Source organism: Pituophis catenifer, unplaced genomic scaffold (assembly GCF_029215685.1).
Source record: "Pituophis catenifer annectens isolate HBS135680 unplaced genomic scaffold, rPitCat1.0.hap2 SCAF_4, whole genome shotgun sequence".
NCBI classification, from domain to species: Eukaryota; Metazoa; Chordata; class Lepidosauria; order Squamata; family Colubridae; genus Pituophis; species Pituophis catenifer.
This window is the reverse complement of record NW_027256884.1, coordinates 35987034-36059122: the sequence shown is the minus strand read 5'-3', so window position 1 is coordinate 36059122 and position 72089 is coordinate 35987034. Positions and strand designations below refer to the sequence as shown.

Sequence of the window (72089 nt, the reverse complement as noted above, 5' to 3'; positions counted from 1 at the left end):
AACAAATAAATGAGTTTTATTAGAAAACTTTTCTTCGCATTTCTTTTTCAGAATATTGCAAACAAGGAGGAGCCTCGATCCATCTCCTCTAATTAAACCAGGGTGATTTGTCCCAGAGCCAAACATGGGATTAATAAATGCCCTGACATGATGTTCTTAAATGGATGTTCTGTTTATTGGCAAGTACGTAAACAGAATTTTGTTTCTTGTTCATCTACTGAAGCTGAATATGCTTGTGTTTCAGATGCATGTAATTCTCTAACTTGGTTTGATGCTTTAGTCACAGATATCTGGACACACCCGATCCGACCGATCACCGTGATGGAAGACAAAGAATCGGTGGTTTATATTTCTGAATCACATTTCACAGGTTCTAGGTCCAGACACATTGACATCCGTTATCAAAACATAAAACATTTAGTGAAAAAAGGTTTTGTCAAAATGCAATATGTATCTACACATGATCAGATTGCTGATATGCTCAACAAACCACTTCCAGCAGCTCAACACGAGTATCTGCGTAAGAAGATGTGCCTTATTTGATGATGTACTGATATTTGCTCAACTGGCAAAGAAGGGGAATGTCACTGCGTTTTTTTATTTTCCAGCTGAGCTCATCATTTCTGGACTATCTGACTTTCCGTACCTTGCCAAGAATTGTTATCAAAAGTTACTACGCATGTCTGCATTCCTTCACACACTCTATCCTTTGTTCTCTTGCCAGAAGTGCCGGTTGCTGGAAAGCAGCTAGCCCGAATTACTTTCAAAATGTAGCAGTTATCTTTCTTAGTGAGGTGTTTTATTTTCTTTATAACAAATAAATGAGTTTTATTAGAGAACTTTTCTTCGCGTTTCTTTTCAGAATATTGCAACAAGGAATAAGCCTCGATCCATCCTCTAACCAGGGTGATTTGTCCCAGAGCCAAACATGGGATTAATCAATGCCCTGACATTCTCTGGGCCACTTAAATTGGTTGTTGTTGAAGGTGCACTGCCTAACCTCCTGGGACTGGATTGGTTTGCAGCATTGGGGTTAGAGATTAATGGGATTCATAAAATCCAGGGAGAAACCATTGGAGAGTTGAGTAAAAACGAAGTAAATTTTTGCTTCTTAATTGCCACATATTTTAGCTGGGGAAGTTGGGAGGGGGTTGTTGTTGGAGCGATAGTGAAGGAGAGCCCCTCATGAGGTACCCGTATACTATGTATCTTAAAGGTTTTGCTTTTATATCATTTATACTGTACTTATACATGATTGCCCTTTCCCTTACATTTGTACCCTTATAAGGGAACTTGATATTTGTAACATTCTGTTGTAACCACTATGACTACAAGATGTTCCAAGGTAATGTTGTGTAAGCCCTGGAGGACTTATTAAGGATATGTAATACTTCTGCTTTCACTTCTGTATTTGTACTTCTTCTGATTTCACTTCTGTATTTGTACTTTTCCAACTTATCCATCTATATGTATGCCTAAACAATATCCTAAGAGGAACTGAAAGTATGCTATGATCATGAACATATAAAAGCTGCCTTAGAGCATTGCTCGGGGCTCAGTATCTGTCAGGTTACTGCACTGGGCCTATTGCTAGCAATATTCAATAAAACCTGTTTTCTCTGGATCTCTGTGGTCTTGTCTCCTGATTAATTTGGGATTAGTAGATCCCGCTTCATTTCTGGCGAGCCAGCCAGGAGGCAACGGAATTTTAGATTCCTCTGGATCGTCACCACGCTGTGGAGGACTCGGAAGATTGGGAAAGTCCCAGGCGCCATCGGACCTTTTAGTCCGAGGGACTTCCCCGTGAGGCCGCCCCTTCGTGGCATCGGTTGACGTTTCCAAGAACCGCTTGAAAAGAGACCATGAGACCAGGTTTACTTCAATCCAGCTGGAGGGAGAAGCAAAGGACGCCGGCAGGCAAGTACCTAAACCCCTGGGATAGGGACCAGCCAGTTCATCCAGACAACAGAGGGTTGCTGGACAGGTGAGAGTCACCCAGGGGAATAACCACTAGAGGAGTGGGGGGGAAGTGCCTGATCACCCTTTCCCTGAAGGTACAAGGGGTCAGGGGGACCCCAGGGGTCAGGGGGACCCCTGGGGCGGAATCGGGGCCGGGGGTCAGGGGGACTCCTGGGTCCTAATCAGTGTGCCATATGTAAGCGATTTGGCCACTGGAGGGGAGAATGCCCTGAAAAGGAACTTGAACGTGCCAAGGAAGGGAATCGGGGAGGTTATGCCCGAGGCGGCCGCGATGGACGAGGCAGACCCTTTCGAGGGAGGGGACGAGGGGCGTCCAACACCCCCCTCATTGGTCTGGCCGAAGTCGAAGAATGGGAGTGAAACGGACCGGGTTCGGCCCGCCTCCCTGAACCTATGGTCAGTCTCACAATTGGAGGCAAGCCTATTTCCTTCCTTGTGGACACGGGGGCTACCCGATCCGTCATAACCAAACCCTTGGCCCAGCCCTCCTCGCACACCATCACGGTCCAGGGGGCTACGGGCCTGCCAATCAAACGCCCATTCCTCAATCCCCTTATTTGTCACACGGGGGGCAAAACTATAACTCATCAATTTGTTTATATGCCTGAGTGCCCTCTTCCCCTTATGGGACGAGACTTGCTGAGTAAATTAAGGGCTCAGATTTCTTTTGAGCAGGACGGTTCCACTTCTTTGACATATGGCAAGGTCTCTGTGGAGGTCCCCCAGGAGGAAGAATGGCGCTTAATGGCTTTACAGGAAATCGTAGCAAATTCCGGATGGGAGGATTTTAATGTCCCTTCCCTGTGGGCTGAGGACAACCCCCCTGGATTTGCTAGCCATCAGACGCCCATTATTGTTGAGGAGCTCCCTTCCAAATCTCCTGTTCGCCTTCGTCAACGGGCCTACCCTAGACACATTATGCAGGCTATACAGGAAGTCATTAATCTCTATCTTGCACATGACATTCTGGTCCCGACTGAATCGGCCTGGAACACCCCGATTTTGCCTATTCCGAAAGGGGATGGCCGATTTCGCCCAGTCCAAAATTTAAAGCCAGTGAATGCCGCCACGGTGACCATTCATCCTTTGGTCCCGAATCCGTACGTGATTCTGGGATTAATTCCCCAGACCGCGTCATGGTTTTCGGTCATTGACCTTAAGGATGCATTCTTTACCATCCCTGTCCATAAAAAGAGTCAGCATCTCTTTGCTTTTGAGTGGGAGAATCCGGCTACTGGTCGTAAACAGCAGTATACTTGGACCAGGTTGCCTCAAGGTTTTAAGAACTCCCCCACTTTGTTTGGAAATGCCCTCGCAGCTGACTTGGAAGCCCTACGCCTCCCCAAGCCTGAGGTCTTATTGCAGTATGTTGATGACCTGCTGGTCACTGGCCAAACGAAGGACATATGCTGGCAGAACACTTATGATCTCTTGCACCTTCTACAGCAGCTGGGCTATAAGGCTTCACGGAAAAAGGCACAACTGGTTTTGCAAAAAGTCAGATACTTAGGCTATGATATTGAGCCCGGTAAACGCACCTTGGGTCATGAAAGAAAGGAAGCTATTTGCCGCCTCCCCACCCCTCGGACCAAAAGGGATCTCCGGGGGTTTCTGGGGGCTGCTGGGTTTTGCCGCATTTGGATTCCTAACTTTAGCCTCATTGCAAAACCCCTATATGAGGCAACCAGAGGTAGTGACCGGGAGCCACTTCTCTGGCAAAAGGAGGAACAGAAAAGTTTCTCAACTTTAAAAAATGCTCTAATGCAAGCCCCTAGTTTGGGTTTGCCTGATTTGGACAAACCTTTTCAGTTATTTGTAGATACTAAACAAAATGTTGCTGTTGAGGTTCTAACCCAAATGTTGGGTACTTGGCATCGCCCTGTAGCCTATCTTTCCAAGCAGCTTGATCCTGTGGCGAGGGGCTGGCCTGCCTGTCTCAAGGCTCTTGCCGGCACGGCTCTTCTTACTCAGGAGTCTTCCAAGCTCACCTTTGGACAGGAGCTTGAAATACAAACCCCTCACGCTTTGAAGGCTGTCTTGGAAACAAAAGGCCATTTGTGGCTGACGAATCCCCGAATGCTTAAATACCAAGGTCTTATAACCCACAACCCCATGATTGTTTTAAAGCAATCTACTTCTTTGAATCCTGCAACTCTCCTTCCTGAACCTGATCTTGACACTGCTCATGATTGCATTCAGACGATTGGAGAGACATATGCTAGCCGTCCGGATATGTCAGATGTCCCACTTCCGCGTCCTGATTACACATTGTACACTGACGGCACTAGTTTCCTCTTGGACGGGGTTCGCAAAGCTGGATATGCTGTTGTTACACAAACAGATGTCTGGGAAGCCGAGCCCCTCCCTCCTGGTACTAGTGCACAGTTGGCAGAACTCCATGCTTTAACCAGAGCCCTTGAGCTTTCTAGAAATCTGAATGTTAACATTTATACAGACTCAAAATATGCTTTTCTAACTGTTCAAGTCCACGGGGCATTGTACAAAGAGAGGGGACTTATTACTGCGGGGGGTAAGGACATCAAGTATGGTCCACAGATCCTCCGCCTACTGGACAGTGTGTGAGCCCCTCGTAAGGTGGCTGTCATGCACTGTAGGGGACATCAGAAATCACCTTCTGACACACAATTAGGGAACCATAAGGCTGATCAGGAGGCGCGCCAGGCGGCTTTCAAGCCTTTCAAGCTCCAAGCCCACTGTCTCACCTTATGGAACCCCCCGGACTCTATGCAGCCCCATTATAGTACTTCCGAACTTGCCCAAGCTCGTGAGCTCGATGCTTCCTTACAGGGGGGTTGGTGGATCTTGCCCGATTCTCGTGTCTTCCTCCCGGGCCACCTGGCCTGGGATGTGGTTAATCAGGTCCACGCGCAGTTGCACCTGGGCAAGACTGCTTTGGCACACGCCTTGCTGCGAGAACTTTATATCAACAAAGTCCATAGCATTGCTGCCAACGTCTGCTCCAGGTGCCATATTTGTGCAGCTAATAACCCTCGATCTGGACCCCAGCCCCCGCAAGGACATCAGCCCAGAGGTGATTTCCCTTTTGACTCACTTATGATTGATTTCACCGATTTGCCTCGCTCTGGTTCATACACTGCCCTGCTTGTCATTATCTGTACCTATTCGGGTTGGCCTGAATGTATTCCCACTCGCACCAAGCGGGCCTCTGAGGTCACGAAGGCCCTTCTACAGCTTATCATTCCACGTTACGGCCTGCCTTCTAGGATCTCTTCAGATAATGGCCCAGAGTTTATTCATAAAGCTACTCAAAAGATTTCCGTGTTGTTGGGTATCAAGTGGCGCCTTCATTGTGCTTTCCATGCCAGTAGTGGTTCCTTTGTGGAACGGGTTAATAGATCAATTAAGGACAAACTTGCGAAAATTTGTCAGGAAACGCACCTCAAGTGGCCAGATGCCTTGCCAATGGCTCTGCTCGCTGTGCGCTGCACTCCTCGCAAAGATTTGCTTGTTTCCCCCTTTGAATTGCTTTTTGGGAGGGTTCCCAACCTGGTTCGTCCCTCTCTGTCTTCCAAGGCCCAACTGGGCGACACTATTAAGCTCCAACAGCTTCAATCACTTAATCGAATGGTTCATAAGTTACAGGATTATGTTTTGTCCTCCCGCCCACACCTGTTTGTCACCCCCACGCATAATATTTCCCCTGGTCAGGAAGTGTGGGTTAAGGAGTGGAAACGGGAACCTCTTTGTCCTAAGTGGAGGGGCCCTTTTTCTGTGATTATGACTTCTCCGCTTGCTATTAAAGTTGCTGAAATTAAGCCTTGGATCCATTGGTCACGAGTGAAGGTTGCCGCTTCGTCCGCTTGGCGGGTGGACTCCCATCCGGAGCAACCTTTGCGTCTCACCCTTCGACGACAGCGCGCGGTGCCGGAGGCTGCCCCTTCTGGTGACACTCCGGAAGCTGTCCCTCTACGAACGGGTGCTGAAGAAGGATCCCCTGCAGGTATTACTCCGGAAGCTAATACCCATCGCACGGGCAACGCTCCTCGCTTCACCCTGCGCTCAGGGAAACAGGTTCCTTCGTGTTCCCTTTGAAGGCCTAATATTTGTTCTATAATTGTGGATGTAACCTGTGTTGGGTGACATGGATTCTGCTCAGCGCATCCGTGAGACGGCTTGTGTCCGCCGAGGCCTTTTGCCTTCCATTTGGGTTGTTATTGTTCTTCTATTATTTAGTATTATTATTAACTCTCTTTACCTTTATCGCGTTCTGCTAGGAACAGGGGGGAAGAGGAGCTTGGATTTGGAGGGTCCCCTTCGCATTCCCACGGATGATGACATTTGGACATGGTTGGGAGGTAACATGACCCCTACAGTGGTACCGGTTCCGTTCTATGACCCTGTGGGGTACGAACCAGAGTTCAGCCCTAGTCAGGAACCTCATTTCTTGGCTACCGTTGAAACACTTCCCATGTGTACTGATTGTTACTTGTCCCTGTCGATAGGCCGACGCTTTGCCTTCACACTTCTTGGAGCTCCTAATTGTTCCTCTGGGTATCTTTCCCCATGTACATATAGGGATTATGTATTCTTGCGCTGTAATGATGACCCCTTACAAAAATGCCATCTCATACGCCCCTTCGGCTCTGACAACCATGGTCCCTCGCGCAGGCACAGGACCGCACGCGAGGCGCAAACTGACCCACCGCTCGGGCAAGGCCCTTGTAATTGTCCGAACGAAAGGAAGAGGTATGGGAAACCTGCCTCATGCACCCAATTTGATTTAACCACCTGTATGGATCAGCAAGCATTGTATCATCGGTGCAATGGGACACAAGGGATATACTGCTATTTTCAGGAACAGGATCTGACCGAGTGCGCCCCTTGTGTACGTAATTCCAATTTCCTTTACACCCCCGTGCTCACTTCTATGTGCAAAGAAGGACGGACATGTAATCGACAAAATGTCCAGTATACCATTTGTGCTCTTAACGGGATACCATACTGCTATCGTACAGGTCCCTACCCAACACGTCAGACCAGACAATTCAATAGGGCACCAATTCCACCCTCGTGTACTGAATGCATAGTTACTACCCGATCGGATCAACTCATTACTAAAACATTAATTTACCATACTGCTAAGCCGGATGATTGTCTGACCGATTTGCCGACCTGCACTCTGAACAATACAGTCTATAAGCGATGCAGGGATAAGAAGGCGGTACTTCACTGTTATAACCCCTCACAGATTACCAAATGGACTGAACATGGGGTCTCCCTTTATCACATGGGTGGTTCCGGCCTGGAATTGATTACTTCAAATTCCACCCCTAATAGACAACAATCCTTGACCCTTTCCTTTGATGCTTGTAACCTTATCAATAGAGGAGGCTATTATCAGACCCGATGCGGGGGGTTACACTGGGAAAGAGAGTATATGTTCAACAATAAGTACATGTGCCTCAAGACCCGGTCTAAACCTGACTGTCACATTGCTGATACCTATAATTGGTGTCCCTATAAGAGTTGTATCACCAACACGGGTAGAAACCAGTTAATCTCCCTCCAAAATGGAGTGGCTGCTAGTGATTGTCCTTTGGGTAAATGTAACCCCGTTGTTCTTACTTTCCATAATGCTCTTTGGTCTCAGAATAGAGACGGAGCCTTTGCTGATTATGGATTTCAAATTGATGGAAGAGGAAGGGATCCAGGAGCTAAAATCAGGCTTATATTTACCAAACGGGCACGATCCCGGGGAGATGTCAAACACCTCTTCTGGTCCTTCTATGAAGAAATGGCTAAGCTTAACATTCCTGACTTCCCTTCCCAGGTACATAATACCTTTGTCCGATTAGCAGAGGACATTGCTCTCACCCTCAATGTTTCTAATTGTTTTGTGTGTGGAGGCACCAACATGGGTGACAAATGGCCCTGGGAAGCCCAGGAACTTAATTATTCCACTGTCCTGGAGATGGAAACCCGAAATAACCTTACTGCCACCCCAGGTAAGGATGGCACCTGGGCTCTGACTTCTAATCTGGTGGGGTCTGTTTGCTACACTAGGAATCGTTCCAATGGTTGCTTTTATGTCGGTTCTATTCGCTGCCGCTCTGCCTGGAATAATCGAACCTGGTGGTCTGGTACTAACAGGACCTACACCACCGACGATTCAGCTTTGGAAAGGGTTCGGCTTCTGCGAAGATATATCCTTGACCCTATGAATCAAACTCTCCCTTGGTTGGCTCCAGACGGTATGTATTGGCTGTGCGGTGCTTTTGCCTATGCTGAGCTCCCCGTTGGCTGGTGTGGCTCCTGTGTCCTAGGTATCATTCGGCCTGGCTTCTTCTTGTTACCTCTGAGACATAGGCAGATTTTGGGTGTGCCAGTCTATGATGAACTTGGGAATCTCATCAGGGCACGCCGCCACGTGGATACTTCCGCTATTGAGAAGGTTAGGGTAGGTGGCTCCCACACTTTTCAGCAAGAGGAATGGCCTGCCGAGAGGATAGTTCAGTATTATGGGCCTGCCACTTGGGCTGAGGATGGCATGTGGGGCTACCGCACCCCGATTTATCTCCTCAATCGCCTTATCCGCTTACAGGCGGTGGTCGAGATCATCACCAATGAAACGGTTAAGGGCCTTACTAAGCTGGCTAAGGAAAGTGTCAAATCACGTACCTATATCATGCAGAATCGGTTGGCCCTGGACTACTTGCTAGCCAAAGAAGGCGGTGTGTGTGGTAAGTTCAATCTTACTAATTGCTGCATTGAGATTGATGATAGTGGCCATGTTATTAAAGAGATCACCGATAAAATGGTCAAAATTGCTCATGTCCCCGTTCAAACCTGGCGAGGTCTTAACCTCGCTGAGGCTTTCTCAGGATGGTTTCCTAAATTGCCTGGTTTACAGGCTATTGTCGCTCTCATTGGTCTTATTGCAGCTGGATGTGTTATCCTGCCTTGTGTTCTCCCTATCTTTATTCGCACCATCACCAGCACGTTGTCCTTATTGGTTGAGAAGAAAGCCACGGCCCAAGCCATGGCCTGGTGGGAATACCAGAAACTCATGGATATCGAGGAAGGTAACAGTGTTGGTGAAACTTTGCAATAATTACATCACTTGGCAAAGTCTCAACAGGGGGGAATGAAGGAGAGCCCCTCATGAGGTACCCGTATACTATGTATCTTAAAGGTTTTGCTTTTATATCATTTATACTGTACTTATACATGATTGCCCTTTCCCTTACATTTGTACCCTTATAAGGGAACTTGATATTTGTAACATTCTGTTGTAACCACTATGACTACAAGATGTTCCAAGGTAATGTTGTGTAAGCCCTGGAGGACTTATTAAGGATATGTAATACTTCTGCTTTCACTTCTGTATTTGTACTTCTTCTGATTTCACTTCTGTATTTGTACTTTTCCAACTTATCCATCTATATGTATGCCTAAACAATATCCTAAGAGGAACTGAAAGTATGCTATGATCATGAACATATAAAAGCTGCCTTAGAGCATTGCTCGGGGCTCAGTATCTGTCAGGTTACTGCACTGGGCCTATTGCTAGCAATATTCAATAAAACCTGTTTTCTCTGGATCTCTGTGGTCTTGTCTCCTGATTAATTTGGGATTAGTAGATCCCGCTTCAATAGAAAGTTAGTCATAACAACATTATGTATTCAAGGACTTTTGCCTGTGTCTGATGGAGACTGCCAGAAGATTGTTTCCAGTTGAGTGTGAAGAGTTGATTGGGCAATGTGATGAACTTGTGGGTGTGGGGCAGGGCTGTGAACTGTAAGCTAGGTGGAGAAAACCTGGAAGCTTTCAGATTCGGGTTTTCCCAGATTTGCCAACATGATATCTCTAATAAATTGGAATGTCTCCTCAAGAAATTTCAAGCACCTGGGATGATCTCTTCACAGCCACACCAGAAGCAGTTAGATGATTAGCTTCCTTGGATATTGAATTGTAACATCTATCCCAGTGCAATTCTCTGATACTTTATTTAAACTAAATTTCTATATGAATGGCCTGTTAATAATATAGCCAGGTATCATGGTCCTTGGCACATGTAGTTTCCAGGGATCGGATCATAGCCAGGTCTTTAAAACTTTATGCATTGCTAATAGGGCTGGGATCATTCAAATTTTGAAAGGGATGATGTTCCACAGAGCAGAGGTTGCTACAGGAAAAAAACTCATTTTTTTTTAATTTAATTTATATGCCGCCCTTCTCCGGAGACTCAGGGCGGCTTACAATGCGCTAAGCAATAGCCTTCGTCCTTTTGTATATTTATACAAAGTCATCTTATTGCCCCCACAACTGGGTCCTCAATTTACCTACCTTAGAAAGGATGGAAGGCTGAGTCAACCTTGAGCCTGGCGAGATTCGAACCTGCAGTAATTGCAGGCAGCTGGTCTTAATAACAGGGTGCTCTAGACCACTGTACTACCAAGGCTCTTTTTCTAGTCTCCATCAGATGACTGTTCTGACCCAGCTCCCAAACATGATAACCCTTTGTAATTAAATAAATGTTCCCTTTATTAGGAGCGCCAGAAGCCCTGGCAAAAAGTCTCTCTCTCACACACACAGCAGGCTAACAAGTCTGATCCAGCAGAGAGATGAATAGTTGTCTGCCACACCTATTCATCTCTGTTCCCTGCCTTTTATCCCCAGAGCTAGGGTGGGGCTTCGCTAGTAGCAGTGGCTCCTCTGTCCCAAGGATCAGCCCATAGACTGATTCCACTTCTCTGCCTTCTGTGCATCCGCACATCAGGCACTGGATCCAGCTGTTCCTTGTCTTCCTCATCAGCCACCTCCAGACCTGGGGGCTGTTGACTCTCCATCTGAGGGCTGATGGATGGCCCAGGCTCTGCCTCTGTCTCTATATCTGGCAGCTCCATTCCCTCTTCCCCCTTGGAGCTCTCAGATTGCCTTGATGCTGGTCCTGACTCCCACACTGCCTCCTCATTTGATTCGGCTGCTGGAGGAGCCAGCGGCTGACAGATCAGAACACTGACATTTTTTGGCTGATGGGATCTGCAGCATATCCATCCTTTTTGATCTAGGATGGATAGAAACTCTTGGAAAAATGTGATTGTTCAGGTACCCTGGTCCCAAATCATGTAGGGCTTTATAGCTAATTATCCACAGCTTGAATTACACATGGAACATATTTTTCGTTTTTAACAACACATTTCAATGGCTTTCATATGCACAATTAAAGGAAAGATTTGGGATATATAAAGGACATTTGGAATTGAGCAGCAAAAGACAGAATTGGATGCTGAATTATGCACAAATGATGAACATGTAATTGTCAAAATATATAGACCAGTGGTGAAATCCAATTTTTTTTACTACCGATTCTGTGGGCGTGGCTTGGTGGGCATGGCAGGGGAAGGATACTGCAAAATCTCCATTCCCACCCCACTCTGGGGCCAGCCAGAGGTGGTATTTGCCAGTTCTCCAAACTACTCACCCCACCCCACTCCAGGAGAAGGATACTGCAAAATCTCCATTCACACCCCTCTCCAGGGGAAGGATACTGCAAAATTCCCATTCCCTCCCCACTCCTGGGGGAAGGATATTGCAAAATCTCCATTCCCACCCCACTCTGGAGCCAGCCAGAGGTGGTATTTGCCAGTTCTCCAAACTACTCACCCCAACCCTCTCCAGGGGAAGGATACTGCAAAATCCCCATTCCCCCCCCCCACTCCTGGGGGAAGGATACTGCAAAATCTCCATTCCCACCCCACTCTGGGGCCAGCCAGAGGTGGTATTTGCCAGTTCTCCAAACTACTCACCCCACCCCACTCCAGGAGAAGGATACTGCAAAATCTCCATTCACACCCCTCTCCAGGGGAAGGATATTGCAAAATCTCCATTCCCACCCCACTCTGGAGCCAGCCAGAGGTGGTATTTGCTGGTTTTCCGAACTGCTCAAAATTTCCACTACTGGTTCTCCAGAACCTGTTAGAACCTGCTGGATTTCACCCCTGATATAGATTCCTTGGACAGCAAAGGTGACTAACAAGCAAGTACAAGAACATAGACATGCCACTGGAAGACAAAATTTAAAAATTGCAGGTCACTTATTTGGCCAAGTCAGATGGGGGAATTCACTGAAGAAAGCATTATGCTTGCAAGAGTTAGTGGTAAAAGGAAACCAGGCCACCTAAGAACATTGTGGCTGGAAACCATTAAAGCTGATATCAGTCAGAACATAGCACAACTCAAAGAAGTAGGGCAAGATTGGAAGATGTAAAGAATTGCCGTAGAATTGTCAAAAGTCAGACATGAGTGACATCATCATCATCATCATCATCATAGACTTTTACTCAAATTTAAAATGAAGGATTAACAAGTGAAAAAGCATATGATAAAATGGGCTAAAATATTGGACATTATATATTGTTGAAACAGTGGAAAAACACATGGTGGAAAGGACTGAAATAAACATTATAACTTAAAAAAGAATCTACAAAACAATGCACCACTGATATAAGACTCCAGAAAAATTATTCAGAATTATAAGGATATCTCAAATTTATGTTGGAAATTTGGGGAACACAAAGGGTCATTTTAATATGTTTGGTGGATTTGTAAAAAAAAGATATTACCTCATATCATGTGGTGCTACAACCCTGCCTGCCACATATTTGGGGGGCTAGCTGCAGAAGGAAAGCTAATGTTTAGAAAGTGGATCTCTAAAAATATGTCTCATCTCAAATCTCCTGCCAGACTGAAAAACAAAGTGAGAGCCAGGACACAAATGATTAAACAGAGCAACCATCTAACCCAAAGATCTTGCAGTTGTTTGCTGTGCTTCTCTTAAAATTGAAAATAAGTATTCAAAGTTGCTTGAATGAAATTCAACCACCAGTTAGCAAATGGAAAGAAGTCTCAAGACATATATGGAATATTAGATATAAAATCATGTTCCAGCAAGATTTTGTTGCAACATCAAGGTAAAAAATATGTTGGGTGGGGGAAAATATATTAACTAATTATTTAGTAAATTGAGTAAGTGATTTCCCAGAGATTAATATTAGTCTTCAGGACATGACAACTCTGTATTGAATATGTTCTGTAATTATCTGGATAATAAAAAGCCAAGAGACATTATTAAATATTATTCAGGAAGTACATCTAAAGCAATATATAATAAGATTTTGGCTGCTGTAATTGGACCCATTCTAATTTCTGATTGATACAAGACCAGCATGTTTGAGCAAGGAAAGTTACCTACTGATGTCCACAGAAGCAGGTCTGCTCAGAAGGCACGCCAAATAATCTTGCAGTAATTTAATAGCTGACACTTTCTTTACAACATAAGCTTTGGTGACCAACCATTAAGAAGCTGCTAAGTGGAGAATCTGATGTGATTTCAAAGTTAAGTATCAATATTTGCAAGGTTTATACACTTCAGCTTGTCATTTACAAATGAATGCTAGTATGAAAACAAACTCAATGTTCTTGCCTTTTCTCAGACCAAGAGAACATTTTTTCAGCCAGTTCAGAGGCAACCTTAATGGTAGAAGGAAAAATGGTGGAAAGCAATATTAAAGAGACAATGAGGTCACACTTAGAAGGTTTTGAAAAGTATCTCAGGAAAGGTTCATGAATAAAAGTAGGTGTCAAGACAGGTGCTCTTTTGGCCATTTGTTCAATAAGAGGAATGGAGCAAATGAACAATATATGTACTTATGTGAGCTCTGGTTGGCATACCTTAAGAAAGATATGACAGTTATAAAAGGTATAAGATAAGTATCTTCACACTCATTATGAATGATAGTACTGGACTACAGGACAAGTGAATTTCTGGCATTGATAAAAAGTTGAAGTAGATTCCAACTCTACCATATTATGAATTATCTTGAAAACACTTCTACAATTGCATTCCAGCTGTTTCTACCTTTTTTTATATGTTTTCATTTTTCTTCCAACACTTTATATACTGTTACCCTGTAGAATCATTCCAATCTTTTTACATGTCCAAAAGTAATGAAACATACAAACCTCATATCCTCAAAAGAAGAATCTGTAGTGACTATATTTATTCATTCACTCCATCCATCCATCCTTCCCCCTTTCATACATACATACATGCATACATAGAAATCCATCACATTTAACTTGTCATTTTGATTCTTAGGCTTAAAAAAAGCAAAATAGAAGAAAATAGAAGAAAAAGTGGACAACTGAATATACAAATCTTACTAAGATTTTCGTGCAGCAAAATACTATTTTATCAGTTAATCTCACACACACGACACATATTTTGAGTACTGAATGATTTACAAAAAAACATGAGAGAGCAGACAAAATGCCGTCTCTCAAAAGGGAGCAGCAGCAGCTGGGGAATGGCATAAGAGTGAAAAAGAAATAGCATTTTCTTCAGAGACTTATGGGACATGAGCCAAGGTTAAAACAGACCAGTCCAAATACAACTTCTAATGAAACACACTGTGAGAGGGGAAAAGGAAACTAAACATAAATCAATAAAGGAGGAAATGCAAGGGAGATCTTAGACCTAGATGGAAGACAACAAGGAAGCCCAAAAGCTAATTAGTAAAAAAAGAAAACTAGTCAATATATAACAAACTAATATTGTGCCATAGTTGCTTTTGTAGTGAAAACAAATTTTCCCCCAAGGGAAAATGATATTTGTATTGAGAGAACCACCCATGATGACATCCGCAATCAACTGCATGGGCAGATGAGTTAAAGAACACATGGGGACATTCCTGCAGATATATAATCCTTCTCAGACTTCTCTTCCTCTGCCTGAAACTGAGATTTATCCTGAGCATCTCATGAAACTGTCACTTGAAAGACTGACTTGGAATCTCCTCTGCTCAGCCGTTGTGTGGGTAAGATTTCAGCCACTAAACTCAGCACTTTCTGTCTGTGAACCATGGACCATATTATCTGGAAGAAGCTACTAATCTCAGACATTCTGTCCAGACTTTCTTGGCTTTTTCTTTGTACAGAATTACACCTGCTTTGCTGAAGACTTTAGAAAAATGTATAGGATCTATAACTTTAAATGTAGACTAATAAACAGGGAAAAAGGAGGGTGGAAAAAGCAGACGGCAAATAATGCAATAATTTATTCCATATAGCTAGAAATGTCATTTATGAAAGGGAGAACAAATTATTCTTTTGGAATAGTCTGGAAGACATGATGCTTAAAAAGAGGTTTTTTGTATGTGATTATTTTAAAGTTTCCATTCACTGTATATTTTGGCCAAGATTCTTTATGACTGGTCAGATGAGAAATGTTTGCAGCTGCTAAGGAAAGTGTAGCTGGCCTGCAAACCTGGTAGGTATTCTTGAAAGACAGATAGTTAAACCTGCAAGGGATCTGGCAAAGTTCATACTTGGCTCAAGTTTGGAATTTCTGAAATCTAGTGTAATTTCAAATTCACCATCCAGATTTTTTTGAGCCTTGAACTGGCACATTTACAGTATAGGTAATCCTTGGCTTATGATCACAATTGAGCTCATAATTCCTGTTGCTAAGTGAAACATTTGTTAAGTGACTTTTGCCCCATTATACACTTAACAACTATGGCATACAAGTTCAGTAAGCCTAAGAAAGCCTGTAGTTCCGTTTTGTTTTTTGGTGTGGGTGCCTCCTTAATTGCCCTCAGCTTCCCAGGCGTGGGTCTTATTCCGAATTCATCAATTAAATACCCCAGGAATTCTACTCACTTTTCTGCCAGGTTGCATTTATTCTTTTTTACTTTAAGACCCACTTCTCTGAATCTAGATAGCACTTCTCTGAGGCGTTGCTTCAGCTGGTCTAAATTCTTTGTTGAGATGAGCACGTCATCGAAATATGGGACAACTCCCTCAATTCCTTGTAGTAATTGTTCCATCAGGCTTTGGAACAATCCTGGGGCTACACTGACTCCAAATTGTAACCGCTTGCACTTGAACGCACCCCTGTGTGTTACGATTGTTTGGGCTTCGGCTGTGGCATTGTCCACAGGGAGTTGCTGATATGCCTGTGCTAGGTCTAGTTTAGCGAATATCTTCCCTCGGCCCAACGAATGGAGCAGATGTTGCACTACTGGTACCGGGTAAGCGCTCTGCTGCAGGGCCTTATTCATGGTACTTTTGTAGTCAACACAGATGCGTACCGACCCATCTGGTTTAACTGGGGTGACAATGGGTGTTTCCCATTTCGCATGGTCTATAGGCTCTAATACACCTTGAGCAACTAGCTTGTCTATTTGCTCATCTATTTTGGGCCTTAGAGCAAAAGGGACCCTCTTGGGCTTAATCCGGACAGGGGCAATTTGGGGGTCTAGGTTAAAGGATATTGGGGACCCCATGTACTTGCCTAATTCGCCGTTGAATACTTCCGTGAACTCCGCCATCAGTTATTCTTCCCAGCTGCAGTTATTTATGTGGTCGATGCCTGTGACTGCCAGTTCTAGCAGTTCGAACCACTCCAGGCCCAATAGGCTAGGTCTGTCCCTGTCCACGATGGTTAGGTTTAACTTTGCCTTGAAGGTTTTGTAGGCTACGTTGAATCTTCCTGTGCCAACTACTGGAATTTGGTTCCCTTGGTAATCTACGAGAGTCAGCCTTTGCTGCTTGAGTGCGCTGGGTTTGATGCCTGGAACCAGCTGTTATTATTATTATTATTATTATTTATTGAATTTGTATACCACCCTACTCCCGAAGGACTCATTGTTCATCGTATTGTTCTCCAGGAGATCATGGATAGGCAGGACCCCGAGTCGACCTCCATTTTGCAGGGTCTCCCCTCGATAAATACGGTCGCCGCCATTTTTTATTTTTATTTTTTTAATGTTTGATTTATATGCCGCCCTTCTCTGGAGACTCAGGGTGGCTTACAATGCGTTAAGCAATAGCCTTCATACTTTTTTTTATATTTATACAAAGTCAGCTTATTGCCCCCACAAACTGGGTCCTCAATTTACCTACCTTAGAAAGGATGGAAGGCTGAGTCAACCTTGAGCCTGGTGAAATTCGAACTTACAGTAATTGTAGACAGCTGGTGTTAATCACAATGCTATCAGTCTGCTGAGCCACCAGGCCCGTCGCATGACCCACTATTAATGTTTGGTGGGTCTCGCCTCATTCTGATCCGGAGTCCTCACTTCTGCGGCTTCTTCCAAATGGTTGCTTTTTTCCGTTTGGTTTGAATGACCGGTTGGGTGGCGGTGAGTTTGGTGGGTGGTTTGGGTGGCTTCTTTGGGCTGCTGGTTGAGATGCTCTGCAGGATCTCGCTATATGCCCTTTTCGGTCGCACCGTTGGCATATGGCATCCCGGAATTTGCACTTTGCCCTGGGATGATTCCCCTCGCAGCCTGCGCACCGGAATTCCATCTTTCCTTTCCCTCACGGCTTACCTCTCCAGTCCGTCTGTAGGTGGTGGACCTCATCCTCCTCTTCTTCCTCTGATTTTGTTTCCACGTCCTTGTAATGGACCCCAGATTCCTCTTCCCCTTGCGGTCCTTTATTAACTTTTTTCATGGCGGCTGCAGATTTCTGGGATGCCTCTGATGCTGTGGCTTCATCCAGGGCCTCTTTGAAAGTTATCTGAGGCTTGGCTAGTAGTCTACTCTGCAATGTAAGATCATTTAGTCCCAACACTAGCTGGTCTCTCATAGCCTCTTCTAAGTTTAGGAAATTGCAGGTTGCTGCTATTTCCCTCAAGGTAGCAATGAATGCACTGATCGATTCACCTTCTCTCTGGTCTCTCCGGTAAAATTTGTGTCTTCTTACCAGGGATGAAGCTTGTGGAGCATAGTGGGCCTTGAGGATGTTCTGCAGGATGTCCAGGTCATTGTTCTCAATTCAGTGGGAGCCACAAGCACTTTTGAATACCGCGACTCCACAGTGTGTGAGAAAGATCGCCCTCTTACTCTGTTCCGACAGACTTAGGAGGTCATTTCCCTCCATGTACATATGGAACCTCTCCATGTAAGATTCCCAGTCTTCTCCAGCCTGGTTGAATGGTGTGGGTGGGCTGATTGAAGGCATGTTGGTAGCTGATGATCTGACCGATTCTCGCAGCTGGTGATCGGGACTGATGATTGCTGTGGAGGCTTGGTGCTTCGTTCTCTGTCCTAGGATCCCACCTTCATCACCAGTGTTAAGTCATGGGCATAAGAAAGGACAGGACACGTAGTAACTCCAACATTTTTATTAGCTCCGTAAATCACAATGGCAATCCTAGCCGTGGCAGCTCCTTTTATAGCTAGGAGCTGTCCGTGGCTTCAGCCACTGACGGTCCTATGAATTTCCCGCTCATGTCCCTGATTGGTCCGTTCAAATCTGCCATTCAATACTCAACACCAACCATGGACTATTATATGTAAGAAGCTACTAATCTAAGACTTTCTATCCAAATTTACTTGGGTTTTCCTTTCTACAGGATTACATCAGCTTTGCCTAGGTCTTTAGAGAAATGTACATGATTTAGAACTTTAAAATTGGATCCTTTAAGAGTCAGGAAAAAAGGAGAGTGAAAAAAATCAGATGGCAAATAAGACTGTTCTCTTTACTTAGGTTAATGATTTCTACATTTCCCCTTCCTGATTAGTGTAGCTAAACTAATATTTAGTCTGAAAAATAAATCTGTGTTTTAAATAGCAGCAAATATTTATACATTTTAATCAGTGGTAGGATTCAAAAATTAAAACTACCAGTTCTGTGGGGGTGGCTGGGTAGTCGTGGCCAAGTCAACGTCACTTCTTTGCCCTAATGACCTACAAAAAGATATACCTAAAGGTAATTTATTATTTCGTGCATTTAATACTTAAATAAGAATAAAAGAAGTACACAAAACAGGTACACAAATACTTACATAAGAATAATAAAAGTGTTATTTGTCTTTAAGGTATTTCCAAATTGATGTTTCATTGGGGTTGTGGTAAATCAGTCCAGGTGTGCATGTTGCATATAGGCCAAGCTCTTAAGCCATTAAAGCCACACCTGGTGGAAATGTATACACTATCACATTTTGGGCTGTTTTCAGCCAATTTCATGTCATTTTTGGGGGGAGGGGGTTTGCCCCAAAAATAGGCCAATAAACGGCCAAAAATAGGCCAAAAAGCAGCTGAAAAATGAGCCAAAACCCACCATTTTTGGCCAATTTTTCAGCCAGTTTGAGGGCTGTTTTTCGGCTATTTTCATGCTGTTTTTGGGGTGGTTTTTCACCCAACAGCTGTTTTTCTACTAATTTTTCAGCTGTTTTTCAACAATTTTCATGCCATTTGGGAAGGGGGTTTGCTCGAAAAATAGGCCCAAAAACAGCCAAAAAATAAACCAAAAAGCAGCTGAAAAATGAGCCAAAAAATGGCTACTTTTTTACTCATTTTCCAGCTGTTTTTTGGGTTGTTTTTCAGTCATTTTCATGCTGTTTTTCAGGAGATTTTTCACCCCAAAAACAGGCCAAAAACTGACTGAAAAATAGGCCAAAACAGCTGAAAAATGAGCCAAAAAACAGTTGTTTTGGGCAGATTTGTTGGCTGTTTTGGGGGCTGTTTTTCAGCCATTTGCATGTCATTTCAGGGGGGAGGGGTTGCCCGAAAAATAGGCGAAAAACCAGGCAAAAAATAAGCCAAAAAATGCCCAAAAAATAGTCCAAAAACAGCTGGAAAATGAGCCAAAAAAACCCTGCCATTTTTGGCCAATTTGTTGGCTGTTTTGGGGGCTGTTTTTCAGCCATTTTCATGCCATTTTTGGGTGGTTTTTTTGCCCGAAAAATAGGCCAAAAAATAAACCAAAACAGCCATTTTGGACCCATTTTTTCACCATTTTTGGGGCTGTTTTTCTCAACCTCCTCTCTATCTTTCTATTTCCTCTAGCTATTAATATTTTCCAATTCTCTGAAATTCACTGTCCCATATTATTCTCAAAAAACCCATTTTCTTTTACAATCTATTTTCACAGTTTTCACAGCTGACATATTCATCAAGTTGAAGGAAATGAATAAATTACTTTTATAAAAGTGTTTAATGTATTAAAAAGCTATGATGTTCTTACTGTTGGAAACTGACCACAAATTGTAATAGAACAGAACAGAACAGAACAGAACAGAACAGAATAGAATAGAATAGAATAGAATAGAATAGAATAGAATAGAATAGAATAGAATAGAATAGAATAGAATTATTTATTGGCCAAGTGTGATTGGACACACAAGGAATTTGTCTTGGTGCATATGTTCTCAGTGTACATAAAAGAAAAGATACGTTCACCAAGAATCATAAGGTACAACACCTAATGATAGTCATAGGCAGGGGTGAAATGCTCCCGGTTCGGACCCCCCCTCCATGTCCAGCTGAGCCACACAATCATCAGAGGCTTCTTTTTTTACTTTTAAAAGCATTTTTTCTACAACCTCTTCCGATGAAAAAATCCTTTTAAAAGTTAAAAAAAAAGCCTCTGATGATCATGCGGCTCAGCTGGGATCGTCAGAGGCTTTTCAAAGCATTTTTTTCTGCAACCTCTTGGCCGAAGAGGTGGTAAAAAAATTGCTTTGAAAAGTCTCTGATGATCCCAACTGAGTTGTCTGATCGGCAGAGAGGTATTTTTTAAAAAGCCTCTCTGACGATCCCAGCTGAGTTGGCCCCACCAAGCCACGCCCAAAGAACCGGTAGTAACAAATTTTACATTTCACCCCTGGTCACAGGGTACAAATAAGCAATCAGGAAACAATATCAATATAAATCATAAGGATACAAGCAACAAAATTACAGTCATACAGTCATAAGTGGAAGGAGATAAGTGGTGGGAACGATGAGAAGATTAATAGTAATGCAGATTTAATAAATAGTTTGATAGTGTTGAGGGAATTATTCATTTAGCAGAGTGATGGCATTCGGGAAAAAACTCTTCTTGGGTCTAGTTGTTCTGCTGTACAGTGCTCTATAGCGTCATTTTGAGGGTAGGAATTGAAACAGTTTTTGTCCAGGATGTGAGGGGATCTGTAAATATTTTCACAGCCCTCTTTTTGACTCATGCAGTAGTCAATGGAAGGCAAATTGGTAGCAATTTTTTTCTGCAGTTCTAATTATCTTCTGAAGTCTGTGTCTGTCTTGTTGGGTTGCAGAGCCAACTTTATAGAGGTGCAGATGATAGACTCAATAATCCTCTGTAGAACTGGATCAACAGCTCCTTAGGCAGTTTGAGCTTTCTGAGTTGGCCCAGAAAGAACATTATTTGTTGTGCTTTTTTGATGATGTTTTTGATGTTAGCTGTCCATTTTAAATCTTGAGATATGGTAGAACCTAGAAATTTGAAGGTCTCTACAGGTGATACTGTGTTGTCTAGTATTGTGAGAGGTAGAAGTATGGAAGGGTTTCTCCTAAAGTCTACCACCATTTCTACAGTTTTGAGTGTGTTCAGTTCCAGATTGTTCCAGTCACACCACGAGCTAATTGTTCAACCTCCCATCTGTACGCGGATTCGTCGTTGTCTCGAATGAGACCGATCACTGTTGTGTCATCTGCGAACTTCAGTAGTTTAACAGATGGATCGTTAGAGATGCAGTCATTGGTATACAGAGAGAAGAGAAGTGGGGAGAGCACACATCCTTGGAGGGCCCCTCTGCTAATTGTACAGGTATCTGATGCAATTCTGCTTAGCTTCACCTGCTGCTTTCTGTTTGTTAGGAAGCTTATGATCCACTTGCAAGTGTGTTCAGGTACCTGTAGCTGGTTTAGCTTGAAAATTGAATGATGGTATTGAATGCTGAACTAAAGTCTACAAAAAGGACCCTTGCATAGATCTTTGGAGAGTCAAGATGTTGTAGGATGTAGTGCAGAGCTATAATAACAGCATCATCTGTCGCTCTATTTGCTCGGTATACAAATTGCAGGGGGTCTAACAGCAGATCCATGATGGTTTTCAAGTGGGACAGCACCAGCCTTTCAAAGGTTTTCATGACTACAGATGTTAGAGCAACTGGTCTGTAGTCGTTCAGTTCCTTGATATTGGGCTTCTTCGGCACTGGGATTATAGTAGAGCATTTGAAGCAAGAAGGGACATAGCACATCTCTAGTGATTTATTGAAGATACAGGGCAAGATAGGGGCCAATTGGTCAGCACAGACTTTTAAGCAAGAAGGAGTTATCTTGTCTGGGCCTGGAGCTTTTCCTGGCTTTTGTCTGTGAAATAGGTCTTGCACTTCCTTTTCTGTGATCACTAGGGGTTGTGAACCCAATGGGATGGGGTCAGTTGTAGGAGGCTTGGCTGTTTTTGGTGTGTCTGAGATAGGGGTTGTGGAGATATAGGTGGCTGTAGTTTCCTTTCAAACCTGCAGTAAAACACGTTCAGGTCACCTGCCAGTTGCTGATTTCCTTTAGCCTGGGAAGGAGGTTTGCCATAGCTGGTGATATTTTTAAGAGTTTTCTTCATGTTTGCTGGTTCATTTGTTGAGAACTGATTCTTTAGCTTTTCAGAGTAGCTTCTTTTTGCTGCTCTGATCTCCCTTGTTAATACATTTCTGGCCTGATTGTACAGCATTTTTCACCTTTTCTGTAGGCTTCCTCTTTGGAATGACGTAGCTGCTTAAGTTTAGCTATGAACCAAAGTTTGTTGTTACTATATATTCGCAAGTTCCTGGTGGGTACACATAGGTCTTAATAGAAGCTGACATATGATGTTACAGTCTCTGTGAGTTCATCTAAGTCTACAGAGGTACTTTCAAAAACATTCCAATCAGGCCTGTAGCTTTAACTTTGCCTCCTCTGTCCAGGTCTTCACTGATTTAATTGTTGGTTTTGTGGTTTTAAGTCTTTGCTGTAAGCAGGTACAAGGTGAATCATACAGTGATCAGAGTGTCCCAGTGTGTCCCACAGCTGCTCGTGGTAAGGACCGATAAGCATCTTTTAGTGTTGTGTACCAATGGTCTAAAGTATTCTTGCCTCTAGTGGGACAATTGACATGCTGAAAGTATTTTGGTAGCTCTTTCCTTAAGTTTGCCTTGTTTAGATCTCCAAAAATAATGGCCAGTGAATCAGCAGAGATTAATTAGTAGAGATAATGTGTTATGACATGCTAAAAGCTCCCTTGGAGACAGGAACCTACGCCTTGGCAAGACCACTATCAGTAAAAGTAAAAATTGTTGTTAGGCAAGAAATGTCAAGATAACCCTTTAAAATGTAAAACGAAGAATGATTTAGGAGAATAAAGGGGAGTTGCGAGGGATTCTTAGGCATGGCATGCATTGTGTAGGAGTATAAAATGTGTAGCTTGAAAACTGCTTTTTGCGCTCTTTGAACTCGATCCATTTGGGAAGGGTCTAAGAGACTGTGCTTGCAACTGCTTTTTATTTTTCTTCGTTTTATTTCCAATAAACCTTTGATTTTGTGAACCAGACTTGTTTATGAATTGTAAGGATTAAAATATTAAAAATATTTTAATCCTTACAATTCATAAACAAGTCTGGTATAAAAATTAAAAATATTTTAATCTCATATCTCACAAAGTTGTCCACTACTATTCAGAAATCCTTTTTCTGATCAATTATTGCATTTAATTCTCATTAATGTTGGGATAAAATTAGGATCTACTAAATATTTGAAAATGAATCATTTTGACCTCGTTTACAATGCCAGAGTTTTTGCCAGAGTTTGAAGCTCACTTACCCAATTTCACATGAAACTCTTCACAATCCAGTTCTGATTTTACCATGCTGAATATTTAGTCAACCTTAACAGATGCAGTCTGCTCAGTGCTCAGCCCTGACCCCTAATTGTTTATTTTAAAGTTAAAATTTGAACTGCCCCTATCTTGCCAGTAAATTGTTCATTTATTCCTAGTCCCTGATGCCTTTTTTTGGAAAAAACAACAACAGAGCACATGTCTTCTAATGCTACAGCAGCTAAATTTAAACAGGACCCTTTGCTGAGGGACTGTGAAAACCTTCTGTGTCTTGTTTTCTCTTTAATAATGTGTTCCACCATTTATCTTAGAATTTATGTTTTCTGATTGCTTCACTCAGGAATAACAAGTAATCTGGCTGAAGAAGTGGCCTCTTGAATCTGAGAGAAGCCAAGAACAATGAATTCACCAGAAGAAGCTGAAAATATTCAAACATTGTTTAGATACCAGCATGCATTTTTAACTTTCAAGGTAAGGTGAGCAATACTTGCAGATATGAAATCTCAGCTTTGAAATTACGAAAGGGCCTTCCTTTCTTAACTTCTTAATAGTTGTGAATAGAATATATAGAATAGAATATAGAGTCTACAGCTTTTATATTTTGAAATTTGTGCAACTTGATGGGATTTTATGTGTTTTTGTAGTGAGTGTGATTGTTTTTTGTTATGTCTTGATGGTTTTTATTCCTGTTGCTTTGTCTTCCCTGACCTGAGGGGTAATCTTGTCTGAGAGGAGGAAGAGGGAAGTTCTCGTGTGCTTTAGTAAGTCACTCTTAGTCTGATTCTGAGACTAAGTATTTTCAGGATCTACCCTTTGTTTTTTCTATTAATAGCTTCTGGCATTTTCCAGGACTTCCAATCTATTTGTTATTCATAGCATTCCAATTAGCTCAGGTTTGTTTCTGGGGTTTGTCTTTCAAAGGGAAAAAACTGCTTTTATCTGCGGTCTTTTGGGGGAAAACTGTTTTTATTTTTTTGATGTTTTCCTAGCACTGTCCTAGTTTTGGGTGGGGGTGTATGCTCTGCCACGCCCACCCAATCACATGACCACCGAGCCATGCCCACCCAGTCACATGACCATCCAGTCACATGACCACCAAGCCACGCCCACGGAACCGATAGTAAAATATTTTTAATCCCACCACTGCTCCTGATGATTCAACACATCCCCAGACATGGTCCTGCAGCCCTCAAGGCTGAAAGATTTCTTCCAAGAAGTGGGACTTAAGTTGGAAAAATATAAAGTCTCCAGAAGTTGGAGTGGGATCTGCCATTTCTCTGTGTGTTCATTTGTTTAGCTCAGGATTGAAGAAAAGAGGAACATTAGTTTGTGTTATTTGTATTACTGCAGTCAGTCATTCAGTCAGAAGAGATGTGGCTGCACAAAAGAGTGGATTTCTGCTGCGCTCTTTCTCCTCTTGCTCCAGGTCATCAGAAGGTAGTTCTTTTTGAGAACCTGAGAGATTCAAAGAGGTCAAAGGAAGTGTGTGTCTCTTCAACCCCATCTGCCTTCTGCTGGGAAAGGTTGCCCACATACTATCATGTGCAAGGAGATCTGTCATGTTCCATGAAAAGCAAGAATTTCTCCCCTTTGGATTTCCCAGATGATTGAGAAAGAGGAAGGGAAGCAAACTGTGTGCAGGTTCCCTTTTTGGTGCAGTTTCAATTATATCTTAGTCCAGTTGAAAAGAGTTTCCAGATCAGAAACATCCATTCAAGTATTCTCTCACCCTTTGGAGGGGTCCTAGGAATATTGACTTTTGTCTATATTTCTTCACTAAACTACCCAGGTAGATATTAGGATTGTTCCATGATACCTGAGATGAATGCCACAGCTTTTGATCCTGTTTTCTTTTTCTTTGTAGGTCATTTCAACTGCCTGTGAATTGGGCATCTTCGATCTGCTGAGTCAGTCAGGGGAACTTCTGTCCTCTGTGACTGTGGCTGAGCGCTTGAAGACCAGCCCCATTGGGATGCAGAGGCTTCTGGAGGCCTGTGTGGGGTTAAAGCTCCTAACACTGGAGTGGAAGGATGGCAAAGGTAATCCTGTGAGAAGCAGGAAGCAACTGGAATGGCCAACAATTGTTCTTTAACTGTGGGCAATAGGTGGCTGCAACTGTTGAGCTTGACAGAGTCCAAGAGTTTTCTAATGATATTTGAAAGAACTGCCATTGTATTCAGTCAAATGGTCTCTACTCATGTAGAGACAGGATCTTTTTTCTGGCCCTGCTGACCACAGCCTGAATGTGTCTCACTAATAAGAGTTAAAAGCCATGTGTCTTTTTTCTTTGGCTGCCTTTCCTTATCATCCTCTTTCGACTAGTCCACTAGTTTATTAAAGGTGTTCTTCCTCTTCTCTGAAATAAATGCTTGAGGAGGACCCTCTTTGCTTGCTGGTGCTATCACAAGCTTGGAACCATATCTTGCTCAGGTCCTCTTCCATAAAACTGTCTTCTCTGATGCTCAGACACTCTCCTTAAGCACAGTCTGCTTTTAGCTTCATATCTGGAGAATTTACTCTGGGAGAGAAGTGGTGCAAATAGCAGCAAGACCTTGAATTTGGATGGTTAGGGTTAGGGTTAGGGTTAGGGTTAGGGTTTTGCTCCATTCCCAAGTGCCCCATAGGCGCCCAAAAACTTTTTGCCCAGATGGAGAATTGACAGAAACTGGAAACTTCAGCTGCTTGCAAATGGCGCACTTTGAAATGGGATGATTATCTCCGTTTCAAAGCACCCCATTTTTTTTTAATTTGATTTATATGCCGCCCTTCTCCGGAGACTCAGGGCAGCTTACAGTGCGTTAAGCAATAGCCTTCATACTTTTGTATATTTATACAAAGTCATCTTATTGCCTCCACAAACTGGGTCCTCAATTTACCTACCTTAGAAAGGATGGAAGGCTGAGTCAACCTTGAGCCTGGCGAGATTCGATCTTACTTTAATTGCAGACAGCTGGTTTTAAATTACAGTGCTTCTGTCTGTTGAGCTAAACCAGGTTCGTTTGCAAGCAGACGAAGCTTTCAGACTCCCTCTGGGCAAAAAGTGTGTGGTGGAGCCAGGCAGAGGCATGGGGGGAACGCAGGTGATCCCAATGTGCCACCCACTCCTTCCCACCATCTCTTGACTTGTCCGCAGTCACACTGGGCAGGTGCTCGTACAGGGCATTGGGATTGCCTGTCTCTCCCCCCCCCCAATGCCTCTTCTTCCACCTGCTGCAACTGCACAAGCCTCCCACGAGCCTCCCATGAGCCAGGCAGCCACGCAGCATGTCCGTATCACCTGGCTCCCCCCCCGATACATCCGGACATGCCTTGACGTCCAGCTGTATCAGTGCTGTGCCAAGGGGCCGGCGGACCACAGGTGCTGCCAGACACTGTTGGCCCCAGCCTCTTGTGCTGGCCATGCCCATCCCCCTGGGCTTACTTTTGGGGTAAGGCTTATATTAGACCTACCCCCCAAAAATCAGGCTCGGTCTTATTTTGGGGTGGGTCTTATTTTTGGGGAAACACGGTATATCCAACATGGATTTTTTTTTGTCTTGGGGGGGTGGAATTTCTAACTTGTCCAAGATGAATAGTGCATAGCTGGTGGCTGAGCATGAATAGACCTAGCAGTGACGGGATGCTATGGATTCTGGCATATTTTGTGCCACCCCACTTACTGGAGAAACATATGAACACAGTCCTGAAGAAGAGCCTAGAGACTGCCCACAGAGCTTTGGGTATAGTTAGCACCATATAATACATCAATAGTAATTTAGCCAATATCATAAACACACGCTTGTCAAGAAATACATTCCAATTTAAAGGTAAAGGTTTCCCCTGTCCAGTTGTTTTCAAGTCAGAGGGCAGTGCTTATCTTCATTTTTTGTTCGAAGGAGCCAGCATTATCCAAAGACATTTCCATGGTCATTTAACTATCATAACTATACACCAAGGCACACAGAATGCTGTCCCTTGCATGCTTCCAAGCTGCTAGTTGACAGAAGATGGAGCAAGTAACAGGAACTCACCCCATTGTTCAGCACTCGGGTTTTGAACCCGGGCTGTTAGCTTTCCAGCTTGCAAGCTCAGCATCTTTAACCACTGAGACATTGAGTCCCCTTTTATTTTATTATTTCAAATGTATTTACTGTCCTCTACTGACCAATAGGTTTTTTTAAAAAATATTGATTTAATAATGCAACAGACCTGTAGAATATCATATTGTGTGGAGCCTTCTTTGCTTTAGGGATCAGTTCCCCTAAAAGTCAGGATTATTTGCACCTGTGACAGGTTCCCGAAGGTGGGAACCTTTGTGGCAAGCTTTTTAGAGGAGGTTTGCCATTGCCTCCTTCTTAGGGCTAACCCTAATCCTAATGTGGGGCAGGAAATTACAGTCTCCAAATTTTTAGCCTGATGCCTTAACCACTACTCCAAACTCATGTTACTATAATACACTTGACATAAATACAGAATAATTTGTTTTTTTTAAGTTCTTGAACATATCTTTTCTTTTATGTACACTGAGAGCATATGCACCAAGACAAATTCCTTGTGTGTCCAATCACACTTGGCCAATACAAAATTCTATTGATTTAAAGATGATTAGGGGACTGGAGGCTAAAACTATGAAGAACAGTTGCAGGAACTGGATATGTCTAGTTTAATGAAAAGAAGGACTAGGGGAAACATGATAGCAGTGTTCCAATATCTCAGGGGCTGCCATAAACAAGAGGGAGCAAAGCTATTCTCCAAAGCACCTGAGGGCAGGACGAGAAGCAATGGGTGGAAATTAATCAGGAAGAGGAGCAACTTAGAACTAAGGAGAAATTTCCTGACTGTTAGAACAATTAATCAGTGGAACAACTTACCTCCAGAAGTTGTGAATACTCCAACACTGGAAGTTTTTAAGAAGATGTTAACCATTTGTCTGAAGTGGTGTAGGGTTTCCTGCCTAGGCAGGGGGTTGGACTAGAAGACCTCCAAGGTCCCTTTCAACTTTGTTATTCTGTTCTGTTCTGTTCTGTTCTGTTCTATTCTATTCTATTCTATTCTATTCTATTCTATTCTATTCTATTCTATTCTATTCTATTCTATTCTATTCTATAATACTTAATGCAAGTATTCCTGTAATGCAGGGGTCCCCAATCCCTAAGCCATGGCCCACTTCCGGGTCGTGGCCTATTCGGAACTGGGCCACCCAAGAGGTGGCCTGGCACTCAAGCACATACATGCATAGCTCCACTCATGTGAGTGGTGGCCCAGTGCGCACGTGCATGTGCGTAGTGCCACTCGGGTGGTTGGTAAGTCAGTGCACATGCAAATGCTTGTTGGCCTGCCGTTCAGGCAAGTGGAGCTGAGCGAACGCATGTACACACCAGGCTGCCACTTATGTGGCCTGGTTCCCCTCTCTCCCCAGCCAGGCCACCAAGCCGCAAATGTTGGGAATCGCTGCTGTAGTAAATTGAAACACAGTTACATGCAATGATACCTGTAATCTTTCTCCTTTTTAGATCTTTATGGAAACACAGACTTTACCAATCTCTACCTGATTAAATCAAGCCCGAAGTCTCAGTATCATTCTATAAAGTTCCATTCAGAAGTTTTATATCCATCAATGCAATATTTGCCTGATGCTGTGAGGTAAACAAATCCAGTGGGAGAACTAGAATAAATAAAAATAGAGCATGAAAGGGCATCTTAATGCCAGAATTATTAGACCTTTGTCCACAAGAAACTAAGGAAATTTCACATTCTGGAAGCTGAATATGACATTATCACATTTGTTTCCTTAAGTACAATGGCACTGGATTATCATTTGAATTTCCCTGTTCAGATCAAAGGATTTTCTTTCTTATTTTCCTTCTTTTAGAAAAGTCAAGCAGTAGGACCATTTTCTGCCATTCTGGACTATTTTAGAATCTCTCTTTTCCCTTTTCAAAATATGGGATTTACACTGTTGCTGGAAGGTCCTACATGGGCACATCCATTATTATTTCCTTACAGCTTTAATCAAATCTCAATTCATTGGTGTTAATTGTTCAATACCAGTATTGGCAGAATCAGGTTGATCTAGAACAGGGGTCCCCAAAGTTGCAGCTTTAAGACTTGTGGACTTTAACTCCCAGAATTCTCCAGCCAGCTGGCTGGAGAATTCTGGGAGTTGAAGTCCACAAGTCTTAAAGCTGCCAAGTTTGAAGACCTCTGATCTAGAATGTTCTTATAAAAACTACTGTGAGCTGTATGAAATTATTCTTTGGGTGGGAGACTGCCACAACTCCCAGATCTACAGAGAACAATGAGAACAATGAGGGGGAAAAAAAAAAGAAAACCTCAGAAGAGAATTGTTGCTCCATAACCATTTGTTTCTTATGGCCAAGAAGACTGCATGAACATCTTCATATAGTCACCATGAGCCTAAATTGACTTAAGAAGTTATTATTCTTTAATGGGGCACTTAAAGACAGTATCATTTTTTTAGTAAGGGCATCATTTATTAATTCTTATTAAATTGGAATTTACTACATTATATATGCCAAAATGGAAACGTAACAGGAGTAAATTACGGACAGCCATTAGGTTTCTTCTCACAATTTTCAATTTATTTAAACTGGTTCCATCATTAAAAAGCTTTGCACAAGAGAAACTGGAATAGAAACCCAAACCCTAGTAACAAAACATAAATTGGAGGACTGCCAATAAAAAAATAATAATAATTCAAAGTTTTCTTATAAAAGTAAAGACAATAATTTAAAGAACAATTTCTAAGCAATAAAAACTAAAAGAGCAGAAATTACAATAGGTGTAACATTTTCTTGGTTGTTGACAGTTTTTAAAATATGAAAATGTCAACATATTCCCTGCCACAGGTAGTCCTCAGGTTCCGGCAGCAATTCCCATCACTAAGTGATGCAAACATAAAGTGTGATGTCATGTGACCATGTTGCTTAACAACTGCAATTCTAGCAATTTCAGTTGCCATCATTATATGAGGACTGCATAGATCATTAAGCAATTGCCTCATGTGATCACAACTTCCAGCTTCCTGCCAGCTTTCCCATTGACTTTGCTTGTAGGAAGCTGACAGGAAATATCAGAAACATCACTGATCAGAAACGATCACTGCATAGATGCTGCAATGGCTGGAACTCCGAGGACCAGCCATAAGTGCCATACATTCGGCAATGTTGTAACTTTGAACAGTCACTAAATAAATGGTTGTAAACTGAGGACTACCTGTATATCACTCCAGATTTCATCAGGTAGGCCTCTGCTTTCTTGTTTGCAAATATTAAAATGATGGTCTTCACTACATTGAAACTCTACAATGAGTGGAACCGTTTCACTTAGGAACAGCTCTGTTTGAAAGTCCCTTGGTCTGCAAAAACATCAAATCATTCAATCCTAAAGAAAATCAACTGACTGTTCTTTGGAAGGATGAATACTGAAGCTGAAGTTTAAATACTTTGGCCACCAAATGAGAATAGAGGACTCACTGGAAAAGACTGATGTTGGAAAGATTGAAGGCATAAAGAGAAGGGGACAGTGGATGAGATGGTTAGATAGTGTGACTGGTTAAAATGCAGCAGTGTAGAAGTTGATTGCATTTATTGACTACATCTGGGGAGTTCCTTCTACTAACCAACTTAATTTATCAGCCGGGTGCTTCTTGTTTGGCTATTTCTTGGTAGCAATGCATAAAATCACACTGCACTGTACTTAAGAGAGTGAAGGAGAACTGAATTAATAATGAAACGTTTAGAATAAATTTTGAACTGTCAAAATATTGTAAGATATTCAGGATCTACTTCTGTGCAGAAAAAAAATGCCATTGTCTTCTTTACTAATTTTTTCTAATTCTTTTAGGAACGGAAAAAATCAGATTTCATCAATATATGGCTCTCCCTCAAATAAGACTTTTGAGGTCTTTTACAGGTATCATTAAAATTATAGAGAATGATAATTAAGTACAATAATTGTTTTGTGGCAAACTAATCAATATGATTAATCTTCAGACAGTTCTTTTTTCTATCATATGTGCTTAACTCATCATTGACCCACCCTCTCTTTTGGAATATTGGGATATTTTTGTGGCACATCTAATAACCAGGCATTTCTTTTTAATGTACAAAGCATGATTTGCAGTTAGAGTACCTATATAAATCTGTTTTGTTTCAGGAACATTATAACATTGTCCACCAAAATGGCAGGACTGTTTCATGTTTCACACGCAGATTTTTCCAAATCCTGATCAGCATCATTTAAGTGAGGCTGTAAAAAGAATTCTTTTCATTCAAACATAGATACGTAAAAACGATAGCAGTTTATAAAGTTATATTGAGAGATGTTCATTTCAATTCTAGATCAAAGGAAGAGTTACAATCCTTCTCCAATTTCATGAATGAGCTCTGGCCTTTGCTAGGAAGAGAAGTGCTTTCTGCCTTTGACCTGTCTCAGTTCCAACTCGTTTGCGATCTGGGTGGTAAGTATAGCCAGTGTTTTTCCAAATGGACAAATGGGCTGGATGGGTTCTTAACTTCTCTTACAAATCTTTTTATCTGCATTTGGAAAAGGAGAAATTCTTAGGAGATTAAAAAAAAAACCCACTTTGGGATGTCTATAGCAGACTTTGAGAAATAGTCCTGTTTTAAAGATTCTAACCTTACGGTTAGATTATTGCAACGCACTCAACATGGGGCTACCCTTGAAAAGTGTTCGGAGACTACAGTTGGTCCAGAATGAAGCCGCATGAGCTATCGTGGGTACACCTAGATACACCCACATTACACCAATTCTCCACGAGCTGCACTGACTCCCTATTGGTCTCCGGGCACAATTCAAGGTGTTGGTTATTACCTTTAAAGCCTACATGGCTCAGGGCCAGGTTATCTTCGAGACCGCCTTCTACCACATAGCTCCCAGTGACCGGTAAGATCCCACAGAGTTGGTCTCCTCCGGGTCCCGTCAGCTAAACAATGCCGGCTGGCGGGCCCGCGGGGGAGGGCCTTCTCTGTGGCTGCCTCAGCTCTCTGGAACCAGTTACATCCTGAGGTCCGGACAACCCCCCCCTATTGGCCTTCCGAAAGTGAAGAGCTAGCTCTTCAGGCAGGCCTGGGGCTATTGATCTCGCTGTTGCGATCTTGTGAGATCTGGCCATGAATGGTGTGAATGGGTTTTAATGTTTTAATTTTTAAATGTTTTTATAATGGTTTTTTTTTTTAAAATGCATTGTAAGCCGCCCTGAGTCTCCGGAGAAAGGTGGCATATAAATTGAATGAATGAATGAATGAATGAATGAATGAATGAATGAATGAATGAATGAATAAACAAACAAACAAACAAACAAACAAACAAACAAACAAATAAATAAATAAATAACTGTCACTTAGATCTGATGCAATATTCCAGTCAGTGGAGAAATTGGCAGAGGCTGTTTGAAAAGGGGAAACATTTCTGGGGGGAAAACAATCTTTTCCTTTTCCCGTGCTGACCTAGATGGGAAGAAACTGAATCAGAGAATACGAGTAACAGCTCATGAATAAAGGATCCTAAAACTGAATTTGCCTGGGAACATTTGGGGGATGCAAAAGACCATGACTGAAGATGATGTAGGATTTAGTCCACTTTGAGATTACATTCAGTTTTACACTGTTCAATCTGCATTGAATGCCAGTGTTTTTGGACATTTTGAATATTCAGTGCATCCATCCTGAGGAATTCTCATAGCATGGGAAGACCATAACAGAATAACAGTTGGAAGGGACCTTGGAGGTCTTCTAGTCCAAGCAGCATAGTCTATACCATTTCAGACAAATGGTTCTTCAATCTTGACGGCCGTGACCGGGAGGATTTTTCATCAGGTTCGCCTGATCCGCCAGTTGCGTCCCTTTCTGGATCGGGACTCGTTACGCACAGTCACTCATGCCCTCGTCACCTCCCGTCTGGACTATTGTAACGCTCTCTACATGGGGCTCCCCTTGAGGTGCACTCGGAGGCTCCAACTGGCGCAGAGTGCGGCCGTGCGGGTGGTGACCATGTAACACCTCTCCTGCGCGAGCTGCACTGGCTCCCGGTGGTCTTCCGAGTGCGCTTCAAGGTTTTGGTTATCACCTTTAGAGCCTCCATGGCTTAGGAACTGGTTATTTACGGGACCGCCTGCTACCACCAATAGCCTCCCACTGACCAGTACGCTCCCATAGAGAGGGGCTCCTCCGGCTGCCGTCGGCCAAACAATGTCGACTGGCGGCCCCCAGGGGGAGAGCCTTCTCTGTGGGGGCACCTACGATCTGGAACGAGCTCCCCCCGGAGATACGGAGGATCCCAGATTTGCGTACCTTCCGTCGCGCGCTTAAGACCTTTTTATTTCACCAAGCCGGCCTGACCTAAGTCTTTCCCCTTTTTAAATGGAAATTTTAAATTTGGTTTTAAATTATTGGGGTTTTAAATTTGTTCAGCCAAATTATTTAATTTCGTTTTAATCTATTTTAAATTTTGTATTTATATGTTTTATTCCATGGCTGTTCACCGCCCTGAGTCCTTCGGGAGTAGGGCGGTATACAAATTCAATAAAAATAAAAATAAATAAAAATCTCTTCTTAAAAACCTTCAGTGTTGGAGCACCCACAACTTCTGGAGGCAAGTTGTTCCACTGATTAATTATTCTCACTGTCAGGAAATTTCTCCTTAGTTCTAGATTGCTTCTTTCCTTGATTAGTTTTCATCCATTGATTCTTGTCCTGCCTTCAGGTTTTTGGGAGAATAGGTTGACCCCCCTCTTCTTTGTGGCAGCCTATTAGATATTGGAGCACTACTGTCATGTCACCCTTAGCCCCTCTTTTTATTAAACTAGACATACCCAATTCTTGCAACCATTCTTCATATGTTTTAGCCTTCAGTCTCCTAATCATCTTTGTTGCTCTTCTCTGCACTCTTTCTAGAGTCTCAACATCCTTTTTATACTGGGGCAACAAAACTGGATGCAATATTCCAAGTGTGGTTTTACCAAGGCATTATAAAGTGATATTAACACTTCATGTGATCTTGATTCTGTCCATCTATTAATGCAGCCTAGGACTGTGTTGGCTTTTTTGGCAGCTGTAGCGCATTGCTGGCTCATATTTAAGTGATTGTCCACTAGGACTCCAAGATTCCTCTCCCAGTTGCTACTATTGAGCCAAATACCAGCTATTCTATACTTGTGCATGTGGTTTTTCTTGCCTAAATGTAAAACCTTACTTTTCTCTACTTTAAATTCTATTTTGTTAGATAAGGCCCAGTGTTCAAGACTGTCAAGATCCTTCTATATCTTAAGCCTATCTTCTGCAGTACTGGTCATTCCTGCCAGCTTGATATCATCCACAAATTTGATATACTCTCATCCAAATCATTGATGAAAATTTTGAAGAGTACTGAGCCCAAGACAGAGCCTTGGGTACACCACTGCATACTTCCATCCATGTAGATTCAGTTCCACTAAGAACTACCTGTTGAGTGCAGTTGGACAGCCAGTTACAAATCTGTTCTGCCCCAGTTCTGGATCCCAAGGAGTGTGACACACACCAAGCTCCAAAACTCCATTTATTACAAACAGACCCCTTTCAAAATGCAGGCTTTCAGTGCAAATGTCCTTATCAGCCTGCTATAAAGTACAAAGAATAAACAAAGTCCTACAAAGGTTGGCAACCCAACCAGTCCAGAAACCAAGATGTGATAAGAAACTCACTCTCCAAAATGCTCTGCGTAATAATTAAACATTGTTTCCAGCAACAATTGCTAACTGTGTGCAACTTAAATAGGCTAAGGGAGTGGCTAATTAGCCCCAAACCTTACTCTCGAGGAGACCTCCTCCTCCTGAGTAGCCACTCCTGCCTTTTGGCAGCCCTGCATGCTCGAGCATTGAGGAGAGACTCCTCCACTTCACTCTCTGCACTTGAAGGAGCCTCTGAAGGTTCTGAAGGCCCTGGCTGAGTCTCTGTCTCTGGCACCACATCCTCTTCAACCTCCTTGCTGTCCAACGCGAGCACCGGCTGCACAGGCTGCTGGCGCAACACCACACCAGCCTCCTCGTCGTTGGGATCAGCCACAAGCCACGGAGGCCACTGGTGGACCACAACAAAATCCATCTAATGGTGACGCTGTCTAACCCACATTTTTCTATCTTATCAAGTAGTAGGTTGTGGTCAACTTTATCAAATGCCTTATTGAAGTCCAAGTAAATTATATCCACAGCATTTCTCTGGTCCACTAATTTTTTCACTTTGTCAAGGAATGCAATAAGAGATGTCTGGCATGATCTGTTTTTGACAAACCCATATTGGCTTTTGGTTATGACTTTGCCTCCAGATATTCACAGATTTGTTGCTTAATTATCTTTTTCAGAATCTTTCCAGGCATTGATGGCAGTCTGATATGAAAGTTGAGAGCCAATTGCTTCAAACTCTGTTCTTTTCCCCTGTTAGTATTTGTTTTCCATGATATGAAGAGCATATCAAATTTGAAAGATGCTCATCTCATTTTTGAAATTATTAGATTCCAATCAGTGGTGAAATCTGAACCGGTTACTACCGGTTCGCTGGCCGCGCAAGCACAGTGTGCGCCAAAAGGAGGCTGGGGGAGGTAAGTAAAATAGCACTGGGGGGGAGGTATCAGGTATGCTGCGTGATCCTCGGAACCTTTTTTTTTTTACCTTTTAAAAGCATGTTTTTACTACCAGTTCGGGCGAATAGGTAGTAAAAAAAATGTTTTATAAAAGTAAAAAAAAGAGGCTCTGATGATCAGGCACCACAGCTGTGATCATCGGAGCCTTTTTTTTTACTTTTTAAAAGCATTTTTTATTACCTATTCCGGAGAACCGGTAGTAAAAAAATGCCAAAAAAGTAAAAAAAAAAAAAAGTTCTGAAGATCAGCTGAGCAACGCGCGATCGTCAGAACTTTATATATATATATATATATATTTACTACCGAACCAGTGGCATTTCACCCCGATTCCAATTAATCTGATGTGCAGCTGCAGAAAAATGATAGTAAAGGAAACTTCAGGGAAGAAAGCTGGAAATATGCAAAATTTTATTCTGCAGTTACTTGATTATATGTTGTTCTTTCTTTAAGGAAACACCGGTAGCTTAGCTAAGATATTGATTTCACTCTACCCAAATTGTACTGTGACCATTTTTGACCTCCCTGAAGTAGTGGAAGTATCCAAGAACCATTGTTTGTCTTCAGAAGAGTCCCGGATCATTTTCCATGCAGGTAAAAGAGGATGTGCTGCAGTCTTCCATGTGGGTTGAATTTTTGTCTTGCTAAGCACAAAAAAACTTTAGTAGGCAGAAGGGCAGACTGGATTAGGATGCTGTGGTTTTGAGAGAATAACCCCACCCACTTCTGGTGATCTTAGAAAAAGATGTGTTTTTGTCTATTTTATAGACAAAAGATTGGAAGGCATCAGGCCCATATTGAGTGATTCCTTCATGATACCTATTCTGAATAACTGGCCTTGAATTACTTGAGTAACTCCTTCAATACCTATGTTGAATAACTGGCCCTCATCTTCATCTGCATCTTTAATAAATCAAAGAATGTTCTTCCCGTGTCAACTTAAGAAATATTATAAGAAAGATTCAGGAATTACTGAATCTGCAGTTTGTACTTCTATAACTCTCTGTAACGACAGACCCCCTTAAATGCCAAAACAACTAGACCTAGGAACAGTTTTTTCCCTCATGCTATCCCCTCAACTTCTTCACTTGAGTGACATTATAGGGCATTATATGCCAAAACAACTAGACACAGGAACAGTTTTTTCCTTCATGCCATCCCTCTGCTGAACACCTAATCCTCACAGTACCGTCTTACATCTATGTTGTATGGTTATAGTATAGTATGGTAATAGTATTATTATTATCCTTCTCATCTTCTCTACTACCTAACACCCTTATTATGATTGTTATTACATTGTTGCTTTGCATGTACACTTCTGCACCAGAGAAAAATTCCTTGTGTGTCTATTCACACTTACCCAAATAAAGTATCCTATCCAGTGGTGAAATCTAAAATTTGTTAGTACCAGTTCTGTCGGTGTGGCTGGGGGTGGTGATGGTGGTAATGTGGCGGGGTAGGTGTGGCCAATTTTTTTTTTTTTACTTTTAAAACCATTTTTTCGGTGAAGAGGTTGTAAAAAAATGCTTTCAAAAGGCTCTGACGATCCCAGCTGAGTTGCCTGATCGGCAGAGACTTTTTTTCTTTTTCTTTTTTTTTATTGAAAAGTTTTAAAAAGTTTACATATATATCCCCCCTTCCCTCCACCCTCTCCAACCCCCCCTCCAACCCACCCCCCCTCCCTACTTCCCAGAGCAAAATACAGGGTATAACATTCAACAATCATAATCTAACATAGTCTACTTAATTATAACCTCTTACATCCGTCTAATAATTTAACTCCCCATTTACCAAATTAAATTTGAATACATAATAACATCTCTCTATCTATTTGTAAGCTATTTGAAATTTTGTAGTCCGATATTTACTTTGAATATAATCTATCCATCTTCTCCATTCTATCATATATTTCTCATTTGAATAGTCCTTCAAATACACTGAGATCTTTGCCATCTCTGCTAAATTTGCTACTTTTAATATCCATTCTTGAATAGTAGGCAAATCTTCCTTCTTCCAATACTGCGCCACCAACAATCTTGCTGCAGTTATTAAATTCAGGATCAAATTAGTCTCTATAACCATACAATCTGTGATTATACCCAACAAAAATAACTGTGGAGTAAACTTTATCCTCTTTTTAAGAATATTTTGAATAATCCACCAAATTTTTATCCAGAATGCTTTAATCTTTTTACAAGTCCACCACACATGAAAATAAGTAGTGTCATCACAATCACATCTCCAACATTTAGATTGTAAATTCAGATACATACAAGCTAACTTTTTGGGATCTAAATGCCATCTATAAAACATTTTGTAAAAGTTTTCTCTCAAGTTTTGCACTTGTGTAAATTTTACATTTCTTACCCATATCTTTTCCCATGTTTCCATCATTATTGGTTGTTCAAAGTTTTGTGCCCATTTTATCATACAATCCTTAACTAACTCTGTTTCCGAGTCTGTTTCTATCAATATATTATACAATCTTTTTATATGCATTTGATTCTGGTCTCTAATTTGTTTTACCAAATTTTCTTCACTTTGTATGATACCAATGTTCTGATCTTTTCTCCATCTAGCTTGTAATTGTACATACTGAAACCAAGTTTGGATTACCCTTTCTTCCTTTAATACCCTCAAGGGTTTTAACTTTAATATACCTCTCTCTGTGTTAAGAATTTCTTTATATGTAATTACATCCTGTCTTTGTTCTATATTTATATTCTCTATCGCGTGTCTGGGTACTGTCCATATAGGTATCTTGTCATTTAATTTATATTTATATTTCTTCCAGACACACAATAAAGCATTCCTTAATATATGACTTTTAAAAATCCTATCAACCTTCTTATCATACACTAAGTAAGCATGCCAGCTGTAAACCAAATCATATCCTTCTATATTCAATATTCTTTCATTTGTTAAATTAATCCAATCACTAATTGCTGATAAAACAGCTGCTTCATAATATAATTTTAAGTTGGGCATTTTCAAACCTCCTCTTTCACGTATGTCTTGCATTATTTTTAATTTAACCCTTGGTTTCTTCCCTGCCCAAACAAAATTATTAATGGCCTTCTGCCATTCTTCCAAGTTTGCATCCTTTTTAAGTATTGGTATCATTTGAAAAAGGAATAAAAACTTAGGCAAAACATTCTTTTTTACTACTGCTATTCTACCCAACAAAGACAGTTGTAATTTTTTCCAATTATCCATCTCTGTCTGTATTTTATGCCATAACAATTCATAATTATACTTATATAATTCCCCATTTGAAGTTGTAATATAAACTCCTAAATATTTAACCTTTTTAACTATCTCACATCCTGTTACTCTTTCTAATTCTTCTTTTTGATTTATTGTCATATTTTTAGTTATCATCTTTGTTTTCCCAATGTTTCTTTTAAACCCAGATACTTGACCATAGTGATTAATTATCTCCATTAACTCCATCTCACTGGATGAGTTAAGGTTACAACCAAGTCGTCTGCAAATGCTCGTAATCTATAGTCATGATGCCTAATCTGAATTCCCCGTATTTTAACAGAGTCATGTATTTTGTTCAATAATAATAATTCCAACGTTAAAATAAACAGTAATGGGGACAGGGGACAACCCTGTCTTGTTCCTTTTTCTATTTTAAAAGTTTCTGTTGAACTACCATTAATTATTATTTGCGCTGTCTGTTCTTGATATATTGCCTTAATAGATTTTGTAAAACATTCTCCAAACTGCAACTTCTGCACCATTTTCAATAAAAATTGCCAGTTCAATCGATCAAACGCTTTTTCTGCATCCAAAAATATAAGCACCGCAGGGACTTGGTTGTTCCTTTCCAAATACTCCAATATATTAACAATTTGCCTTACATTATTTTTCATTTGTCTCCCATGTATAAAACCAGATTGATCATTATGGATCATTTGTTGCAAAACTGACATTAACCTATTTGCTAATATTTTAGCAAAAATCTTATAGTCTGTATTAAGTAATGATATAGGCCTATAATTTTTTGGCTGGGTATGGTCTTGATCTTCCTTCGGAATCAGAGAAATAAAGGCTGTTCTCCAAGATGGAGGTACCCCTCCTCCCAAGTGTATTCTAGTGAATAATTCCCTAAGGGGTTCTACCATTTCCAATTGTAAATGTTTGTAATGTCAATCCATCTGTACCAGGCGCCTTACCAACTTTTAACTGTTTTTAATTTCCTCCTCAGATATCAGTTGCCCCCCCCCCCCCCCCAGCTTCTGTATTTATGTTTGTACTTTCTTGGGTTGTTATCTGGGTTTGTTGCATCTTTAATTCTTGTTTCTTTTGTTTAGTTGCTGCTCGTGTTTGTCTTTGTTCTTGGGCTTCTTCTGTTTTTTCAAATAGCTCCAAGGCTTGCACAGCCCCCGAAAGTTGCACTAATTCTTCTTGGGTACTCCAAGCTCCCCCCTGGGCTTGTGCTTGCAAGCCTTCCTTTCTAGCGTCTCCTGCTTCTTTTCTTTTTCTGGCTCCTGGAGATGGTGGGTATCCAGCCTTTAGTACATTGACATAAAAATCTCTTGCCTTCCAAATTGTATTGAGACAATATCGTTCTCCTGAATAATTCACCACTAATCCGGCTGGAACCTCCCATCTATACTGTATCTGACGATTTCTCAATCCATCCACTAGAAATGCATAGTCTTTTTTAGCTCCCAACATTTTAGGGGGAATTTTCTTGAATACTGCAACCTCCTGCCCTGCCACTTGTAGTTTGTTTTTATAAGAAGCTTGTAAGATCCCATTTCTTATCTTCCTGGTAACAAAGTAGATAACAATATCTCTTGGTAGTTGTCTTTGCCTGGCAATCCATGAGTTAACATGATAAATTTTATCAATTTGCCAGTCACACTCTATTTTGGACTCTCCAGTTAACTGTGCAAGAGCTTCTGCAAAAATCTCTTTCAAATTTACCTGATTATTTTCTTTCAAGCCTCTTACACTCAAAGCAAATTCCTATCCTGACCCTATCCTATCCTACCCTATCCTATCCTAGCCTAGCCTAGCCTAGCCTAGCCTAGCCTAGCCTAGCCTATCCTGTCAGAATAATTTGGAAGACATGGTGCTTAATGATATTTTACTATTTTTTTGTAGGTGATTTCTTTAAAGATTCCATTCCTGAAGCGGATCTGTACATTTTGGCCAAGACTCTGCATAATTGGTCAGATGAGAGATGTTTGCAGTTGCTACATAAAGTGTACCAGGCCTGCAAACCTGGTAGGTGCTGTTTAATCACAAAAATTTAAATATGCTGGGGAACTTGCGAAGTTCATACTTGGTTCAGGTTTTAAACTCCCTGAAATCTAGTCCAATTTCAAATTCACCATCCAGCTTTCCTGATTTTCAGATTTTAAGTTCAAATTCAAGTGGCAGAAATACCATCAAGGCAATTAACACCTGGAGCAATTCCAATCAGTACATAAGCTATGTCCAGATATACATAGTAAACTGGACTCAAGAAGAATTAAAAGCTCTGGATAGGAAGACCAGAAAATTAATGACAATGCATCATGCTCTTCATTCATGCAGCAATATTGACAGACTACTTATGAAGGAAGATAGATGGGTATGAAATTTTGTAAGGACACTAGATACAGTAGTTGTAGAAGAAAAACAGACATTGGAAGAATATATGGAGAGTAAAGAACACTGAAAGTAATACTACATGAGAATTTATGGAATACTGGAGAGACCAAAGTGGCCTATGAGAATGCAGATAGTCTTTGAATTACAATCATGTGCTTAGTGACCATTCAAAGTCACAATGAAGTGACTGTTTGAAATTATAATGGCACTGAAAAAAATGACAGTTTTCACACTTATGTTCATTGCAGCATCCCCATGGTGTTGTGATGCATTTGCAACTGGCATGTATTATGATAATTACACTGTGATCACCATTTGTAACCTTTCCAACTGTTGTGATGACCCTGGGCATGGCACGAAAGCAACACAGCCAGAGAATAGGTCTAATTCCTCTTTATTGATCCAGCTTTGCCTCCAAACATCCCCACATTTACTACAAGTCGAGGAGCAAAGCTCTCCCACAGACCTTTAGTAGCCTCTGGCTGCGAGTAGTCCAGTAAGGCAGGTTAGCCAAACAGTAACCAGGGCCAGAAGTCCACTAAGCCAGGTTAACCAAACAGTAACCTCCAGGCATCAGCAAATTCACCCAAGGCTCCACAGATTCAATGCTTGTTCCCGACAAATGCCCCTCTCACCAGAACCTCCTTACATCTCAGTCCCCAAGTGTGCCTTATGAAGGGAGGCGGGGCACTCTTCTCCCTCGTAGCAGGTTCAGTCTGCATTGTTCTCACCTTCTCTATTCTCTGTGTGCTCTAGGATCAGGAGGCAATGGTCCTTGCTCTTCGCCTGAGCTCTGTCTCTCCTGCTCCTCCCTGTCTGCAAGCCTTTCTACTCCTGAAAAGCCTTGCAAAGACTGTCTCTGCCCTTCCCCAGTTTCCTCCAAGGCCAACGGAGCTGCCCTCTCGATCGCTGTTGGCTCTTATTCCAGCTCATTCAGACTCCAACAGGGGCAAGACAGCTGGCTTCTGACGAGCAAAATCAATGGGGGACGTCAGATTTGTTTAACAGCCACAAGATTTACTTAACAACTGCAGTGATTCACTTAGCAGCTGTGGCAATAAATGGGGCAAAATTCACTTAACAACTGTCTTCCTTAGCAACAGAAAATTTGGGCTGAATTGTGGTCATAATTCAAGCATTACCTGCAAAGAATAAAAAAGAAAAATGGCAAGTACACAGCCAGTACATAAAAATAGCAGGGAAAACAGATAACAAGATCTGGCAATGACTAAGAGTAGGAAACTTGAATAAACAAACAATTCTGGCTGCACCAGACCAAGCCTTAAAATCAAATGCATAGAAAACCAGAAAACCAGAAGAACAACAGATAGCAATTGCCGAATCTGCAAAAAAACTGAAGAAACAGTGGACCACCTAATTAGCTGTTGCAAGTCTATCACATAGACTGACTACAAATAACAGCATGACAATGTAGCAGCAACAACAGTGGTGAAACCACTAAATAGATAAATAGAAAATGAAAGAAGCTAAAGTGTCCTGGACTTTAAAATTCAAACATATAAGCAACTGCTACTTACCATCCCAGACTTAGCAACTGTTGATAAGAAAGACAAAAAGTATGGGTACTGGATCTTGCAGAACCTGTATAGAGCAGAATAGAACAGAAAGATTTGGAGAAAATCACAAAGTACAAAGACCTGCAAATAAAAGTAGAATGAATGTTGCAAATGAAAGCAAAGATAGTTCCAATAATAATAGGCACCTTTGGTACCATCCCAAAAGGTCTGAAGCACCACTTGAACACCATCAGCATTGACAAAATCACCATCAGTAAACTGCAAAAGTAAACTTTACTTGGAAGCAGCTTACATCCTGCAATGATACCTTTAACACCATCAAATAACAGCCTTTACTATCTCAGGTCCTTGGTTGGATTAGTAAAGAATACATCCAAAGAGTGAGAAAATTGCTAAAGACAATATTGAAGGGTGGAAACACCATTAAAGCCATCAAAAACTGGCCCATACTGGAATTTTAACTGGATATAAACTGAACTGGACAATTTGGACTGAAAAATAATAAAACTGATGACTGTTTAGTATGTATTACAACCCAGTAATAATATTGATAGATTATACCTGCCCACAGAAATGAAAGCAGAAGTTTACTTCAAGTCAAACAAACTGTCAAAGAAGTAGAGAATACATTGCCTGATTATGTATAAGGCAGCCAATAACAAGCATTGATGCACATTAAAAATTGGACCTTTCTCAATGTGCAGGAAACAAAATATAATGTACAATGTCACAATGTACTAATGAAACACAAACATAATACTGAGAAGAAATACTTTACATGGTCAATTTCTACAAAGGATTGAGGGGAAAGCCTTGGAGAATACTTAGAATATCTGCAAATTGATAAAATTTCCAACAACAACAATAAATTGGCGTATATTGACCTTTAGCAGGAATACATATAGCATATTTGAAAGAAGGTTCATAATATAAAATTGGGGCATTTTCAAAATATGAAATGTTCATTAGGCAATTGAAATAAGTACTGTAGTAGCATTTTCTCACCTCTAAATCATTGAAAAATATATTTTGAAACAGGTGGCGGTGTCTTAATAGTGGAAATGCTTCTTGATGAAGACAAAGGAGGGCCTTCAATTGCCCATTTCTACTCCTTGTTAATGTTGCTCTTCACTGAAGGGAAAGAACGGTCAGCAACTGAGTTTAATGTGCTCCTCTGCAAGGCTGGTTTCCAAGAAGTTGAGTTGAAGAAAGGAAACCTCTTTCATATTATTCTAGGAAGAAAATGCCCCTGATTCCTTCCTGTTTAATGTTTAAGATAAATTGCAGTAATCAAAGCCTTGATTTGTTAATTACAGGTGTATTCTATTATTCTTTAAGAATCCACAGATTAAGTAGCTTTCTTATCACAAAATGGTTTCACCATAACTAGAGTTCCCTGATCATAGCTGCAAAAATCCTGAGAATCAATTCTGGGCAAAAAGGACATAGAGGAAATTGTTATTGCATGACAAAAATTAATCTCCTTATAGATCTTTAGTTCTTCCCATCTTTACATATAAAGACAATCTTCTTACACACATTAAACAAACGACAGGAGTACAGGAGAAAATCTGAAAGGTCAGGATCAGGATTCTAAAACACACGTATTGCTTTGCTAAATTGGAATTTTTAGCTCCTCTTAAAAGCAATTAAGACCTAGAAATTCTGCAATGCACAGGATGCCATAGGATAGGTGCTAACAAGATAAATAATAATAACCATAGGATTGCCTAGCCACAAGGAAATTTAACAATTAGTGCTGGGAAGTCAAGATTTTTAGATAATAAACATGTTAAAATAACTACAGAAACTTTGCCTCATTCTTTCTATTCCTAGTTATATATTTAAATGCATCTATATTAACCCAATCAATAATATAAACTTATTAATGCTGTATCCTATTAATTCAACTTTTTTATTTTCTATTACTGTCAATAAACAATCTGCATATTGTGTTAGTGTTTTAATTGTGTCCTGATCTCTGGTTCAAATACACTATACCCCTAGGATATTCTCATAAAAGAGCTATTCCATAAACAAATCTCATCCAATATTCCAGTTCTCCAGATTAAGGAGCCAAGTTCAGAAACTCTATGACTTTGTTATGAGACTATTTATTCTCGTTCTTTGCTTTCTGATCATAACCAGGTAGCAAGCCAGAAAAAGACAAATGTAATTAGAATTGCCTTGAGCTGGAGTCTAGTCTTGTGCCAGGTCAAACGAATTTAATCCTGCCAACTGATTTTCCCATTATTTGGGGTACTTTCCAATTTATAGAGTTGAGGATGTTCCAGTTCCAGCTAACTTATTTCTGGGGAAAATATCAAGATGATACATTTACAACTTTATATAACAGCTGAAAGACAGGGATTTAAAGCTATTTAATGTGACTAGGACTATATAATATGAAGAACCTGCTTTGATCTCATTAATAGATAACTCACATTATCTAATGTAATATGGAAACTGGGATCCATAGAAATTTTGACTGAACTGCATCAAAAGACGCCACAATGTGATATGTGCTGAATATAGCTGTGGGGCATATAGCAATAACTCATGTCTTCTTTTAGCTCTTGGTGTTAATTATGACCTTGGTGGGTCTTTTCACATGTTGAGTTGCAAGAATATGGATCTCATTTGTTTGACACAAGGCTAATATTGTTCCCAGGTTTGTTTCCCTCTAAATAGATCATACAAAGGATGGGATATGATCAGCTGAAAAGATCTTTGAAGAAGAGAATCCTTGACACAGAATAGTACCAAGGTATTAGCTTAGCTCCAAGGCAACCTTTTATCACCCATCTATTGTCACTCTTTAACAAACTATAGATCAGCTAATGTACATTAGCTGGATTCAACACATTCGCTTTAGAAGTCATTGATAAATGAGATAAATAAGGTAAATAAGAAAATATCCCGTCACAAATGACTTTCTCCCTGTGAATCTCATGGTGTAGAAGTTTTGCATGTGCAGCACTGTAAATTCTTGAACTCTCACAATGTACTAATTTGTTTTTTGGGAAGAGGAATAATGTCACATCTGCCTCTTAGGAGGCTTCTAGTGAAGTTGGTGTTTCAAGGTCTGAACAGGCAGTAGCACTTAGCAATAGCACTTAGACTTATATACCACTTCACAGTGCTTTTCAGCCCTCTCTGGGCAGTTTACAGAGTCAGCATATTGTCCCCTATAATCTGGGTCCTCATTTTACTGACCTTGGAAGAATGGAAGACTGAGTCAACCTTGAGCCAAGGTGGCACAGTGGTTAGAGTGCAGTACTGCAGGCTACTTCAGCTGACTGCTAGCTGCAGTTCAGCAGATCAAATCTCACCGGCTCAAGGTTGACTCAGCCTTCCATCCTTCTGAAGTGGGTAAAATGAGGACCCAGATTGTTGGGGTCAATATGCTGACTCTGTAAACCGCTTAGAAAGGGCTGTAAAAGCACTATGAAGTGGTATATAAGTCTAAGTGCTATTGCTATTGAGTTGGTGAGAATTGAACTGCTGGCAGTCAGCAGAACTACTGGATTTTAACCATCATTCTAATCAGTGCGCTCCCTAAAAGAAAATAGCAATAGCAATATGTATTTAGACTTATATACCACTTCACAGTGCTTTACAGACCTCTCTAAGCAGTTTACTGAGTCAGCATATTGACCCCAATAATATTGGTCCTCATTTTACCAACCTTGGAAGGCTGAGTCAACCTTGAGCCTGGTGAGATTCGAACTGCCAAATTGTAGACAGCCGGCAGGCAGCAGAAGTAGCCTGCAGTACTGCACTCTAACCACTGTGCCACCTCGGCTCTTATATAAAATATAACCTCATAGCATAGAATAAGACAGCAATTAAGAAGTACTACAAAATATTGAATAATATAACATTACACAAGCAGAAATCAACACCCTAACCCTAACCCATAGCTCTTTCCTTCCTCATCCCTCCCCCATTTCCCCCTCACCTCATAAACAAACTATATGGTTGCTAAAGGAACGAGAGAAATTGCTTATTTTAATTTTCCCCGATTCTCAAGCTGCTTTCTAAAATAGCACGCAAAGCCCTACCCTTTCCCTTGGGTGGTACCACTGAATTTGAATACTCTGATCATTTAAACAACCACCTGGAAGCTCTAAAGTACAATACTTGATCTGTGTTTCCCAACCTCAACTTTTTAAGATGTGTGGACTTCAATTCCTAGAATTCTAGGAATAGAAATCCTCACATCTTAAATTCCAAGCTGAAAAGTGCTGTTTTAGGGCAATCAAGGAGCTAAGCACTGTGGCCCGCATGATTTTCAATTAAGGAAATTTTCAATAAGGAAGTGTACTGTGCTGGCAATGAGCTTGGACTCTGGTGAGATCAACACTCCCCAAACTCCCAGTGAAACTTATTTTTATTTCAGGAGAAGGATGCTATTTTAACTGTAGGTGTTGCAGACATGCTCATTGGTTGGGTTCCCATTCGTGATAAGGATGTAGAAACCACTTAATATAAACTGTATCATCTCTAATTCCTGTTTTGTGAATATGCTATTATTTACTATGCTTTATGTTTTTGTTTACTTTCTCCACCTTTAAATAAGCACCAGAGGATGCGCACAGGAGAAACAAACACCCCTCTGAAAAGTTGAAGCTATTCTTTGGGTTTTTGCTGCCGTCAAGTGGTTTTGCTGATGTTTGCTCTGCTCTTTTGGCAATGGAAATTAAATATTCAAAGTTGCTCAAAAGAAATTGAAACATGTTTAACAAATGGAAAGAAGACTTCTTTCTCAAGACTTAGATGGAATGTTAAATATAAAATCACCTTCCAACAAATTTTGTTGCAACATCAGAGTTAAAAACACGAGGGGGAGGAATATATTCACTAAATTATTTACTAAATTGAGTAAATTATTTATTTCCAGAGATTAACAAGAGCCTTGGTGGCACAGCAGACTAAAGTGCTGTTAAATAGCACCAGCTGCCTGCAATTACTGCAAGTTCAAATCTCACCAGGCTCAAGGTTGACTCAGCCTTCCATCCTTTCGAGGTAGGTAAAATGAGGACCCAGATTGTGGGGGCAATAAGCTGACTTTGTATAAAAAAGAACACCACTTGGGGGGGGGGCAAAGCCCTACTAAGCAGGTATATACAAAAGTATGAAGGCTATTGCTTAACGCATTGTAAGCTGCCCTGAGTCTCCGGAGAAGGGCAGCGTATAAATCGAACCAATAAATAAATAAATAACATTACTCCTTAGAAGATGGAAACGCTACTGAATATGTTCCTATAATCATCTGGATAATAAAAAGCCAAGAGACATTGTTAAATATTATTCAGGAATTTGTCTATGTCTCTAAAGCATGGTGTAATAAAATTTAGTTTGTTGTAATTTGGCCCATTTTAATTTCTGATTAACACAAAAATGAGATGTTTGAACAATGAAAGTAACCTAATGAACCTAACCTCAAAAGACACACCAAAGCATCTTGCAGCCATTTAATAGCTGACACTTTCATTACAAGTTAAATACCAATATTTGCAAGCATTACAAACTACAGATTGTCAGTCAGAAACTAATGCTGCTACTGAAACGATGTTCACATATTTTCAGTTTCAGTTTCTCTTGGTGAACTCATTGTTCTTGCCTTTTCTGAGACCCAAGAGAACAGTTTATTGGCTAGGTCATAGGTGTCTTAATGGCAGAAGAAAATAAGGCAGAAAGCAATATTAAAAGAGAATACAAGGTCACACTTAGAAGGTTTTGAAAAGTCACTCAGCAAAGACTACTGAATAAATTTACCTGCCAAGGCATTAGAAAACAGATGCTCTTTTGGCCATTTATTCAATAACAGGAATGGAACAAATCAGGGGTGCTATTCAGCAAGTTCTGACAGGTTCTGGAGAACCAGTAGTGGAAATTTTGAGTCGCTCGGAGAACCGGCAAATACCACCTCTGGATGGCCCCAGAGTGTGAAGGGGATGGGGATTTTGCAGTATCCTTCCCCTGGAGTGGAGTGGGAATGGAGATTTTGCAGTATTCTTCCCCTGCCACGCCCACCAAGCCATGCTCACAGAACTGGTAGAAAAAAAAATTGAATTCCAATATTGTGCCATGATTCACAAATTTGTGAAAACAAATTTTCTCCAAAGGAAAACAACTTCTGTATGGATGTCCTAAGCAAACCATCCATCCTGACATCTGCAATGAAGATGTGGTGGGATCAGAACTGGCTTGGTAGATCAGCTAAGCAACTCCTGGAGACATTCCTGTGATCTGCAGATATATAACTGCTCTCTGACTTCTTTTCCTTTGCCTGAAACTGAGGTTTATCCTGAGCATCACATGAAACTATCACTTGAAAGACTGACTTGGAATCTCCTCTGCTCAGCTGTTTTGCGGATAAGACCTCAGCCTCTACAATCAGCACTTCTTATCTGTGAACCATGAACTATATTTTGTATAAGAGGCTAATAATCTCAGATTTTCTATCCAGATTTTCTTGGGTTTTCTTTTATACAGAATTATACCTGTTTTGCCAAAGACTTGCTTTACATGTAAATAAATTCTTGATGCTTAATAATGTGTCTTGGCTTTTTCTTATCCAGATGTTTATAAAAATATATTTGGTTCAGAGTTTCCATGTCCTGAAGGCTATTGTTAATTATGGGGAATGAATGTGCTAAACAGTTTAGTGATTATATAACCTCCTTCATTTTTAACCCTAATGTTACAACAAAATCTTGCTATATCTAATAATGCATCTAAGTCTTGAGACTTTTTTCCATTAGCTAAATGGTGGTTGAATTTGTTCCAAACAACTTTGAATGTTTAATTTACATTTCAAGAAAAGCAGAGAAAACATCAGCAAGACCTTGGGATTATGTGGTTCAGGGGTGGGTTCTACTTACCTTTACTACTGGTTTGTAGCGGGGCCACGCGTGCATGCTACGCTCACACACACGCATGCTCTTCTGTGCAAGCTTAGAAGTGTTTTGATGATGTCAGGGTCGGTGGGCGGAGCCTTCTGCCAGCTTTACTACCAGTTCTATAGAACCAGTGCAAACCGGGGGCAACCCACCACTGGTGTGGTTGCTCTTCTTAAACCACTCTTGTCCTGGCTGTCACACTTGTTTTTCAGTCTTGCAGGAAATATATGAGAACTATTTTTAGAAATGGATCCATTTTCTAAAACTTAGATCTTCCCACTTCTGCAGCCAGCCCCCCTGTGGCAGGCAGGCAGGATTGTAGCACCATATGAGACCAGGTAATATCTTTCTTATAAATCTACCAGACATGATAAAATGACCCTTTGTGTTGCTGAGATTTCCTGCATAAATTTGAAATACCTTTATACATTCTGGATAATTTTCCTGGAGTCATGTATCATGGTGCATCATGTTGTAGAAATAATTCATTGATATTCAGCAAAGCAAGTTTGCATGTGTTCTTAACTGAAATCTTCTGGTCTCCTAAATTACCATCTGTTCTTGAAAAGAGATACAGATTTAATGTTCAGGTCTAGGAAGGATTGCATAACCACCCTGCTCTCTATAAATTATTTTTTATAGATTCTATCTTGGAATGGCACAGTTTTAGTAGCCTTTGATTCAATTGTGTATGTCTTCAGCCCACCACTCATGATGGGCCAAGCATTCCCAATGCCAAGCCTGGGTCTGTTAGCATTGGATTCCATGGAAGAACTAAACTCCAGTTGGAGAAGAGCGAAACCCAATTAAGAAATATCAAACAAACAGCCATATCAAAGTACTATTAAGAAGGTAAGGCAAGCAGCACAAGTTGAGGGCAGTAATGGAGAGGGCAGCAAGAATAAATGTAACCAGCCACCGTCTTCCCAATTCCAGGGGTCACAGCCATCTCTAGAAATTGGGGGGGGGTAAGACTCCCCCCTCTCCAAAAGAAACTTCCAGCAAGTCGGGAATGGCATGAGAGTGAAAAAGAAACAATATTTTTCTCATAGAGTTATGGAATGTGAGCCAAGGTTAAAACTGACACTCCAAATACAACTTCTGATAATACAGCACTATCAAAGGGAAGAAGGTACTAAACATAATCAATAAAGGAGAAAATGTAAGGGAGATCCTAGATGGAAGACAGCATACAGGTAGAACCCAGAAAGCTAACTAGTAAAAAAAAAAAGAAAGAAAGAAAAGAAAACCAGCCAATATACTTTAAATAACAAACTGTTTTGGCCCACCAGCTGCCAGCGGAGCCGGCGGCAGACACGGATGATGTCACAGATAAATGCCTGACCTCAGATCCAGGGCTGGATGCAGGGGGGCTGGACAGGTTGACTCCCAGGGTCCACCCTAACCCATTGACCCCTCCTTACCTTGGCCATGCCCCGGGGATACTTAAGGTCCAACCATGTGGCCCAGAGCTAGTTCCAGAGATGTACCTGCAGGAATGAGATACCAATGAATAAAGATTGTTGATCCAAAGAGTACCTGTGTAATGGAGTTATTGGGCTCAATCCTTGAACACATTTAACAAAATTGGTAGCAGAGGATGGTTAAATAGCCCAAACCTACTCCAGGACATGCCAGGGAACTCCAGACAGGCGACCACAATGAACAGGGTGAATACCAGGGCATTCACCAAGAAAATGGCAGAACGGTCGCCACCGACAGGAATTGTGCAAGGAGAGGCGCCAGGGATGAGCGGCCTGCTCCCCAACCCATGCACCCCAACCAGGCAAGGCGAAGGAGGAGAAGAACCCGAAAGCCCAGCACGCAAGGGAAACGACCTAAAGGAAAAACTCCTCAAACTCATAGACTCAGCCCAGAACAACACTGACCTCATCGCGGAACTATGGAGCCTGGTCGAGGACTGCGAAGTAGCGAGTGAGGAAGACGAGGGCGAGTCAGACTACAGCGACGAAGAAGCGGTAAGAAAAGAATGCCCCTACCAGGGACCCACCGAGAAGGCCGAAAAAGAATTCGTGCCCTTTTCGCAGCAGCCATCTGGACGGTGACGTCACCAAAGATGGCCGACCAATCACCAAGGGATTCCCGAGATTTAAATCTCATGGCGGGAATCGGGGCCTACACCGAGGTGACCACCCAGGACCACAACAACGACTGGATTGGCCCAAAACCAAAACACACGAGCCCGCCTACCGAGCTCGATATCAATGGGGCAATGAAATTAATCGCCACGGCCCTCGGGGACAAGATGAGACTACCGGACGCACCCCCAGGCACAACGCGAAGGCCCAGAGGGACCACCGACCCGAGGGGAGCTAGCACCAATGCCAACCCGGAGGGACCAATCACCGCGGCGTGGGCCCAACACCAGCCACAACCCCCAGGTGGCCCACCCATAGAAGTACCAGGACCGGGGACGGAGTACCGAAGACCATGGGACCACTCACCCGACCGGCGACCAGGCCCAAGACCCACGGGACCATCGGCGGGCAGGGGACGACCATCGGCAGGCAGGGGACTCAGCCCGACCCCAGGACACAGCCTCCGTGCCAGACCGGGCCATCCGGGACCATTCGCGGCCCCAACGGGACTTCCGACCTTCACCGATGATCCGCGCCACTTTCCGGGGATCCAGGCGGCGACTCAAAGGCCCTTCGAGCAAGCGAGGCCAGCCAAAGAGGAGCCGAAGGCCCATCCGGATGAATGGGGCCTTCACCTGGGAGCTACAGGAACGAGCTCCTCACTCCACGGCTGCTGGGCTGGAATGGACTTCAGACATGCGCAGAACCTACCTACAAGAGAAACGGAATGGAACATAGAGATAAATCGATGCAAGAACATAGAAGCAAATCAGTACAGACTCGCAACAGTCATCCCTCTGCCTTATTGCGAGTTCCCATATGTACAAAATCATGGACAGCAACACAATGTAAGTAATTTAACTTACAATTCAGGGACTTTGCCAAATGACTTTCCCAAGCTGAGGCTAAATGGGGATAATTTCTTGGAGTGGAACCAACAACTCCAAGTCATCCTCCTGAGGGAAGGCCTGCTGTTTCTAGTTACTGATCCCCCAGAAAAACCCTGGACTTTTGATTTAGATTGTGCACACCACAAAGCTTACTACATAGTAATTGCCAGTATTACCCCCAGCATTTACCCTAGCATTGGCCATCATCTAACAGCCTCAGAGGTAATACACAAAATGCACAGCCTGTTCTACAGCCAGAGCGTAGCAAGTACCACCAGGCTTTCCAGGGAATTTTACTCAACCAAACTCAAGGCAGGGCCCCCCATGAGCGAACACTTATTATCACTAAATGCCACCAGGGCGGAACTAACACAGAGGGGGGAAATTATAAGCGAGATAACCATGATTAGCATCATTGTCAATTCCCTGGACTCCAGCTGGGACACATTCATCACGCAGATAGACAACCTCAGCTCAGAAAAACTCACACTGGAAACACTAACTAGCAAACTCTTTGCTGAGGATAGTATAAGGAAGGACCGCTCACTAAGCCGTAGGGAACAGAGGCCCACTAGGAGGGTGGAATCACAGGGTAGGAGCCACAACAACACAGAATGCTTCACAGAATGCGGCTCAAAAAACCACTACAAGAGGGATTGCCCTAGAAACACTAGAGATAGGGATAGAGCACATCGGAGGGATAGGCCAGAGCAAAGGACAAGATTCACTGACAGGCATTCGCCTGACAACAGGCACAGGCGTAGGGATTCCTCCAGCCCCAGGGATAGAAGAGGCTACAGGGATAGCTCCAGGGAGAGCCAAACCGGGTCACTGTATGGACTGGGGGACCAAGAACAATACACCTATCAGGACAAGAAAGAGGGCACGTGGCTACTAAACTCAGGGGCCACCAATCACACCACCTACTATCAGAAATCACTGATTTCATTCACCAAAGAAAATTTTATAATAAAGGTGGCCAACCAGAATAACCTCCAAGTGACAGGGAAGGGGAACACATACGTGCCAGGGATAGGAGTGATAGAGGGGGTATTACTAGTACCAAACATACCCTACAACATCCTTGCCACCCTGAAGCTGAGCAGGGACAACAACGTTGAGGTGACATTCAAGAAAGGGGAAGTATACGTGACCAGGGGAGGCAAAAGCGTAGGGAAGACAGTAGTTAGAGGAGGCCTACCATACTTTCACCCAGACAGAGACACACACCCAAAGGTGAACACCAACCTAAGGGCTAAGCCAGACACCACAGACAGCGGAGACAAAGAAAGTCACAGTAAGGAAGTAGAGGGGGTTAGCCACAAACACACAGCCAAGAGACCAAGAGTCACCTGACAAAAGGAAGCCATCAATAGGAAAGTTAGTACATGACAATTGTGCGCACCTATTGCATAGGAAATTAGGACATATCAGTTTTCCGGTTATACAAAAAATGATGGAATGTTCCGAAGGTATAAAAATAAAAAACTGTGAGAACTATCTCGAATGTTCTGTTTGCAAAAGCTCTAAACTAAAAACAAAACCAAGGCCCAAAAAATCTGTACGCACCACCAATTCCATATTTCAACTCATACACATGGATCTAGTGGGACCACTAAGACCCTCCATTAAATACAAAAAAAGATTTTTCCTAACCATAGTTGACGATTTCAGTCGCTATGGCTTTGTATACACCTTAAAACATAAAAACGAGGTGTTCCAAAAATTCAAAGAATTCTATGCAAGGGTAGAAACACAGCATAACACTAAGATCAAACAGATAATGACAGACCATGGGTCTGAATTTCTATCAGGCGACTTCTCACACTGGTTGAAAACACGCGGGATATTACATTACACCTCTTCTCCGTTCTCTGCCTTCCAGAATGGCGTCGTAGAACGAAAAAATGGAACACTACAAACCATGATGAGGTGCGCACTAGAGGATGCGGGGTTAGGACAACACTTCTGGTCAGAAGCGCTCATTTACTCAAATTATACACTAAACAGACTGTGGTCCAGTGTGCTGGACAAAACTCCATATGAGTTGATGTACCAGAGGAAACCACAAGTGTCACACCTACATGTATTTGGAGTTACAGCTGATGTACACATCCCCAGGCAACTGTGACACAAGGGAGACAAAGTATCCAGGAGATTGAGGTTTATGGGATATGAACCGGGGACAAAGGGATTCAGGTTCATAGATAGTAACAACAGATTCGTAATATCACGAACGGCTGTTTTCCATGAGAACGCCAACTGGTCCAAAATACACCTCAATGAGGTGTTCCTCAATAAGGACGGACCCAAAGACAGCCAGGGGGAGACAGAAAACACCATAGGAGGGACCATAGAGCAGGGAAAGGACAAACCCAGGAGACAGGAGATACAAGTTAGAGAATGGAAGGAGAACCACCCCAACATTAAGATAGACTCACTCACAGAGAAGGAGGCCAAGTACCTACATGACACTGAGACGCCACCAGCCAGACCAATCAGGGCAAACAGGGGCAAGGCACCAAAAAAATTAGAGGATTATGTCTTATCCATGCACACTAACCAACTAACCCCCAACACATATGAAGACGTGCTAAGGTTACCGGAGGGAGAAAGGGCCAAGTGGGAACAGGCTATGGAAAAGGAGATGAGTAGCCTAAGGGAATTAAAGGTATACACCCCCTCTGAAGTCCCAAAAGACAAAACACCCATAGGCACCAGGTGGGTCTACAAAATCAAGACATTGGAGGGAAACAAAGTCCTTTACAAAGCCAGACTAGTGGTGCAAGGGTTCGCCCAAAAGTACCGAGAGGACTATACAGAGACATACTCCCCCACCGTGAGAGCTGAAAGTGTGAAATGTGCCTTAGTGATTGCATCATTACTTGGCCTAGAATACATCAGTTCGATGTACAGACCGCTTACCTACATGCTGAGTTTGATAAGAAGATCTATGTAAGGGCACCACCCAGCCAAAGTACCACAAAGGGAGAAACCTGGGTCCTAAACAGAAGCCTATATGGACTAAAACAGGCAGGGAAACGTTGGTACGAGTGCTTGTCTAAAACTTTAAAATCTATGGGATTTTCAGCCACTTCAGCAGACAATTGCTTCTTCATTAAGAAGATAAACAACTCAGTTGAATATGTCCTGATATATGTGGACGATATATTGTACATCAGTGACCAGGCCAGCAAATGTAATGATTTCGCTAACGAGTTAGGGAGGCACTTCTTGTTAAAAATACTGGGTAAGGTGGACAAGTACCTGGGGGTACAGATCACGAGGACTGACAAAGGTTTCCAGCTCTCACAAAAGGACAAAATATTGGAACTCTTGCAGAAATGCAACATGGCTAATGCCAAAACATGTGAGACACCAATGCAGCCGGACTTTATAAAGGACATGTATAATGAGGCTGAAGCATTCAAGGACAATACGCTTTATAGGTCCACCACAGGGTCACTACTGTACATTGCAAACTGGACAAGGCCCGACATCGCCTTGCCAGTTAACTTATTATCCCGACACGTAGGCAACCCCACCGTGTACCATTGGGAGGCCATCAAGAGGGTACTGAGGTATCTAAAACATAGCGCTAATGCCTGCCTATCCCTGGAACCTGAAGCAGCCACAAAACCCACACTCACTTGCTATGCCGATGCTGACTGGGCTGGAGACGTGAAAAGCAGGAAGAGCACTTCAGGCTACATATTCTTCCTTAACAACAGCCCAGTACATTGGTACACAGGTAAACAGAACCTGGTAGCCACATCTACGACAGAGGCCGAATACATATGCCTATCCAAAGCCGCCAACAACCTGGTCTGGTTTGATGACCTGCTCACAAATGTTTGGACTGAACCCTATCCAATCACTATCCACGAGGACAATAAAGCTGCAATTGAAATATCGAAAGCTGAAGCAGTAGGCCAGAGGTTGAGGCACATTGACATAAAACACAAACATGTCAGGCAATTTTCAAACATTGGGTTCATAGAGATCATACACTGCGATACAGAAGAACAGACAGTGGACATATTAACGAAACCTTTACAAAATAAACAACATACATACCTAACATCCAAACTGGGCATCCTATCAAAGACAACCTCTCAGGTGCACACAATCCATGGGCATTCAGATCAGGCATTTAGAGGGGGTTTTGTCACAGATAAATGCCTGACCTCAGATCCAGGGCTGGATGCAGGGGGGCTGGACAGGTTGACTCCCAGGGTCCACTCTAATCCATTGACCCGTCCTTACCTTGGCTACGCCCTGGGGGTACTTAAGGTCCAACCATGCGGCCCAGAGCTAGTTCCAGAGATGTACCTGCAGGAATGAGATACCAATGAATAAAGATTGTTGATCCAAAGAGTACCTGTGTAATGGAGTTATTGGGCTCGATCCTTGAACACATTTATCAGATGAGGAGGTGGTTGGGGAGGAATTTGGGCCAGTCCTGGAGTCTGGGAAAGGCTCTGATGGATGCTCTGCATCGGAAGCAGAGATAGAGCCAGGGCTGTCCAACATTTCTCAGCTGCCTTTGGAGTCAGAGATAAGTGGGGAAGAAGAACAGCTGGGGCCTGTTCCAGATGCACGTATGCATTGAACAGGGGCCGATTCAAGAAGAAAGGCACACTTAATGGCCCCTCCCTTGCTGGGGAATAAATAGAAGCAAAAGGGGAGTGGTGGTTGCAGGAGACAACAGGTCCTATTTTGTTGGGAAGATTTTCTTATCGTGATTCATGCCTCAGAGACTTCTTGCCAAGAATTAATATAAAGCTCTCGGCCTGGCAATTATCCAAAGACTGATAAGGTCTGTTATTGCAATAAACCTTTGGAAGGATTATTGCCTGGATTTTTTTTGTGTGTGAATGCCATGAATTCACAGTAGCTAAATAAATAAGAGTCTGTTTCTTGGTTCTACTAAGGCTGGGTCAGAACACAAACTAATATCATACCATAATTCTTTTTTTGTAGTGAAAACAAATGTTTCCCCAAAATAATCTGTTTATTGCCACACCCATCCTGACATCTTTAATGAAGAGCTGCCAGGATAAGAACTGGCTTGGCAGGTCAATTAAGCAATTCCTGGAAAGACATTAGTGCTCCGCAGATATATACACCTTTTTCTGACTTCTTTTCCTTTGCTTGAAACTGAAGTTTATCCTCAGTATCTCATGAAAGACTGATTTGGAATCTCCCCTGTTCAGCTGTCCTGTGGGTAAGACTTCATCCACTAAACTCGTAAGAGGCTACTAACCTCAGATTTTCTATCCAGATTTTTACAGATTTTCCTTTGTACGGAATTACCCCAGCTTTGCCAAAGTCATTAGAGAAAAAAATTTACAATTAGACTGTGTAATAATCAAGGAAAAGCAGGTGGAAAAAGCGGATGGCAATTAAGGCTATTCTTTCTACCTAACATAATTTCTAGAATTTTCCTGTCTTTTTTTAAAAAAATTTTTTTTATTTTTTTCAAACATAAACATAAAATATATCTTTCAAGAATGAAGTCTTGATCCAGTCATAGATAGGTACAATCGCTTACCTTTCTTTAACAAGCTCCATTCACAATTTCCCATTACATCCTTTAAAATTAAAAATCAGAACATAAAATTTTTTAACATGAATTCTAGCATCTTAATCTAAACCATTCTATTATATCACCACACATTTAATTTCCAAATATACTTAACTCATTTTTATAACCTAGAATTTTCCTGTCTTGATTTGTGTAGATAGGTTAATATTTAAACTGAAAAATAATTCTGATTTTTAAATTTTCTACAGTGTATGCATATAATTATTGCAATAATAATATTTTAAGTTTATTTTGATATATTAAGTCTTGGGTATAGCATCTTTTAAATACCTCTTTAAATCTTAAAGTTCTATTTTTAAACATTTGTTCTGAAACTAGGTGTTTAGTTTCATGCTATTCTCAACTTCTCCCCATTTTTCTCTAACGCTCTAAACATAGATATTAGCATATTAGCATTTTCTAATTTTCTGAAATTCACTTCCTATAGCTTTCTTAGAGAAATGTATTTTTTTTACTATGTCCACAATTTCCATATCCTAAAAGATGTTGCTCCTTAGTTGTACACGCAGACTTAATTCCTACATATTTTCCTGCAACAAAAGGCCAGTTCTTTTTTTTTTTAATTTGATTTATATGCCGCCCTTCTCCGGAGACTCAGTGCGGCTTACAATGGGCTAAGCAATAGCCTTCATACTTTTGTATATTTATACAAAGTCAGCTTATTGCCCCCACAACTGGGTCCTCAATTTAACTACCTTAGAAAGGATGGAAGGCTGAGTCAACCTTGAGCCTGGTGAGATTCGAATCTGCAGTAATTGCAGGCAGCTGGTGTTAATAACAGGGTGCTTTAAACCACTGTACTACCAAGGTTCTTCTCTTTCTGCCTTTTCGCTTTTCTCATCATTTCCCATTTTCTCAAATAGTTTAAAGGGAAATTCTCTAAACAGTTTTGACACTACTTTCCCCAATTCAGATATGGAGAACCAGGGGACAGACACTCTGAAGGAAGGAACAAAAAAAGAATAAGAAAGAAAAGAAAAGAAAAAAGCCCAACGTCCTGTGTTCTCAAGGGAAATAAGGTTTGGCAGATATGGAGCTTATGGGTGGCATGCATTAAATATGAGAAGCAGTAGTTTAACTTAAACATATATAAAAGAAGGTTTAAGATGGTTGGCTGGAAATGAAGCTGACTTAACAAATCCCTTTCTGGATTTCCCTTTCTTTCATTCTGTTTGCTTTGTTTGTGGGGATGGCCTCATATTCTCTCTGGATTGTGTTTATTGCTTGCCATTCAGCTTGAAAACTTCCATTTTAGAAAGGCTACTTCATCCTGCAAATTTACACTTTTTAGAGCTATGTCATATTTTTCTTAAGGTGTGCCAAACAGACCTGCATATGAGCACACAAGTTCCACATTTACTCCTATTCCTTGTTTCCTGGTTTTCAGGTCATTCCATGAGAGCATCTCTAATGCCAGGGCAGCTAAATTTATTCAGGAGCCTTTGCTGAAGGACTCATGAAAACTTTCTAAGTGTGGCGCTGTTCTCTCTTTAATAATGCTTTCCATACTTTATCCTGGGACATCTTATGGACACCTATATTTTGCTATTTTTACACTCAGGAATACCAACTATTTAGTCTGAAGGAAGGTCCTTTTGGTCAACGAGAGAAGCCAAGAACAATGAGTTCACTAGAAGAAATTGAAAATATTCAAACATTGTTTAGCTACCAGCATTCATTTATAACTTTCAAGGTAAGGTGGGTTAATACTTCCAAATATGAACTCTCAGCTTTGAAATTACAAAAGACCTCCCATTTCTCAGCTTCTTAATGGTTTGAAAACAATAGAAACACAAAAATTTATGTTGTAATGAAAGAGTCAGCTATTAAATTGTTGCAAGATTCTCCATGAATAAATCTCCCAGCCAATTTACTAAATAATCTAGTGATTGTATACTTTCCTGTATGTTTTAATTCTAATCTGGCAACAAAATCTAGATCTGTCCTATATCTAATATTGCATCTAAGTCTTGAGATTTCCTTTTATTTGATAAATTTTGGTTGAATTTATTTAAGGAAACTCTGAGTACTAAATGTGGGGTTTCAGCAATGTTTACTATAATAGATAGGAGGTTCAACATTTAATATTGTATTGGTTTAATTAGTATTCATAAAGCATTAAACAATTTTTTAACTCTGCAAATTATTTTTTTAAATAATTCCTCAAAGCAAATTATTGTGGCAGTAAGAAAGAGGCAGAATCATCATTTTTTAATGCCATAAGCTTTGCTTCCCCAATTGAATATATCATATGTAGGATCTTTTTTTTCCCCCTTAGCCAGGTAGGATCACATATTCTTTCCTTCAGTTTATTCCCCTCTTGGATATCTCCAATAATAGCATAGAGCAGGGGTCTCCAATATTGGCAACTTTAAGACTTGTGGACTTCAACTCCCAGAATTCCTCAGCCAGCTTTGCTGAAAGGTCCATTCTAGGAAGTGGGGTCCAAAATAAATACATTTGGTTTCCTCAGATCATGGAGAGCTTCTTCTTCTTCTTCTTCTTCTTCTTCTTCTTCTTCTTCTTCTTCTTCTTCTTCTTCTTCTTCTTCTTCTTCTTCTTCTTCTTCTTCTTCTTCTTCTTTTCTCCTCCTCCTCCTCCTCCTCCTCCTCCTCCTCCTCCTCTTCCTCCTCCCCCTCTCTCTCTCTCTCCCTTCCCCCCTCCCTCCCCAATCTCTCTGTGTCTATGGGTATAAGTCCATAAGTAAGTTGAGCAAAGCCCAAATCTGTACAAGAAAGGAATATTAGTTGTTTTATTCAGCACAGGGAGAATTTGACTCCACAAATGAATGGATCTCTACATAATGCCTTTTCTCCTCTTATTCAATAGCTGGTGGGGATGGTTAACATGTGTAGGCCTGCTTGATTTCTTCTTTAATAAACTATATGAATAGATTTTGCAATTGTTTGGATGTGAACTGAGGGAACTGCCCATGGCTTTGTTCCTGCTCTCTGCTTCTTCTTAGATAATTTCAACTGCCAGTGAGCTGGGTGTCTTTGATCTCCTGAGGGAATCAGGGGAACCGTTGTCTTCCACAACTCTTGCTGAATGTTTGAGCACCAGCCCCATTGGGATGCAGAGGCTGCTGGAGGCCTGTGTGGGGTTAAAGCTCCTGACATTGGAGTCGAAGGATGGCAAAGGTAATCCTGTGAGAAGCAGGAAGCAACTGGAATGTCCAAGAATTATTCCATAATGGTGGGCAATACGTGGCTGCACCTCTGGAGTTTGACAGATCCAAGAGTTTGTAAAAGAGGTCTTCTGGAAATCATAGGCCAGAAGGCTGATATGGTGTATAGTAACTTGGTTTGTGCATGGGTTTGTTAGCATCATACAATATGCTAATACTAATTTAGTTAACAATATAAATACATGTTTGTCAAAAAAAACATTATAATTTCAAAATACTCCACTGGCCCAAGGTATTTTTTTTAAATATTGATTTAACAATGCAACAGATCTATGGAATGTCTTACTTACTTACTTACTTACTTACTTACTTACTTACTTACTTACTTACTTATTTATTTATTTATTTATTTATTTATTTATTTATTTATTTATTTATTTATTGGTTCGATTTATATGCCGCCCTTCTCCGGAGACTCAGGGCGGCTTACAATGCGTTAAGAAATAGCCTTCATACTTTTGTATAAACTTGCTTAGTAGGGCTTTCACCCTCCCCCCAAGCGGTGTTCTTTTTTATACAAAGTCACCTTATTGCCCCCACAATCCGGGTCCTCATTTTACCTACCTCGAAAGGATGGAAGGCTGAGTCAACCTTGAGCCTGGTGAGATTTGAACTTGCAGTAATTGCAGGCAGCTGGTGCTACTTAATAGCACTTTAGTCTGCTGTGCCATCAAGGCTCTTGTGTGGAGCCTTCTTTGTTTTAGGGATCAGTTTTATTTCCCCAAAAATCAGGATTATTTGCACTTGTGATTATATCATTATGATTGTTTTTTCTTGCATTCAATTGATGCTCAGAGAGTGCCTAGAGTCTAGACAGATCCCTGTAGGTTTTCTGGCAAGGTTTTTAAATTGCCTCCTTCCTAAAGCTGAGAGAATGTGACTAGCTTAAAGTCACCCAGCCAGCTTCGTGACTAACCTGGGACAGAAACTTATACAGGGAGTCCTCGACTTGCAACAGTTCATTTAGTGATTGTTCAAAGTTACTTAATTGTGACTTATGACCATTTTTCACACTAACAACTGTTGCATCCCAATGGTCATGTGATAAAAATTCAGATGCTTAGCAGCTGACTCATATTTATGAGGATTGCAGTGCCCCTGGGTCATGTGATCACCTTTTGCGACTTTTTGACAAGCAAAGTCACTGGAGAAGCCTATTACACTTAACAACAATGTTATTAATTTACCAACTGCAGCGATTCACTTAGCTGTGAGAAGAAAGGTTGTAAATGAGGTAAAACTCATTTAACAAATATCTCACTTAGCCACAGAAATTTTGGGCTCCATTGTGGCAATTGTACCTGTACAATTGTATCTGTACTCTCCATGTTTTTAGTCTGATTCTTTCACCATTGAACCAAATTTACTCTCATATTATTGTGATATGATTGACATAAATACCGCATAATTTGTTTTTAAAGTAGTTTAAAACAATCATGCAAGTATGCCTGTAGTGACTCGAAAGACGGTTACATACAATTTTTGTTTCTTTTTTAGATCTTTATCAAAACACAGACTTTACCAATCTCTACCTGGTCAAATCAAGCCCAAAGACTCAGTATTATTCCATGAAGTTCTATTCTGAAGTTGTGTATCCATCAATGCAAAATTTGCCTGATGCCGTGAGGTAAACAGATTGAGCAGGGGGCTAATAAACTAGAATAAATAAAGAGCATGAAAAATCATCTTAAGATCAGAATTATTAGACCCTTGTCCACAATAAACTAAGGAATTTCACATTTTGGATGTTGAATATGACATTACCACATTTACTTCCTTAATTGCAATGCCACTGGATCATCATCGCTGAATTTACCTGTTTAAATCAAAGGATTCTTTCTTATTTTCCTACGTTTAGAAAAGTCAAGCAGTAAGACATTTTTCTGCCTGTCTGGATTGTTTTAGAGTTTCTTTTCTCCCATTTCAAAACATGGGATTTACACTATTGCTGTAAGATCCTACATAGGCACATCCAAATCTTTAATCAAACCTCAATTAATAGAATAGAATAGAATTTTTATTGGCCAAGTGTGATGTGACACACAAGGAATTTGTCTTGATGCATATGCTCTCAGTGTACATAAAAGAAAAGATACGTTGATCAAGAATCATAAAGTACAACATTTAATGATAGTCATAGGGTAGAAATAAGCAATCAAATCATATGACGGCTGTGGCCAGGGGGGCTTTCTATCAGGTTCGCCTGATACGCCAGTTGCGCCCCTTTCTGGATCGGGACTCCTTATGCACGGTCACTCATGCCCTCGTCACTTCCCGCCTGGACTACTGCAACGCTCTATACATGGGGCTCACCTTGAGGAGCACTCGGAGACCCCAACTGGTGCAGAATGCAGCCGCGCAGGTACTTATGGGGGCGACATGGCGCTCCCACGTGACACCTCTCCTGCGCGAGCTGCATTGGCTTCCAGTGGTCTTCCAGGTGCGCTTCAAGGTTTTGGTTCTCATCTTCAAAGCACTCCATGGCTTAGGGCCCGGTTACTTATGAGACCACCTTCTGCCACCGATAACCTCCCACCACCAATACGCTCCCACAGAGAGGGCCTCCTCAGGATACCATCGGTCAGGCAATGTCGGCTGGTGATCCCCCGGGGAAGAGCCTTCTCTGTGGGGGCACCCGCCCTCTGGAATGAGCTACCCCCAGGGATACGACTGATCCCAGACCTCCGGACCTTCCGCCGGGCTCTGAAGACTTTTTTATTTCAGCAAGCCGGGCTGGGTTAAAAATCTTTTAATTGGTGAATTTTATGGGTAAGGGGTTTTAAATTGGGGGAAGCCAACATAAATTTAATTTTGTTTTTAAAGTATTTTAATATTTATATTGTATGTTTTTTAATTTTGGCTGTTCACCGCCCCGAGTCCTTCGGGAGAGGGGGCGGTATAAAAATTTAATAAATAAATAAATAAATAAATAAATAAATAAATAAATAAATAAATAAATATTAGGAAACAGTCACTATAAATCCTAAGGATACAAGCAACAAAGTTACAGTCATAATTGGTGTTAATTATTCAATACCAGCATTGGTAGAATCAGATTGATCATGAATGATCTTATATAAATTATAGTGAGCTGTATCTAATTTCTCCTTGGGTGGGAAACTGCCACAACTCCCAGATCTATGGAGAACAGTTACCCAAATTGTGAGAAAAAAAGAAACCCACAGAAGAGAATTGATGCCCCATAACAATTTGTTTCATAACAATTGCCAAGAAAATTACATGAACATCTTCATGTAATCATCATGAGCCCAACTTGACTTAAGGAGCTATTATCCTTATTGTGACACTTAAAAACAGTATCATTTTTTAAATAAGAGAATTATTTATTAATTCTTATTAAATTGGAAATCTCTACATCGTCTATGCCAAAATGAAAACACAACAATAGTAAATTATGGACAGGCATTATGTTGCTGTTCACAATTTTCCCTCCCTTTTTAATTGGTTCCATCATTAAAAAGTTACACAAGAACAAAACTCAAACCCTAATTATAAAAGCAAACATTTTGAGTTATGCCATAGAGTCATTTCATTAAAATGAATAAGTGAGATTTGAGATTTCTCCAGATGATTTATTGTTTATATATTTATTCTGTAGACTAAGTCAATAACTTCTAAAAAATAAAATTGTAATTTATATGAAAACAATAATTATTAGATGCCTGCCAATCAAAAAATTTTCAAATTTTCCTTATAAAAGTAATTTAACTCATAAGAGGCATGTTTAAGTTAAAGTAAAATGAAAAGCAGCAATTGCAAAGAAAAAAATTCAAAGAAAAAACAGCAGAAATCAGGATAAACATAAAACATTTTTGGGTGTTACACAGTTCTTAAAATAGAAAAATATCAACATATTCCCTGTTACAAGTGCCAGCAGCAGTTAGAACTGGAATTCCTATCACTAACTGATGCAATCATAAAGTATGATGCCATGTGATCATGTTGCTTAGCAACTGCAATTCTAGCACTTTCAGTTGCCATCATTGTATGAGGACTGCATGCATCATTAAGCAAGAGCCTCATGTGATCGCGACTTCCAGCTTCCTGCCAGCTTTCCCATTAACTTTGTTTGTAGGAAGCTGACAGGAAACATCATGATCACTACATAGATTGTACAATGTCTGGAACTCCAAGGACAAATCATAAGTACCATTCATTCAATCCATATTTTGAAAGTTCGCTAAACAAATGGTCGTAACTTGAGGACTACCTGTATATCACTCCAATCTTCATCTTATTTGTTAACTACTAGAATGTTTTGTTTATTTATTTATTTGTTTCGTCAAGCATGTATTTGGTAACAGATACAAGTATAAACATGATTATGAATACATGAAATGGATACGAATAAAAGGAACCATTAGGGCAGGTACGGTAGGCACGCTGGTGCGCTTAAGCATGCCCCTTAAAGACCTTTTAGGAATGGGGTGAGGTCTACAGTAGACAGTCTAAGGTTAAAGTTTTGGGGGGTTGGGGAAGAAACCACAGAGTCAGGTAGTACATTCCATGCATTGATCACTCTGTTACTGAAGTCATATTTTCTGCAATCAAGTTTGGAGCAGTTTACTATGAGTTTGTATCTATTGTGTGCTCTTGTATTGTTTTGGTTGAAGCTGAAGTATTCATTGACAGGTAGGACATTGTAGCAGATGAATTTAAGTACTACACTTAGGTCTGACTGAAGACGATGTTCTAAGTTGTCTAGTTTCAAATCTTTATTGTCAGTGCACAACATATGTACAATGAGATTGGTTGAGCTCCCTCAGTGCACCCCCCCCCCCCAAACACAATACAACTCTAAGACCAAAATTTCAAGTCTGGTGGCATAAGGTATTTTGTTGCAAGCAGAGGAGTGGAGGACTCTTCTCGTGAAATATCTCTGGACAATGTTGATCCCTGTTCACAACATTGAAACTCTACAATGCAATGAACCACTTGACTTTTGCCACCAAATGAGAAGAGAGGAGTTATTGGAAAAGAAGATTGGTTATTGGAAAAGAAGATTGGAGGAGTTATTGGTGAAGATTGAAGGAAAAAAGGAGAAGGAGATGGCAAAGGATAAGATGGTTAGGTAGTGTCATCGACACAATGAATATGAGTTTGGACAAAGTCTGGGAGACAATGGAGTACATGAGACCTGGTGTGCGATGGTCCACGGGGTTGCGAAAAGTCGGACAAAACCCAGTGACTGAATTTTGAGCTAATCTGTCCAATGTAAATCTTAAAACAAAAAGATTGGGTTTTTTCCCTACAGCAACCCGCTGTGCCCGCGTGACACCCCTCCTGCGCGAGCTGCACTGGCTTCCAGTGGTCTTCCGGGTGCGATTCAAGGTGTTGGTTACCACCTTTAAAGCGCTCCATGGCACGGGACCCGGGTACCTTCAAGACCGTCTTCTGCCACCAATAGCCTCCCACCGACCAGTCCGTTCCCACAGAGAGGGTCTCCTCAGGGTGCCATCAGCCAAGTTATGTCGGCTGGCGACACCCAGGGGGAGGGCCTTCTCTGTGGGAGCCCCAGCCCTGTGGAATGAACTGCCCCCGGAAATACGCAAGATCTCTGACCTCCGGGTGTTCCGCTGCGCATTGAAGACCTTGTTGTTCCGCCAGGCAGGGCTGTCAATATAATAATTTTAAATTGGAGTATTTTAAATTTTAGAGTTTTTAAAGCAGCCAAATCTATTTAATTATTTTAATTTTTAATTATTGTTGTGTCTTGTGTTTTTAAACTGGCTGTACACCGCCCTGAGTCCTTCGGGAGAAGGGCGGTATAGAAATAAAATTATTATTATTATTATTATTATTATTATTATTATTATTATTATTATTATTATTATTATTATTATTATTATTATTAAATCCATTAACAGTGAATTCATAAACCTGTTGAATTAGGATTGCCCCCAAATAATCTTTTAAACCAAAAATATTAAAAGAACTTTTTCCAAAAAAGAAAAAGAAAAAACAAAAGATTTGTAAGGCAGAAGTGTAGAAGTGAGCTTGGTTTATTCTGTAAGACATTAAAGACCTACTTCAATGCAGAAGAAAATGCCAGGATGATTCTCTTGTTTGTTTGTTTTTTAATTCTTTTTAAAATTCTTTTAGGAAAGGAAAAAATCAGATTCCATCAATATTTGGCTCTGCCTCAAACAAGACTTTTGAGGTCATTTACAGGTAACATTTTAATTTTAGAGAATGGTCATTAAATAGAGTAATTTTTGTGGGCAACTCATCAATATCTTAACAGTGTCATTATTTTCTTTATCATATGTTCTTGACCCCTCAGTTTCACCATATTCAACTTCTCTTTTATGGCTCTGGAATGTTGTTGTGGCACATCTAATTAACCAGGCATTTCTTTTTAATGTACAAAGCATGATTTGCAGTTAGAGTACCTGTATGAATCTGTTTTTTTTCAGGCACATTATAACGTTGTCCACCAAAATGGCAGGACTGCTCCATATATCACATGCAGATTTTTCCAAATCCTGATCAGCATCATTTAAGTGATGCTGTAAAAAGAATTTCTTTCATTCAAACATATATACATAAAAACAATAGGAGTTTGTAAAGTTATATTGAGAGATGTTCATTTCAATTCTAGATCAAATGAAAAGTTACAAACCTTCTCCAATTTCATGAATGAGCTCTGGCCTGTGGTAGGAAGAGAAGTGCTTTCTGCCTTTGACCTGTCCCAGTTCCCACTCATTTGTGATCTGGGTGGTAAGTACAGCCAGTGTTTTGCCATCTTCTTCACATGTTGGGTCAATGGGTTGTATGGGTTCTTAACTTCTCTTACAAATCTTTTCATCCGCATTTGGAAAAGGAGAAATCCTTCGGAGATTACAAAAAACCACTTTGGGATATCTATAGCAGACTTTGAGAAATAGTCCTGTTTTAAAGATGATTAACTGTCACTCTGACCTGATACGGTATAACAGTCAATGGAGAAATTGGCAGAGGTGTTTGAAAAGAGGAGAGAGTTCTGAAAAGAAAACAGTCATCTCCACCTCCCCTTTTCCAGTGTTGACCAAGGATGGGAAGGAACTGAAATCAGAGGATAGCAGGCTGATGAGTAAAGGACCCTTAAACTGGATTTGCCTGGGAACATTTGGGAGATGCAAGAGATCATGACTGAAGATGAGGTGGGATTTGGTGCCGTTTGAGACGATGTTCAGTTTTTGTCTCTTCAATCTGCATCAAATGCCAAAGTTTTTGGACCTTTTGAATATTTAGTGCATCCATCCTAAGGAATTTTTATAGCCTGGAAGAACCATATGAAAGTTGAGAATCAATTGACTCCAATCTCTGTTCTTTTTCCCTATTAGTATTTGTTTTTCATTATATGGAAAACATCATATGATATGATGTGATGCCATGATATGAAGCATAGCAAATTTGAAAGTAGTTTGTCTCATTTTTGAAATTATTTGATTACAATTAATCTGATGTGCAGCTGTAGAGAAATAATAGGCAGGTAGCTTCATAGAAAAAAATTAAATGTAATTACTTAATTACATTTTGTTCTGTATTTAAGGAAACTTTGGTGGCTTAGCTAAGGAATTGATTTCACTCTACCCAAAATGTATCGTGACCATTTTTGACCTCCCTGAAGTAGTGGAAGCCTCCAAGAACCATTGTTTGTCTTCAGAAGAGACCCGAATCACTTTCCATGCAGGTAAAAGTTGCAATATTCCTTATGGGTTGAACTCATGTCTTGCTAAGCACAAGAAACTTTCACAGGCAGACTGGATTCTGTGGTTTTTAAAGGGAAAAAAGATTATTCTATCAGAATAATCTGGAAGACATGGTGCTAAATGAGATTTTACTTTTATAGGTGATTTTTTTAAAGATCCATTTCCTGAAGCGGACCTGTACATTTTGGCCAGGATTCTGCATGACTGGTCAGACGAGAGATGTTCGCAGCTGTTACATAAAGTGTACCAGGCCTGCAAACCTGGTAGGTGTTCTTTAATCATAGAAAGTTAAATCTGCTAAGGAACTGGCAAAGTTCACACATGGCTCAAGTTTTGAACTCCCCTAAATCTAGTGTCATTTCAAATTTACCACCCAATTCTCCTGGGCCTTCAACTAGCATCTTAGAATAATTTATTCAGCTGCAGTACTGAAGAAATTATGGTTCCATAGTGATTCTTCCAGCTATCTCTGCTCTATAACCCAAAAGGTCTTTGTTGTACAGATCAGATTCATCCGTATTTTAGTTTCTGTGGTACAAATTAATAGGACCTCCCATTATGACCCTGTGACTCTTTACTACTTCTTGGCCTCTACTGCCTAGATATATATTTGCAATCTTTCTACACTTGCTGCAAAAATGACTAAATTGGTAAGTAATAGCTTCTTCATGGTGGAAGAATATAATAATAATAACCCCAGTGAGACACTACTTTGATGTGGTTGGGGGGCTTGAAAGCTATGAGGAAACCAAGAGCTCTCCCAGAGGTTCAATCATACTGGATGGTTTCATCAGAGGAATCAGGCAAAGAATGTCTCTCCCATAAAAAATATGGCGAGATGTAAATTATAGAAACCTGTACCAATATTAATAGGCACCTTGGGTACAATCTCAAAAGATCTGAAGCACCACTTGAACATCATCACTCAATTGCAAAAGGAAACTTTAATTGGAAGATGCTTACATCCTTAGACAATACCTTTAGCATCATCAAATAACAACATATCAAATAACAACATTTGCCTATCCCAAGTCCTTGGTAGATAATAGGTGTGTAAAAATGCTTAATCCAGTCTAAACATCTGCTGACTGTGCAGCCAACCACAAGAAAAATAATTGGATAACATTAAGGATGTACAAGTTAAAAAGTTGATTAGTAAAGAATACATCCAGAGAGTGAGAAAATTGCTAATGACAATATTGAAAAGTGGAAACACCATCAAATCCATCAATACAAGCCCATACACTGCTAGAATTTTTACTGGACATAAGCTGAACTGGACAATTTGGACTGAAAAACAATAAAACTAATGACTATTTACTGTCTTACAACCCCATAATAATATTGATAATTATACCTGCCCACATAAATGAAAGCAGAAGCTTACTTCAAGTCAAACAAATTGTCAAAGAAGTAGACGCATTGGCTGATTATATATGGCAGCCAATAACAAGTCTGATGCAACTTACAAATTGGACCTTTATAACTGGAAATAAAGCATGAATGTTGATAGATTATATTATAATATAATATAAGAGGGAGCAATCACTCAGCGGTTAAAAATGCTGAGTTTGGTACTTCCTGCCGACGTCACAGCAAGATTGGACGTGAGGAGTGAGTCTCCGTGGACCCATGCCGAGTCCTAGACCCGAAAGAAAGGAACTAAAGGGTGAAAAGCTAAAGATCTTTTAAACCTTTTAAAACATAGAAAATTGGATTTTTAAACTGGGTAGGTATTGTTTTGGAAAGGCATTATAAAATGCTGGAACTATTTACTTGAATAACCAACTTTGCTTTTATAAATTGAACCAAAATTGGATTATCAGACTTGAAACAATGCTGAAACCTAAGCTGAAGGCGCCATCTACTGGTGAATGGAAAATATACCATATCATAGCAACATTCATCTGGAGGACTGTGGTGAGACTTACTGTTCTATAACTATCTATTTTATGATTACTGGAGACTTTATTGTGAGAATAAGGAAGACTCTTAAGTAAAGTAAAGTGACTTTTGATTTGTGGAAGCTACTTGGATTACTTAAATGGAACTGAGTAATAATCCTGAGATGTAAAGGACTATGATTATTGAACCTTCTGAGGAGCAACATTGGACTTGAATAATACCATTGTTTTGGGACTATTGCGAGGCATAAATGGGAAAACAGAAAATATCCTACAACTGATAATGAATGAAGATCAAAGAGTCCAGGAAAGAAAGGAGACAGCAGAAAGAATGGAGGAAAAGATAGAACAGACAAACCACCAAATAAAAGG

The 72089-nt window shown here is 41.0% G+C and overlaps 2 protein-coding genes across 3 annotated transcripts in view; both read left to right on the top strand.

Moving 5' to 3' along the window:
* Window positions 1-23825: 23825 nt before the first annotated feature.
* Window positions 23826-45336, top strand: LOC139316539 (acetylserotonin O-methyltransferase-like). Its single transcript, XM_070943319.1, has 8 exons — window positions 23826-24093; window positions 25487-25661; window positions 29115-29244; window positions 31468-31536; window positions 31965-32083; window positions 36709-36849; window positions 41377-41499; window positions 44445-45336. The coding sequence occupies exons 1-8, from the start codon at window positions 24022-24024 to the stop codon at window positions 44657-44659; spliced, it is 1044 nt and encodes a 347-aa protein (XP_070799420.1). The 5' UTR covers window positions 23826-24021; the 3' UTR covers window positions 44660-45336.
* A 13111-nt stretch (window positions 45337-58447) lies between these two features.
* Window positions 58448-72089, top strand: part of LOC139316491 (acetylserotonin O-methyltransferase-like) — a 17177-nt gene continuing 3535 nt past the window's right edge. The window contains exons 1-8 of one of the 2 annotated variants that reach the window (XM_070943227.1): window positions 58448-58530; window positions 60473-60604; window positions 61877-62051; window positions 63596-63725; window positions 68222-68290; window positions 68721-68839; window positions 69654-69794; window positions 69954-70076. In XM_070943227.1, the coding sequence (XP_070799328.1) occupies window positions 60533-60604; window positions 61877-62051; window positions 63596-63725; window positions 68222-68290; window positions 68721-68839; window positions 69654-69794; window positions 69954-70076 (829 nt within the window). In that variant the 5' untranslated portion in view covers window positions 58448-58530; window positions 60473-60532. Of the gene's footprint in view, window positions 58531-59829; window positions 59931-60472; window positions 60605-61876; window positions 62052-63595; window positions 63726-68221; window positions 68291-68720; window positions 68840-69653; window positions 69795-69953; window positions 70077-72089 lie in introns of those variants that run through there. The other variant, XM_070943228.1, reaches the window with a different exon arrangement.

Bases quoted from the DNA above. Each gene is read 5' to 3' on its own strand.
- LOC139316539 (XM_070943319.1), top strand. From the start codon at position 24,022: ATGAATTCACCAGAAGAAGCTGAAAATATTCAAACATTGTTTAGATAC. The intron at 25,662-29,114 runs GTAATCCTGTGA...TCTCCTTTTTAG, and splicing joins GGAGTGGAAGGATGGCAAAG to ATCTTTATGGAAACACAGAC. The intron at 29,245-31,467 runs GTAAACAAATCC...TAATTCTTTTAG, and splicing joins TATTTGCCTGATGCTGTGAG to GAACGGAAAAAATCAGATTT.